Below are 53,056 nucleotides of genomic sequence, written 5' to 3' on the forward strand. Positions count from 1 at the left end.
CTCATCTGCTGGAATATTCATATTGCTTTCCATATTCATATTGCTCAGGCTGGCAGCTATCAAAGAACTCTTTGAAAATGAATCAGGTACAGAGTCAATTTCTTTAGCAAAAATTACTCTGTTTTCTGACATCCCCATAACAATGTTTTTACTTCTTGCATGCCAAATTTTGAAGCCAAGAGTTCAAAATCCTGCCTGGCTAACAAGTGTCAGTGCTGGGGATGTACCATTGCTGTGCAGCTCCACCAGTGAGAAATCATGTGGCAAAGGTAAGAAAACAAACTTGGAAACCTCCATCTTGTAAAACACATAAAAACAGAGATGAAAGGCAATGATCAAGTGTGCTCTTTCAGTTTAGATAAGAAATGTTTCCTTGTACCTTCCCTAAAGTTAAACACCTGAACTAAGCTCATTTTTTACTGTGCTCTATGTAATCGCAGGTTTCTGTAGCTCACAGGTGTGATACTGCTTTTCACAGGGCTTTTTGTTGAAGAAAAGAAACTTGATCCACATATCTTGAAACAGTAGTACACTCACACAGATACTGGAGAACATACCCCTTCCAGTGATCGACCTAGGTTTGTCACCACAATAGCAGTTAGGATAGAAGCTGGATGTTGAAGACTGTCAAAAGTTGGATGAGACAAATCTGTTCTTTTTTTTAAGCTTAATGTGCTGTTATTGTATTTGTATTTAGATCCTTACATGAATCTCAACAGTGAGAAAGGTCCTATGAGCCCAACTCTGTTTCATATCCCCTCCTTGTGCAATGATTGCTTCCTGGTGCAGGATGTGTTACCATATGAAAGCATGTAAAGCCTCAGAAAATACTTCTGCTTTCTTGAACACAAGAAACACAAGCATGCTCACACTCTCTGTTCTTGTGCTAATCTCTACATCATGGCAGAAACTGTCTTTCTATTTATGCATCATAAGTGAAAAATGATGTTATTGGAGCATCTAGGAAAAGCGCATATTGAAGAAAAGTTCATCCAAACTTATTAGCTTTGTCTCAGTTTTGGGACAAATATCACGATGACAAGAACAGGTGACAGATGGTAAAATATTGTTTTTCATATGCTAGATATTTATTGGAAGTTTTACACTGGATGAATTTTCTGAGATGCTTGCTGTTGTTGCAAGTTTTCTAAATGGGTGGTGCAAAACAGGTTGTATTTCTAAGGGATACTATGACTGTAATGTAATCCTTCCTTAGCAGCTATTTTAACTGGTGATGTGAGTTCACAAGATAGAAGCTGTTTCATCAGCCTCTTTAACAATGCAGTAGATATACACTCCTCTAGAATAAAGATCTTAAGTATTTCCAAGGTGTTTGCCATGAAACTCCTCATCAAAATTAGTTAATGAGAGCTGCCTTCATCTCCAACTGCTTTGGCAGACTTCTGTACATAAACATGTGGTGTAGCTAATTATTTTCATTGGTCAGGAAGAAGAAAATCCAAGGAAAAGAACAGGCATGTGGTTGTATCACCTCTTTGAAAAGGTACTTTATTGTCTACTAGTTCATTCCCTAGAGACCATCTCATTGATCCTACCTCTCTTAAATAAAAGAGAGATGGAAATGGCCATCTCTGTAACAAAACTCTTCCCACAGTAAATGTTCTAAGCCTCCGTGTATCTTCACCTGGCTTAGCATAAAGAAATATGTTAGTACTGTGATTAAAGTTATTTTTAAACCTCTGGCATTCTTATTAATGGCGTAGGTTCGGGTAGGAAAATCCAGCTTTTTGGACTCTTTTGTGATTACATTCTTCCTCTACCTGAGATGCCATGCCAAGGGCCATGACAAATAAAGATCTGCAGCTCTGAGATCTTGGGCATCCATCATCGATTTAGGGGATAATGTGCCTTCCTGTCTGGAAGACTTCTCCATGGTTTACATTGGACTTCTCTAAAATATAAAGCAGAGCACAATGGATATTTACCAAGCAGTCTTTTTATGGAAATAGAATGATTCAAAAGGATTTTTCAGGGGTATTTTCAGAAATAACGAAAAAACTAATCTATGAACTGAGAGCAACCTCCTCATCTCCAGACTGCTGACAATATCATATATGAGCCATGCTGTGGCAGTGAAAGTTATGAAAACAAGCAGTGAGCATTAAAAAACTTCTGAAAACTTATTAGTTACACAAGGATTCAACATACTTCATTTTAATTCTGTCACAGTTCTTTCAAGTTGAAATTTCCCATTTTATTCCAAATTTTGTGTCATATTTGCAATGGTACTTCCCTCTTGCTTCCAACATGATGTCCTGGAACTGTTATTCCTACAGCACTGCAGTTCTTTTAGCCACAGAGAAGGGTACTGGTGCAGTGACCTCTGAGTATAAATTGAGTGTTCTCAGATCAGTGGGGAGGTTGCCAGTTCATGCTGGTTTACTGTTCGCTCTCAATTTACAGCCAATGTGATGCACTGAGAAAGCAGTTCTCATTACACCAGTGCTTTCTTGCAGCTGTGAAGGGTGGTGATACAAGTACTGATTTACGGGCAACAAAACTGCCTCCAAAACCACATATCAAGCAAATCAGCAGCATGTGATCACTTGATCAGATCAGTTTTGGCTGGTACTGAAAATCTCTGACAACATTATGTGTTATTCAGCCTACTTAGCCTCTAGAACTCAATTCTAATAACTTGCGTTCCAAGATTTTAACAAAGAACAAGTACAAAATGATGAGGCATTTTTCAACATAACAAGACGTTGTTATATTAAAATGGCTTGTAAAACAGGAAACCACAGCAGCACTTCAGCTCCTCTTTTCTTTAAGACTGTTCAGCGATCTCAGAATTTTTCGGTTGTTACAGTCTGTATATTGCTCATTTCCGAGCCATTTACAGCAACAAAACACTCAAGAATTCCACTTTAGGGACTTTGCTCCCATCCACATGATATAAGACTTGAATTCTGTGATTTTTTTTTCTAACAAGAGTTGAACATACTTGCCAAATGTATGCCAAAACTGCTGGCTGCTTGCTTCCTACTTGCTTTATGGCTATAATGAAAGTTGCTGGTACCTGCAAAGCAGCTTGAGCCTTACATGTGGATATTTTCAGGAAAAAAAAAGTATTTTTGTAGCCTGATTCTTGGAAGAGAAGTATCAAAATAGTAGGAAGTAACCTGATCTGAAGTTCCTGTAGACTTGTACACATGGTGCCTGCAAAATGCTATTGCAGCTTTCTGGATTATTAGTTTTAGCACTTTTTTGATGTGTGAAATTACTAGCTGACAGTGAACGCACATGCCTATCAGCCAGAACGAAACTGCCTCATCCATCCAAAAGAGGCTAAATGCACATCAGTTTTCCTTAACTACAGTTACCAGTACCAAAAACAAATGATTAAAAGTAGTCCATGAAGATACAGAGCTCAGAGCAGGTGTCCAGAAGAGTGTGATTGGTCCTTCTGTGGGGGGCATGGATGTCCAAAAGCCCAACGAGTCAATGTGCCCTTCAGGTCTGCAACTCTTCTCTCTAGAAAGCAAAACCAATTATGTATGTATTCTGCTTGCTTCCGTTTGAACCAATGGCACCATAGGGCTGCTGGAGCCAATTCTGCCATCTGAATGGTTGTGCTTGTTCTTCACAAAAACACACTGTCTCCTCTGTTGGGGTGCAACTCCCATCACACGTACTGTGAACCTGTAAGCTTCTCTCACCACTTGAGTTCACTGATTGCTAACTTTGCGTAGGCTGAGACAGGAACAGAAGATTCAAAAAGAATTATGGTTATGGGGGATGGTGGAATATATTAGCAACAGCGGCAGACACTGTGCGTGGGATAGTGCATACAAGGAGCTAAGTAAGATTTGAAGGGGTTTGTTTTGTTTCTTCTTAGTTGTTCCATTGCTGCTTTCTTTCTCTTTTTTTTTTTTTTTTTTTCATTTTTCTTTCTCCTGGGGTGGGAATCTTTCATGCCTATTCAGATGCACTAGCTGAAGCATAGTAGATCTCAGATGGTAATGTATGTAGGCCAATGGTACTCCCATTCTGCACTACAAACTTTGCTTCCTCCCCTAGCGATTCAAAATGGAAGCAAGAGAAACTATGCTCACAGTATTGGATGAACACTTTGATAAACAACATCACCTAACTTTCACTCCTAGAGGAAAGCGATAGAAAACTGTCCATTGCCCTCACAAGAGAGAGTCATCAACAAAATATTTGCATGCTCCCAAAAATCTGCGAGGCAGAAGTGCTTACCTCGGGGTTTAGACCAGGAAATAGAAGATCAGAAAATGCAAATGCCTTCTCTTTAATCATGCCTGGCATTAAATGAACCGTCCTGAGAGTTGGATTGTCACAGTGTCAATTTCCAGAAAGAAAGCATTTAAAGGGCAAGCTGATGACCAAGCTCTTTATCTTGCTATTTTACATCTCTTAGATGAAAATGGATCCCTCTCCCAGCCTCTTTAGTAAGCCTAACTACAATAGTTAAGTTAGTGTGAATAAAGTAAAGGAACTTCTGGAGATACCAAATGAACCCCAATCCATGGTGAGCAGTAGCAGCTAAGAACAGATCAGAATTGTGGTCTTGTTTTCAAAGGTACATTATCTTTTCTTTCTTTTGGTTTCTTTAGATTGCATTACAAAGTGTTTCTGTGCTGCAACTAAAAGTCTTTTTGACGAGGATGAATAAATGTCTAATCTGAAGGATGTCCCTGTGAAAAATTATGACTTGTTAGCATCTAGTCAAACAAATTTTTAACTGTACTTTTTTCCCTCTTGATTACTTCACCATATATGACATTCATCTGAAATGTCTTCACTTATCTTGCATATGCAAAATGCCAGCCATTTCTGGAACCTATGGTTAGATGTAGGGGAAACACAATGACGAAGATACTAAAGGGAAAGGAGGGGAAGAATACCAGAGGTCTAAAAACTTTGGGCACGTTATGTTGTCTTCTCTAGCTTTGTTGAGTGGCAGATGGGCAGTGTGATAGTGTTAACCTTTGCATGTAATATAGACTGTGAAAACAGCATGTGTCATGCAGTATACAGACTGAGCTGATCTAAAACTGCACACATAATCTTGTTTTGGGAATTTCCTCATCTGAGAGTTCTTGACATTAGCACTTCAGATTGTGGAGCAAGTCTAGCCTATTTCACAAGCAAGATGAGGCAGGAGTGATTCTATCACATAGCACTGTGGCAGTACAGGCAGGTGTCAGGGAGTCATGCTGCTGCTGCTGGCACACCACCACTGTTATTCATTCATTCATTCATTCATTTTTTCATTCATTCATTTCAGCAAATTGGGTGCTGGAATAGCAGCACTGGTGCCTCTGTCCTCTCTGTGCCGCTTTGGTGCTTGGGGTGTTTTATCTTGGTAGGAGAATGACACATAAGAGCCTGTGTATAGATGCTTACCTGTGAGCTGTGACTCACCCAGGTAAGTGAAGGTGGCTGCAGCATCCCCACACTTCTTTGCCTCTGCTTTCCTCCCCTTTCAGCCAACACCTTCTCTCCCCACTCCCAATTTTATTTCTCCCCACTCAGCTTCTACAGGACAAACTCACTCTTGTGTCACACATTGCCATACAGCAAAAGTCAGCTGTGACAAATACGGATGAATCCTATGTGGAACAGGTGAAGCAAAGCTACATCTGGAGATGGAGACAGGGCAAAACCACACCTCCATCTGCTCGTGTATCCAGCCCAGGAAGGAGGTAGTTCGGCTGTAGACACCAGGCTTGTTCGCTTCTGCACAGCCCACTCCAAAGCTGGTGGTTCCCACCAACTTCCAGATACTCATATCTTCACATGCTAAAGGGCCCCCACTGTCTCCCTGGAGGACAAAGAATTAAGACAAATGTCAGTGCCTCAGACACTTAAATGAAAACTTGTGCCCTTCATGCCTTGGTTTCATCTTGTCCCTTGTGTGATTGTATCTGGGTAACTCTGGTAACTTTGCCCCTCATTCATGACTAGCTAGGTGATCCTGCATTACTGTGTGTGGGGCTAAGTTACTGGCAATCCACTGATACTCAAATCCTTTTTTCCATCCCCCTACCTCTACATTTTCCAAAGTTCCACACTTCTTATCTTCTCATGTATGCTTTGGCTGCTTTTCACTATGGGGTTTCTGCACCTTGCAGTCTCCAGAGCTGCTCACAGTGCAATTCAGTGCAGTGCAGAGGCCATAGTCAGGGCAAGGAAAGGATGGTACCACACTGTAGCACATACAAGAAATTTAAAAATGACCTAAGTAAATTTGGCTTCAGAAGTAGCAGATATGGCCCACAGAAGAAAGGTAAAGAGGGAATTGTAGTGCATGAATGTGTGCACATTCAGTGGCTTGTATTCATGGTGAACAGAGTAAATGGTACAAGAACAAATATTTGTCCAAGAAAAGCCTGGGAGTGCCTTCTGATAGCTTATCACTCATGTTTTTCCATCGCTGCTGTTAATGAGCACACTTGCAGTTTGGAAACTTCCATACCTGGCAGGTGTCCACCCCTCCCTTTAGGAAACCGGCACAAAGCATTGAAGAGGTTATGATCCCACCATAGACATCCCTGTGATTGCAAATTCTATTAGAAATCAAGGGAACACCTGCGTAATTCATGGTTTCGGATGTATCACCTGTTCAAAAACAGAACAAAACCAAAAACTAACAAATCTTGAAAGTAATCTCTACCCTTGAAAGTAATCTCTACTAAAAAATAGATGCTTTACAATATGAACTGGCAAGCAAGAGTGAGAGAAATATAGTTATAATGACAACGTAATGTAAGTCTCATCACGTACATAATCTAGTAACTAGTGACTGCATAGAGCTGGGCATTATCATAGTGTGTAATAAAAAATGGTGAGCTATATGTTTCTACTTCAATTGGGAACTTAAAAGCTATTTGGACACTGTCTTCTAATTCTAGTGTACAGATTTGTTTTGAATTTAGTCCCTGTTCTGTTCATCAACAAATCACCTGCAAACATCTGTTTTATTTTACAAGTATTCATCAGTCTCAGTGAATCATATCCACAAATAGGAGCACTTGCACATTATCCTTCCAATTTAGATCTCATATTTTTATGTGGTAACTGTTGCTTTTTCTTTTTTCCCACCTTTTGCTATTATCTATTATTTTGTTCTCTGAACAACGGGAACATTTTAAATGAGACAAATCAAGAATGAATAAAGAACAATGACCTGAACATTCAAGCATTCTGAAGTGAAAGTGAGTCAGTACATATTATTGACTAATATAAACCACGAGTCATGCTAAAAAAAAATGTTCCCTTTTGTTTGTAACATAATTCACAAATCTAATTTCTTTATCATCCAACTCGCCTGAAAATATACATGCTCTCTCTTGAAAAAATGAATGCTTGATTCTTGCATTTCTTCTCTGCTTCGTGTGCTTGAAGTTATAAAAAACACGAGAGGTTGGATGGTGCTCTGCCTAGATGGTACTGCACCTACATGTGGTTTTCATCCTTTTCACAAAGTGTACCCATTCATTCCTCATATTAAGAGTTAGTACAGCACTTTTGTCTCATATTCCCTCTTGCAAAAGACTGAATTCCCTTTCCAGGGTGACCATAAAATGTAGGGATATGTTATCTTCTTCCCCTTAGATATCCCAGACAATTTAATGTTGAGCAATTGCTCCAGCCAAATCCTATACTCTGTGTGAGGTACTTTCATGTACTGTAACTGACAGTGGGCATTTAAAATACCTCCTTCAACAGTTGCTCCCCATCCTGATACCCAACACATTTTTCCTTCTGGGAACTGTTCACCAAAATTAGGCAGACAAATTGGCTCTATGTGACCTAGTTAAAGAAAAAAAAAAAAAAATAAGTAAAGAGAGAGAGAACAAGAGAGAGAAGGGAGAATCATTTTCAAAATTTGACACAAAGTGTATGCTTGAGTAAATCTTTCAGGATATGTCTTGCGATGAAGTTTCTAAGAAAACTATCCACTCACCACATAAAGAAACTTAGTAGTTCATAGAATCGTAGAATCACAGAATCTTAGAACCATTAAAGTTGGAAAAGACTTCTGAGACCACCTAGTCCAACCACCAGCCCATCCCCACCATGCCCACTAACCATGGCCCTCAGTGCCACATTCACATGGTTCTTGAGCACTTCTAGGGACAGTGACTCTGTCATCTCCCTGGGCAGCCCACTGCCTCACCGCTCTTTCAGAGAATAATTTTTTCCTAATATCCTACCTTCTATAAGTCTTTTGTCTTATGGCCAAATACCTACAGCGGGCTTAATTTTCATCAAGAAAGAAGTAATAAAAGAGGTGTTGGAATGTCAATAAAGTGAAGAATGAGTAAGTAAGAAATACACCTCATACTCAGCTGATGGGTACAATTGAGACCCCATGGCATGCTGCTCTGCCAGAAGAAGGGCCATGGTTAGCTGTAACATGACTGATATAGTACCCTGTGATATGTTTTGTGCAGTGGCATGTGAAAAGAGCTGTAAGCATGCATTACTGCAGCCTTCTGAAAGGGTAGCACGATGTCTGTCCGGGATACTCTTTTCTTCCCATCTATGTATTCATAGACCTAGAGTACCTCTGTGCTCTGGGGTACTGAATGCTGTGCAATACAGTCAGTGTTTGATGTTCATGGGGATGAACTACAAGCTATCGAGGTGGCCTAGCACTACACAAAGGGAAGGAACATATGATGTTATAATGGGTAATTCCTAGCACTACCCTTCTCCACTGTGCAACAATTCCAGCTAAAACATCAAGCCTCCAAGGCTCCCCAGGCTGCCCCTTGTCCCCAGTTTAGATGCAGAGCTTTTCCTGTTCTTGGCAGGCTCACAAACTTGATCCTGAGCAAAAGAAAACAGCAGTGGCAGAAATTTCAAACAGAACAAATTCAAGCTGAATTTTTATCTAAACTGGAAGTTGGAAAGATTTAATAGAATGGAATCATAGAATCACTGTATGGCTTGAGTTGGAAGGGATCTTAAAGGTCATCTAGTTACACTCTTCCTGCTGTGAGCAATTTCAAGAGTATTGATTTAGGAACGGACAATCTAGATGCACCGGGGAGCCAGTCCACCTTAGCTGAAAGAGCTCACAATGAATAGGAAATACTGGTAGGTGATGATTTATATTCATACAGTATTATTACACATTATTTCAACTCACTGATTAGTGTCAGCCGTAGACAGCATCATACTAAGAAAATAAGACTGGTTTTAATTCAAAAGCACTGTTATGTTTGTATTATGTTGGCTTCTCTTTGAAATTTAAACCTGATTTTCAGCTTTGGACACTGCTGGACGTCCCTATACTCACAGAAATAAGGACAGCAAGAACATTGTAAAAATCTCTGTGATGTCCAATAAAGATTAGGTGGGATATATATTTTAGAAAGGAAAAATTATTTAGAAAGAATAAAGGCAATGTTTGCCTATTATTAAATGCCTTCAGCAAGCCAACATCAGAATGAATTGGAAACCTGCAGTGCCTGTGATCGCATTGTACCTCTGTACCTGAATACAGAATACAAGTGTTTCTGGTGTTGGGGCTGGTAAGGCTTTCTGCTGCCATGTGGAGACAGTACTTGGAACAGTAGCTAAGGCTCATGCTATGGCTGCTGGTGAGCAAGGGGAATAAGCCAGTGTCATTTGGGTAGGGACCCCTTGCCATCACAGCAGCAGGCTCACTACATTTATGCTGCTCTTCTCTCATTGTTTTTAGAGGCAGTGAGAATGCACCCAGATGGCCTGTGTCAGATCAAAAGAACTTCCCAGCCCGTGCTCTTAGCTAGTGAAGTGAGAAAATCAAGTGACAGCTCACACAACTCACACAATGAATTACCATTGAAAGCAAGTGGTGCTGCCAGTTTCATCAGTGCTATATCATTTCCCATCGTCTTGGGTTTATAATTTCGATGGTATATAATCTTTTCCACTGAATATGTGTGAACCTGGGTATCTTGCTGAGTCACAAAGCCAACTTGCACACTCCAGGAGCTTGGTAAGTACAAGCTGAAATGAAGAGGTAGGGGAAAGTGAGAAACCTTTAAGAAAACTCTTAGGTTGTCATTTGACTCCCAAGCTTACAAACTGATTGATCCTATTAAATTGAGAAGGGTCTTGTCATTTACCTAGGAGCTTCTGAGTACTTTAGTACTCAGCAGCCAAGTAAAAAATTCCTCCCGAGACATTAAATCACATGCAATGTAGAGAAATCAGTGATCTGAATTCTAAATAAATGATTTTACATTTATCAGTTATTTAAGTTGATTTCCCAGGCAGCTGAGAGTTTCCAGTATTTCTGAAAATTGGGCAGTGTGATTTGAACACTTTTGTGGAAAATCCTTTTCCATAAGGATTTGCACCGGTACAGAAAGAAGGAGAGACGGTTTAAATGCTATAGATAAAGTCTGTGAAATCAGGATAAGGCAGTCTTTTCTGCAGGTTTTTCAAAGACAAAGCACAATGCTTGAGCCTTCTTCTGCAGTGTCTCCCAGGATGTGCTGCAAGTAGAGTCAATGGGACACCTGAGTAAGACAAGTTAGGGACTTACTCGTAGACACAGTGTGCAGCTGTGATGATCCAGCGTGGGGTGATGACAGACCCTCCACAGAGGTGGTGCCCATGGAACTGCAGGCTGACCTGCCAAGGCCATTGCTGGGGCAAGGATGCATTGCCTCCCACAATCCGCGGCCTGTAGCTGGCTCGCATCCCGCATGCTGTCAGAAAGCAAAGTTTACAGTCCATGGGGGAAACATGGGAACAGTTTCTGTGACCTTAAGAAATTCTACTCCTAATCCTGCCAAGGCCAGGTGGTCTCTGCAGCAGGACCATCTGCAGGCCCATTTCCAACGCCCAATGACTTTTCATATCCCAACTGGAAAACAAGCTGGCATAGACAGGTATGCATCAAAGTTCAGGAATTAAGACAGAATTTCCGTTTCCATGCTAAGGTGGCAAAGACTTTGAATTGTAGCATCAGATCATTGATCCAGTGCACAATCCTTACATGTCTATTTCCTACTATGATTTTCACTGAATCATTCTTGCTATGTGATACTCCAAATCTGCCCTCCAAGTCCACTCTGGATGCCTGAAGTTCTCTGAAATTTTATATAAGAAGTACAATTTTTCATTGCGTGTGAAAAACTGACAGTATTCCCCTGAGTATCCAATTCCTCCCCACTCTTGCTCTGAAGTGGGTGAAGAAGGACAGGTTTTCATCTTATTCTCACTTTTGCTGATGCTTACCCAAACACTTTAAGACGATTACACTGCCAGAATTGCATTCTTCCCTAAGATGAAGAGACAGTAAAGTATTAGATACAATTTAGGAATATCATTTTTTTTCCCTAGTACGTATGTTTACTAGAATTAATATATTAAGAGAGACATGAAGTCAAGCACTCATCCAATCTACTTAAGGCATTTAACTGAAGTACGTAAGGTAGGAGCTTAGACACCATCAGGAATCTGCAGACCACTTGCTGTCCTGCTGAAGAGTGGTTCACTCTTCTGTGAGGGGAGGTTACTTTTAGCACATGACCTGTAGTCTCCTTGGATCCATAGCTTGCTTCTCAGTGCAAAGCAACTAAGAAAAGCAAGCTGTTGTCAAGATAAAGAAACACATAATGAGGGGTTATATTCCCACTGGGAAACAGCTAGGCATCTGTAAACTCAACGGAACTGCTCTATGTTAGAGAAAGATAAGTGCCTGGTGTCTATCCATTTTCTGTAAAGGGATCAAGGGACAGACAACTTTGTCAAATAGCCCATTAAATTCTCTCTTTCTGTCAATATGAACAACCTGGTTTTCTGTCATTCAACCAACAAGTTAAGGCGTACCTCAAGTTTGTTGCATTGTGCAGGGATGTCACTTGATCCATGGGTAACCAATGGCTGAGGGATACAAAATGTCTTTGAAACTGTTTTTCAACAGCAGCCACAGGCAGGTAACCTGAACTCACATAACTGCAAATAAAGCATAAACACAGCTTCATCAGACAGATTTCCAGTAATACGCCTGAATAATTTAGTGCCTCTATTAGTGGGAAGCCAGGGCAGCAGCCACAATGATCAGATTATGGCACTTGGTGAACTCATCTCACTTCCTCCAAGAAGTGCTTCTTATAATGCATGCATATTTCTTCCAGTACCATATCAGAAGTCACACATACCAAGGGGTATTTAACTGGCAGAGAAAGTCAGTTTTAATTCTAATGTTGTGCTAGAACTTCATTGTGACTGGATGCAAGTATCTTCAGCAAGTATCAATGGATGTCAGTGGGTGCCACATTTTCTACATGGAGGAATTCAGTGACACACCTTTGCTTCATACACACTTCCATATCAGACGCTATTTTGTCAGACTGCCCCTCTGCTGCCATCTCTCACATGGCAACAGCATGTAATGGGATATTGGTGGGAAGGTTCAACCTCTACCGCCATAGCTCCAACATCCGTCTCTGATATTGTGGGCCAACATCATAAAATAGGAGAGGCATTACTTTCTGAGCAGACCTCACATATAATTTTTCTGCTGATGAAGAAAATAAATGGAAAATGCTCACATGTTGCACAGTACTTCTCAAACAGGTTGCAGTTACTAGGGGACAGGTAGGATTCAGATACCTGCAACCCATAGGGAAGACTTAACCAAACCATTGCTGTTAGCCATCATCCAGGATTTACAGGAGCAATAGCTGGCATTTTTAGTGTGCAAATATTCATGACAATTTCCCACATTATCCTCAGTTATATTATTCACAAGTAAGGATTAAGTCCTTTTTTATTTTAAAGCACGGCCTCATGCAGGGTTTCATTAAGAAAATTGCAAATATCAGAATTAGTTAAGAATGTCAAATAAATTCCTTCTGTTTTACATTCATACCTTGAGAAACCCAGGTGTTTACAGGTAGTATTTCCATACTCTGCCTTCCAGTCATCAGAACAGACTGTTCGCCAAGATCCAGAGGTGAACACCTGCAGCACAGCTCTCTTGCCACTCAGCCTGACTTTGAGATTCAGAGGAAGAAAAGCCTGAGTGAGATGCAAAGAACCATTGGGACAACATGCTGTGTAATGCACCACTGTGGCATCCACATTTCCTGGCTCTTGAAGTTTTTACTACTTGTCTTTTTGATCACTTGGATCCTTTGGCAGAACTTTTCTGTGCATTTTTGTGTCTTAACTTTAAGGAGGGAATTAGTAGAGGAGGTTTTCCCTACGAGTGTCCCTCTTTGTAATGTATTGAAGCACACTTACGATAGCACAGTCAAGACAAAAAAGTCTGTGCTAATCACAGAATCATAAAATACCCCATGTTAGAAGGGACTCACAAGGATTACTGAGTCCAGCTCTAGACTGCATATAGGACCACCCAAAAATCAGACTGTATGTCTAAGAGCACTGTCCAGACACTCCTTGAACTCCAGCACTGGAGGCCGTGCCCACAGCCCTGTGCAGCCCGTTCCATGCCCACCGCCCTGTGGTGCAGCCCCTTTCCCTGACCCCCAGCTGCCCCTCCCCTGACACAGCTCCATGCCGTTCCCTCGGGCCCTGTCGCTGTCACACAGAGCAGAGATCAGTCTCTATATTCCTCTGTCTCACTGAAATTCTTTACAACACATCTCTCTTAACAGCATGCCAGACACTGCAGGAGGAGGTAGCAGGGATTTATAATCACATCTGAATTACCACATCCATACTCATCTTCCCCTTCTTTACAGTTGAAGACACCATTGCACCTGGCTGATTTCTGGATACACTTGAAGGATGATCGGCAGCGAAACTTCCCAATGCAGTTGTATTGGACTGGCAAGAATGGAAGAAAACAAGGTGATGAAATACACATTCTTGCTTTCATTATCTGGCCATACTTCCACCTTGCTGAGGCAAAGGCAACTCTGTACTCTAGGAACTTCTGAAATACAACCCAGACGTTGCTACGTGGTGCTGTTAAACTCATCCATTAGTAATGAATTGTAGGATGAAACAGCTTTGCTGCCTGTGCTGTCTCTTTCACAACTACCTTAACCCAGTTCATGTTCCACACCAGGATAAGTTTCCAGTTGCTGTGAACCCTTACCAGCAAAGCAAGGAGATCCTTACTCATTCCAGTTGTGGATGTGAACTACTTTACCCAACATATTTGTTGCCTACCACTGGGTAGGGCACATCTTCCAGTCACAAATGAACTTATCCTATGATTTCTTTTCCTTCATAGAGCTTTGTTATAGTGGAAAGTTCATTTGTTTTCTGAAACCAAACTGAAAGTACTGATTTACAAGACAAAACTATGCATGTTACCTTAAGCTCTCCTTGGCTCAATTCTTAGAGCACGACTCAAGAGGAATCACTGAAATGTGACTGGAGAGTTTTCTTAGTTCACTTGTGTCCTAAGTATTACATCAGTCTTGTCATGAGTGCCAGATTTATTTTATTTGTACATGCAAATAAAATGTAAAGCCATATCAGCAAGACTTTATACTTCAGTTAGCAAGTAGCAGTAGCAGGTTAATTCCATTCTAAGTAAAAAGCTCATGAAAAATTAAGAATTAGAATGGTTAATTGAGAATGAATAACTAATGAATAACTTAATGAATAACTAATTGTACTCACCACCCAGGCCAGTGGCAGCTGCTAGGATTACTACAAAGAATAAAGCACAGACATATGGAAGGTATTTGGGGGAGGTTAATACTTGGCACATCGAAGGTGGTTCAATATCCCCTAGAAACCAAACAGAGATAACAGCTTCTATGAAGTTAAAACAGCTGGAGTTTGCAATGAAAAGATTTCTCTAACATTAAGCTAGATGAAGCAGCAACTGCTGCATGCAATTCACAATCATTCCTGTCCATGACATCTCCTGACCCTTGCCTGTACCATATCTGTGGTCCCAGGGCTCCCTCCAGCAGCAACCCCAGCTGCATAGTGCTCTGAGCACAGTGTACAGCCCCATGCACCAGCTCCAGTGCTGAGGTAACACTCCTGTAAGGGAGGAAGAGCTAAAGCTTTGAACGTGAGCAAGAATATTGGAAAGACAGGACCTGTTAATAAATAGCTTTCAAGGCAAGAAGGAAGAAAGTTTTGGACTTTGAAGCAAAGTTAATTGAAAACAGTAGAAAGCAAAAAAAAAACATGGGACCTCCAAATTAGAAGATAGCTGGAAAAAGTGTCAAAAAAGGTGATCTGGATGAAATTTTACTATAAAGGCAAGGAAAGAATCAAGTAATAGCTTTATGCTGAGATTCAGTTTTCAAGGAAAAAGACTCATCTGAAGTTAAAATAGACACCAGCAGGAACTGCTGAATGCATTTCATGAGCAGGAATGATTCCATTCACCTTTGTAGCTGACCTCAACTTGGTAGCATTGTGATTCAGTACAAAAACAATGGATTCCACTGAAAATAATGACTGGTTCACTTGTGATAAACATATTCTGACATACAAAGTGCAAAGTATGGGAAAATAGCCTACACAGCTCTCGCGTGTATATACACAAGAGCTGGTAGAACCTTGTTGTCAATTTTAATTCGTGCAGCTCTTAACCCCCTTCTTCAAGCTTTGAATCTAAGATTAACAGGAACTTAGAACCAGTCAAGGATGCTGAGTGTCTCCCAGTGCTCATAGAATCACAGGTAAATCCCAAACTTCCCAAGCTCTCCCTAAAGCAACTGAGCAACTGATTTTGACAATGGAGTTGGTGTCTGATATCCAAAATTTTACACAGCCACAGTTAGTATATTTGCCATGAAACCCATGGGAAGTAACTAACATGTTTGCTATTCCTCCTACAGACTGTTATATTGTGCATTCAGGTTTTTTTTAATGGGCTGAATTTCCAACTTGGGAAAATTTCAAATAAGCCAATGAAAACTGTCAGAAAAGCGTGGGGAAATATCCGCTATGTGGCAGAAGTGTGTGGATAATTTGTCTATAAAAAATGCTTGTGCGTGCAAGCACAAGACAGAAGATGTCATCACCTGCTGATATGGTGGCAAATCTCACGGCTGGGGGAGTGAGGTTGTGTTTCTTGTTCCTCCGAGTAATTGCTTTCTCTGAATGTGTGGGCAAGCTAATTAGCTGTTCAGATTACAAAGGTCAAAACACTATGTAGCATCCCTACCAGATCCATCTGCACTGGGATCAACTCTCACTTGTATGCTGAAAAATCTTTTGAAGGAGAACTGAATTTCTGGTACTGGTGGTCCATCTTCTGTAATAGAGATGATTTCAAGACTTCCAGTAGTGGGATTTCCCCCTTGAGCCTAGCTCAACAGAAGAAATAAAGAGAAATATTTAAGCAAATTACTTCTATTACCTCAAAAAATCTGACACTCTTCTTCTGATATGAAAGGATATTTTCTTCCTACTCCCATTGATAATTCTTTTTCTATGCAATGCAGATAAAAAATGAATCCGCAGAGACACCTGCAAGAATGCTGTGTTTGCCCAAAATAAGCCATTTCTTCATGAGAAAAGAAACCATACTTCATGAGAGAAGCTCTTGCAACTAATTAACCAGCAACTACAGAAGTTAAATTATTTTCAAGTTTGTCTAAGCACTTTCAATAACTCTTGACTTCTTTTTTTTCCCTTAAATTTCAACCTGACCCTTGTAAGGTGCTCTCTTTAATTGCAATCAGAAACAAGAGAGACAGAAAAGCACATCACACCTGTACAGTACCTGGCAGCAACCTCATGCTTGGGCAGAATGAATTTTAGCCCAGAAAACCCTTAATCTCTTTCCATACAGTGGAGAATTATTAAAACGGGCCACACCAGAACTCAAGGTAAGCAGCTTCAAAATTCTGATTTCTAGCTTCAGTTCCAAGCACTATCAGTGACAAAAGGTATCAGGTTTTTGACCTCATGATGGTGTGAAATAGGTCCAGGATTGCTAAAGAGAGTGGAGTTGGTAAGGTGTAAAAGCAGCACAAGTGCTTGTCAAATCAGTCCCAGAAGATATTTATAGTGACACATTTTAGGCAAAGTATATGTGTTTTGTTGGTGGCACTAATCTCTAATCACCTGGAATATCTCTTCACCTTTCAGCAAAGAGTTGCAATGAGGTTTGTACTCTTTCTTTTGATAAAGTTCGATTTTCATTTCAATGACCATAAATTAAATTTCATATGTAGCCCACTAATTTTAAGGCAGATTAAAGGACGGTGTGCTGTACATAATTTTTAAATATTTTTAATACTCTTCTACGCTTAAAAACCTCCTAACCGGTGCATAAGTTGAGCATTGAGAAGTATCAACCACATGAGAGAGAAGCACAGACACATCACTTCTTTAGAGGACATCACGCCCTCCCAAAGCTTCACTCACCTCTTCCTGAGAAGTCATAGTTAAAAGCAAAACTGTTTTCTCTCTTCATCATCAAAAGAAGCCAAAAGGAAGTCCTGAGGTTGCTAAGCCAGCCCACTCTGAGAGGTTTCCCGAGCCACGCCGGGCCGCTCGTTCAGCCGCTGGTCACAGGCAGTCTTGTGGAGACAGCTGTGAAATCCAACCTGGGGATGGATATCATGTAGCTTCGGATGGCATGGCTACGGAAAGGGGGAGATAAAAATTCAGCACACGTTTTAATCATCCTAAGAGCGTAAAGTAATATTGCAGTATTTGCAAACCTTTCTGTAACCTTCCAGGAGAAGAAATACCACTGAAGTTAAACCATGCAGGCTCGTGCTTGCTCATCTTTTATCAAAAACTGTGTAGTGGAAGAGTCTGCCTGCAGCCCTGAGTGGCAGCAGACAGAGGCCCAATTCTTCATACAGAATCCTTGGATGATGCTGCTCCTTCTTCACTTCCTTACCCTTTGCTGTGTGCTCATAACAAACAGCACATTTAAACAGGGGTTCTGGAGAAAAAAAAACACACACATATGTTAATTGTGGATAACTTCCACAATCAGACATTGCACAATCTTTTGGAAATATTTTGCAAGCGGTAACTCATTCCTGAAAACAGGGTGCCTGTACTGAGAGTGTTATATCAACTTATTTGCAGTCTGGGTTTAGAAAATGAAAATGTATGTTCAGCTTTGTAAAATACTCAAAAGTAGTCCTAATTTGGCTTGCGGTTTTTCAGTAAATGGAGAGATGTTGCCGAAGGGAGGGTGGAGGGAAGAAGGAGGAAGAGAACTAAAGTAAAAGGTAGTGGTAGTGTAAGTGAAACAAGACTCCTTAGAGACCATGGAAGAAATGAAGGTTTTCCATGAAAACACTTCTCTGGAAGTGAGGGAAACCGGTCATTCCCTTCACTATGCAGGATGGAAGCTGGCACTTACAAAGGACAGAGCACAACATCACCTTCTCATTCACTGCTCGCATCCAGGTTGTGCCTTTTGGGCTGCTTGAATGCTCTCCTCACCAGGCTTCAGAGGTAAAGACTGGGAGAGGCAGCCCAGACTACTGAGGTGCCCCAAGGGGAATTTCAGCCAAGAAGGAGATAGCGATGGCTTTTTTCTTGAGACCAGCAGCTCTAAAGACCCTTTCATTCCCATACTTCCTGGGTAACAGTGGTACCCTTAGCAGGGAAGTCCAGGCTGGGGAAAGCTGCCTCTGCCATTTTGCCTGCTCTGACCACCCTGGATGTCCTGGGGATGGGCCAGATCCAATTTTTGAAGTCTCTATTAGTAGGACAGCACTGTCTGGAAGCACAGGCCTCACTGAGCTGCCTCTCTGAACTGCTCCAAGCACAGACCCAGGGCATTGTGTCTAGATGGGGCGCCTGGTTTGTCTTTGAACAGTTGGTCAGCTGGTGGACTATGGCTGTGGCTATAAGGGGGTCCAAGTACAGCTGAAGCTGGAGAATATGAACGTTGTGCCCAAGAGGAATGAGTTCAGCCTACAAAATAACTTCTTATATGATGCAGGAGGTCCCCTTCCTTTCCAGTAGAAGCACAGATGGATTTCTTGGCTTCCAGAAGAGAATTTAAAATGAAGATCCAGTCTCAGACTGTTCAGCAAGTCCACCCTAACTCTTACATTTTCCCTTGGACAATGCGTCTTGTTCTACTAGGGCAGATGGGAACAGCCTGCAGATACTTTTGCTTTTTAACTACTTTAAAACAAAAACTCAAAGACATGCAGGTTATGAAAACAGGATGTCAGCTTTTGTCAGAGAAGATCACAAGAAGTTTGAGGGTTTTTTTTATTCTAGGTGCCTCTTTCTTTTTCTTTCTCTCTCATTTTCTTGCTCCCTCCCTCCTCCCCCTCCTAATTTCTGTCAGTACCGAGCACAGCTAGAGGGAGAGAAGAGGAGATGGCGGTGGCTGAGACGCAGCTGTATGCAAAAGTGTCTAACAAACACAGAAGCAAAAGCCCCTCTGCACTCCTTGAATCTCTCCTGGCCAAAGGATTCCCAGCTCACATTGCGTGAGTAATGTTTTCAGCTACTTTTGTACAGTGAGAGGTGTTTCTTGTATCTACTTAAATGCAGACAGCTTGCATTTTCCATCAAGAGAACGAGACGCTTCTTGGGGGTGATGTCTCCATAGGAGGAGTAGGTCTGTCTCACTTCGAATACCTTGTAGAGCACTGTTGATCTTATTGCTAAACAAAACTTGTTCTGTATCCATTCCTAAAACTTTTCTGTGTATCTGAAGACACACGCTCTTCTGCACCTGGAGTTTGAGAGACTTCACAATGAGTTAAGAAGTTGATATCTATAGTTCACTCTTGGGATGAATCCTTTCATTTTTTTCTACTTACCACTGTTATTACAAGAGAACTAAATGTGGGTGTAGCGTCTATACAAAGATTTTTTCAGGCCTGGCAAAAAAAAAGTTCTTGCTGGGTTTTGTCACAGGAGAGTGTTTTAAAAGGGTAAGCTTTCCTTAACAAGATGCCACATGAGTCTGTCCCTTTTTCTTTCTGTCCTAAATATGAATCTTGTTTCAAAAGCACATCCTACGTGGAAAATGTCAGGCCCTGTCCTTGGCAGCTCCATCTGAGGGAGGATGAACTGGTGGCAGCACTTTGAATTGAGTTAATAAAAACTCAATTACTTGAGTAAATAAAAACTTGTTAATAAAAACTCAGTTACTTGGTGGTAACTTCTTCCCCAGATATGGCTCTGGTCAGAAAGAGAGGTTTGGAGGTTTTACAGAGCATCAACAAACTTCTGAAGGGAAAGTCTGGATTCTGTGGTGGCAGACAGTTGTGCAATGGACTTATGACTGAAGAAAATAAGTCCTTTCATTAGAATGTCAGAGGAGTACTCACATAAGTGTTTGAAAAAGGACATCAGTATCTCTGTAACCTCCATTTTGATATTAGATTGAAAATTAAACAAGTTGATCAGGCTCCATTTTTTAGGAACACCTGGTGCTTGGTGAAGCACCTTTAGATGTGATGCGCACAGTTTACAGGGGAGCTGTGGGTTCATTATTCCTGGTTATGCCCAGTGGAATTTTAGCTGTGGAGCTTAAAATCCGTCTTTTCATTTCTCTAGTAGATAATATTAGTGCGGTCACTCCAAACTAAGGTCTAATTTTTATTCTGTATTTTATGTTCTCCAAATTGCTTTCAAAACATTTTCTCCAATGATTGATGTGGCTTTGTGCTTTCTAGGTCAAAATCAACAGACGGTGAACAAAGTGCAAGGCAGTCAACATAAAATGGCAAAAAAGTCCAAAAACACTTTATTTATTTATTTGTTTGTCCTTACAGATTTTAAAACAATGAAAATTTGGACTGTAGTTTATAAAACTTCTTAGTTGTTTCTCTAAGTCCTGGCTTCAAACATAGATGAAAGTTCTGAAAAATTGCTCATCTGTGACATCCTGGCCTGTGAAAAATAAGGCTTATTGGAGATATTATAAAATCTTTCATAATATAGGACCAGCATGCAAAAGCAACATTTTTAGAAAGAACAAAACACAAATACTTGAGGATAGAGCCTACTAGCAAGTGAGCATAATGAATATCTCATGCTTTGATAGAACAGAAATGTGATAGCCGTTTTCTGCTTTACAGCTTATTCTCCCCATAAATACACTACTTTTAGTGCAAAGTTTAAATGATTTATTCCTACTGTTTATCTGAAAGAATTAGGCATGTATAGAATTTATCGTATGCATTATCTTTCAACCTCCACTGCTCATCTTGGAAGCACAGGATGTCTAATTACAGCCTAATATTTTGCTAACACTGGGGGCTGAGAAGCCTTGCTGGAAAGTATTCTACTACCAACCTATATGATGGGATGAAAGATGGAAACAGACACAGAGAGGAGCATGGGGGAGCAAGGAGATGATGCTGAGCATCATGACAGGCCATGGCCTCAGGTCTCCAATGGTCTTATTACTTTTATGATTGCACAGAGTCAATGTAAAGGAAAGCTGCTGTCAAACTCTGCTTGTCTTTGGGGCTGTTTACAAAGAGCTTGTCACCAAATGGGACAAGCAGCATGGCATAAAGTGATAAAACACTCACATTGAAGTGTAGCAGTAGATGACAAAGGCTGGCAGTTCTGGCCAAGCAGCAGTAAGCATTTACATTCCAGCAGGGTGTGACAGGAAAAGCTGCGTGGGGAGAACATCGAAAACACACATTGTTCATGTTTGACGTGACAGAGAAGGGAAAATCAGCAGAGAGGCAGAAAAAAAAAGGATGCCGGTCACAGAGGAAACAGGGTCTCTTTTGATCAACTAGTTCATGGTTTGGGGATTGATTTAGCCGTAGTTGTCAATTCTAGTTTTACAGAGGAGAAAGGTAGAAGGTAGAGCTTGAGTGGAAAGATGGAGTGAGTCAGTCTTCAGCTGTGCTGATACTCCACTGAGAGGCCAAGTATGGTTGCACTTGCACATATGCACATTTCATTGTTTTTAACAAGCCCATATGTAGTTTTGCATTAGAAAGAGAAGTCTGGGAAGAAGCAAGCACAGCAAGATTAAGACTTGCTCCTTAATACACTTATGGCACTCTAGTACATGCACAGATGCCATATGAATGGAGGGAGAATAAAAATGTGAGGATTAGGTTAAACAAATGGATGCCCTCAGCACACAGCGGTCAGAAAAGATAACTTAAAGAAAGAAGGAAGAATAAGCAGATGTGGAGTAACTTGGCAGTTTTTCTTCCATTTCTACTGTCTCTCATTCCTCTTCATGTCACTTCTGAGAAGCTTACAGGTGGTTTGCAGGGCTGGAAATGAGGTTCATGGGTGCAGGTGCTACTTAAACAGTGGGAATCCTTCACCCTCCAAAAACTCAGCATTTACTCACAAAGTCTGTCACATAGAGAATGTTAATTGCATTTTGAAAGCTCTAGCTATTCTCCTCTCTTTGGTGACCAGCAATAAAACCTGTACGAACTGAAACAGGGGAAGGCCAGGTTGGAGGTTAGGAAAAGGTTATTCACCAGAAGTTGCTGGGCATGGAATGGGCTGCCCCGAACAGTGGTCACAGCCCCAAGAAGCCGGAGCTCAAGAAATATCTGCACAATGCTCTCAGATATAGGGTTTGATTTTTGGGTGGTCCTTCGTGGAGCCAGGAGTTGGACTCCATGATTGTTGTGTGTCCCTTCCAACTCAGGAGATTCTATGACTCTATGAAAAGGAAATATGAACCAAATTTGATCCCGAAGAATGTCAGCTGAATAAAAGGGGGAGGAAATTTTGATATTGTATGTTATCTTGGAATTAACTTGTGACTTGAGTCTGGCTCTCTTCTGGGCTATGGAAAATCCTCAGTCCAGAGTTTCAAACTCCAAATAAGTATGTTTTGCTTAGGATAAGTATGTTTTGCTTAGGATGTGTGGACTTGAATCTGGCACTTGAATCTGGGCTTCTCATTAATTATCAACAGAACAAACCCCGTTCTTACAGTGTGTGAAGGGACAACTAAATCAACCGTAAGGAAACCCATTTAATCAGTAGGGGTGCTAAGCAAACTTCTCCAAAACACATTCTGTGGATGTTCTGTGGAAAGGGCTGATTACCAGTCTACAAAGAATTAAAGACATGCAGCAGATCCGACTGTTTGGAGGACTTCAAGAACATTAATATGTGCCAGGAATAACCTTGTCAGTATAGGTTAGGTTATTATAGGGTGCTGAAAAATAGAATTGGTTGTCACAGCATGTCCATTCTTTATTTTATTAAAATCATAGAAAACAATTTTAATGTTTTCTGTTATTCTGATGAATCCACTTTGTTTTTGTTTGGTTTGTGTGTTTTTTTTCTAGGCAAAAAGCCTTGGTTGCTACAGGTCAAAAGTCAATAGAAGATGCTGCAAAATGGTAAGCACCTGTGATTTCTAAGGAGTGGTTTCACATTAAAATTGACTAGAAACACTTGTTCACATACTGATTCTGTTACCCAGTTTGAAGTTAGCTGCTTTTAAAGACCTTGCATGTGAGTTTTGTTTGTTTGTTTTTCATTTTAATTCATCACAGAAAGAAATAATTGTATTTACACTGATTCTGGGAAGCAAGGTTATTTGCAGAAGATCTGGGGTAAATCAAGAGCTGGGGAATAGAGACACTCCTGGGCAGAAGAAACTACTTTTACCACAGTGATGTCTCACAGGATTGGAGGATTGGCTGCTCTGGGCGGACATCTATCCTCAATTTTAAGTCTCCTTCTTAACTGTGGGCTACTTACTGCAGTGGGGCTATCGTATCTGAGCTGCAATTGTGTGCATGCATGGGGCGTAGCCAGACAGATATTCAGAGCTACATCACAGTAAATGTACACCCTGCCTCAGCACAGTGTTCATGTCTCGTGGGACCTCATGGTGTGCACCCAAGGAAGCCAAGAAAAGAAGAGTAGGTGGCTCACATGCTTTCTCTGTGTGACATGTTTTGATTTCAGGTTGCACTCTCACTGCAACGATCCCTCTTTGGATGACCCTATCCCCCAGGAATATGCTCTTTATTTGTGCCCCACTGGCCACTTGTTTAACTGCCTGCAAGAGTTTCGGAAGGAGAGCAAGCGCCAGTGTGGGAAGAACAGAGCCCATGAGATTTTCCCTCACATCACACTCTGTGACTTCTTTACGGTAAGGCACAAAAAGTAACTACTGGTGGAACTGGACAACCTGGCAAGTCCAGGCCAACAGGCTATTGCTATGGTACCATTGCTATAGAGCAGCTGCACAAAATAATTGTGTAAATCATACTATGATGTGAAATGCTGAGCCTAATGAAAATACAAGCATTTTGTTGCAAAATATAGAATAGTGTGGTGCCCTGCAGCCATTCCTCGCAATTACGCAAACCAAAAAACATTAATAACGAATGCTGTGCTCTTGAGAAGTGTTGAGTTCAAAGGCCTGACCCTGGAAGAGATGCCTAAATGTGCCTCACGTCACACACCTCAGCTCTGTTTCAGATAGTATTTTCTAGGGATGAATGCACACCAGTGCTATTCTATGTTCCTCAGCTGTCAGTGACAAATGACCTGGGTGCATCCCATATAGGATGTGAGACTCACTGCCTTGCTCCTACCTCCCAGCCCAACCTCTTCTGTTTCCTGACATGGTGCATTTCCTGCGCCTGAAAGGAGCAAATAGCTCTACTAAGGAAAAAAACAAACACAACACAGCATGGAACTGGAGCATGTTTAATGTCTGTGACTTTGGCTGGATGGCACAAATTTTATCTTTTTCTATTTACTTCTTAAATTGTTTAATTGACACTTTTTGTGGAAGCATGGCTTTGTAAAATCCTTTAATTTGCTGTAACTAGGGGACAAAAGATTACAAAGATTCTGTATTAACTTTCCTATGTATGTTGCTCAGCTCTTAAATTTTTTTTACCAGAGCAAAGAACTGTAGAATAACAGTAATAAAAATTCTTACTTAGAATTGAAGAGAGAGAGAGAAGTCATGATCTCTGCCTCATTTCAGATTAGTTCAGATGGTAAAATACCTTGCTTTTTCTTCCTTCACTTAATGGTAAAAGACCCCATCTCCTAATACAGTATCAAGACACTGCTGATCAAGCTGGCAAATATTGATAAATTTAATACCAGGAATTTCAGGCATGTTTGTAGATGCGTTATCTTTCTAAGGAAGTAATGCCCATCCTGTTTTCTGGTGTAACTTTACAAGACAGACTGCCACAGTGACATTGATCTTAGAGGGTAAAGGATGTCCTTCCTCTGTTTTCTTTCAGTGTGAAGACCAGAAAGTGGAGTTACTGTATGACATCTTAAAGAGAATCTGCAACAGCTTTGCACAGAAATTTCCACCAACTATTTCCCTATCACTACACTCATCCACCAGCTACCTTGGTTTCTTTGTTGGTGACAGCCACGCAAATATCCTCAAAGAATTTGCTGCGGCCTTCTCTTCAGAGGCTTCAGCCCTAGCAGGTGAGATCAACATGAGAGGGAAAATGAGTGGGCTGTTGTGCAAATGCTTAGACATGATAACGAAACTATCTCCCGTGTCTCCACAGCAGTGTAGCAGATGTTTTACTGCTGGCAAGCACATTTTCCTCCTACAGATTCAAAAACAACGTGGCTAGAGGAGCTTGATTTAGACTCTGAAGATATGCTGCTTTTGTCTAGGAGGTTTTTGTTGAACTCTATGAACAAGAAAAAAGAAAAGTCATAGAAGTCTTCATAAATTTATTCTATTTAAGAAATCCAGGCAAAGGTTTAGCCTGGCAAGATCTTTCAAACAGCAATCCCTTAAAACAATATGAGATCTTTGTTTTCTGGGCACTTACACTGTGCTGCTCATAATGGGTTTTGACTAGAGGTTATTTCATTTTGAGCTGTTACAGAGTAATTTCTGTGGGATTAACTTCTTTGGGTTTGTTGTTTTCTGGGTTTTTTTTTGCTTTACTTTTCTTATATTGGCCCACAAGCTGAAATGTTTGTCAGTATAACTTGAGAACCCATCAGGACCAGGATATATAAGATAGAAAGAGATCTACTCCTAAATACCCCTAGACCTCTGTACCCAACCTCTACTTTGTCTTTTCTTCATCAGGGACCAGTGCCATGATTGTGTGAGGACAGAAACAAAAGAGAAAATACATGTTTGAAGGAAATAAACCAAATCTTAACTATACCCAGTTCTCTGTCTCACATGCAGCCTTGGGAAGACACCTTTCCACCTTGGGGATATTCAACTTTCCGTGGCCAGGCTGAGGAGGAAGGCGGAAATGAAAAAGCAAAGAAATGCAGCCCATCGGGCCTGGGTTTTCCCTCATGCTCACATACATCTGTCTCCTCCTGAATCTGAGTCACCCATCTCCTTTCAGTGGTTGTGTGCCAGCTGGGGATCTCCCACACCCCCAGCATTGTTCATCATAGAAAGGGCAAGCATTTTTTACACTCATACCACCAATGGGTGAAGTGCTTTTTACATTCACAGTTGTCAGGGTAATAAATACAATAAGGAAATGAAGAAGTATATTTTAAACCAAGCTTACGGAACTAAGGAAGGGAGACCTCTATAACCTCCTAGGAGCAGACACATACTTCCAGACACTGGTGCAACAAACACCATATAAACATTTCCCATGACACTGGGAAACCTCAGCCATCAGTGGAGACCAAAACACTGCAGCCCTTGGATAGCTTAGTCTGGGAAAGACCAATTCTATACGTCAGACTGGGAAAGGAATTCCAACAGTTTGTTTTTCCTCTCAGCTTAAGCCAAGGCTCCAATTCAGTCCAGATTTCTGAATTATTTTAGCATAAATAAAGCCATGACATCTGGTAAAACAATTATTTAATAAAACTATGGTCTACTCTTCTACTAATTACAAAGATATTTCCTAAATCATACAAAGCATGCAGGATAAAGCACAAAGAACTTTAAACAGCCTTCCCTTGTAAGTCATGATATAAATTGGTTGCTTTATTCCTAGACTGTCACGTGAAGCCCTGCCTAAAGCAGCTCCACCTTACCTTGGCTCACAAGTTCTGTCCTCACCACCAGAAGACTTTGGAGCAACTTGCCAAATGCATTAACCCAGAGGAGACCTGCCTCTGGGTAGCTGCTCTCTACTCAAGGGACATGCGTTTTGTGCATTACCAGGTACTGTCATTTGGTTTATTAAATTTCTGGGTCTGTGGTTGGAATATTTCCTGCAGTCATCCTGTTTGTTTTATTTTGTTTTCTATGGGGAAAATCAGTACATGCACAGTACAGTGTTCAGAATGTATGGCTGCTTCAAGTATCTCTTTGGGCTGAAAAAACTGTATCCTTGAGTCTATAGGAGATATGTTTATGGTTACCTGCTTGACCTGCATGTCAGCAAGATCCAATCCCAAACTGCAGCAGAAGAACTCATCTTACAATGAGCTTTGAGAAAATAAAAGAGACAGGAAATGATGACCCTTGAACATTTCTTTGTCAAATCACTGCTCTGCAGTAAAATTCCATTCAGCAGAGTAAGTTTTTTTTTATTGCTCAACAATGATGAAAAAGGCACAAGTTAAACTTCAGTGAGCAGGGCACAGTTCTCCCTGGTCAAATTCAGTTTACCATATTCTTAATTTAAAACAATCAATATTTTTCCCATTTTCATTTCCAAATTTAAACTACTGAATGATGAACAACTGTTATTTTTTTAATCCAGACCAGTATATTGTTTGTTTTGAATCTCATATTTTGACTTGAGACAGCTACAAGTAATCACCAAAATAACTGATAATCTTTTTGCTGTGTCTGCTTTCAAATATGTCACACTAGTTACAGGAAAAAAAAAGTAATATTATGAATACCAAGTGCCTATTTTTACACTCAGTGCATATTCACGGTTATCTGTCTGCTGAAGTAGCAAGTCAGAGCAAGCTGCAGTGTGGGAAATGCTGCTGATGGCAGTGGCTGCCACAGGTTTAGCACGTCCCCTCCATGCTGCTGCCCCTGCAGCCAGCTCCTAACCTGACCCAGCTCTGTCCTTCCACCAGACACTGCGGGCTGTCTTCCAGTACAAGCCCCAGAATATTGACGAGCTCATGATCAATGCTGGGGATTTCATCTACGTCAACCCAACGCAGCAGTCCGAAGTCAGCGAAGGCTGGGTCATCGGGACCTCACACCAGAGTGGGTGCCAGGGTTTTATTCCTGAAAACTACACAGAGAGAGCCAACGAGTCAGACACGTGGGTTAAGCACAGGTTGGTTGTGATCCACTCCACAGGTGCTAGGGTTTCTGGGGTTTCATGGTGCAGGGGTTTTATGCAGCTGCTGTTCCTCCTTGCTGCTGGGAGAAAGCTGGAGGTGAGGTGAGCGGAGGGCACTTTGGTATCTGGGTGGGAAAATGAAATTTCTTAACAAGAAGTGATAGGACACATGCACATGGAAACCTGGAGTCCAGCTGCTCAAAGGATAGCCTTCCTGTGCTCTTGAATAATGTGAAGCACAGAATCACAGAATGGTTTGGGTTGGAAAGGACCCTAAAGCCACCCAGCCCCAACTCTCTTCCATGGGCAGGGCTGCCATCCATCAGATCAGGCTGCCCAGGGCCCATCCAACCTGGCCCTTAGCACCTCCAGTGTTTCTTCTTTTTCTCATTTCAGGAGGTAGCAAAACCAACTTGAAATTAAATGAATTAAACCATGGAAAGGTTACTCCAACACCTTGTGCTCACCCTTGCCTTGTCAATTCAGCCTTTATCAGCAGGCATCTCACTGGTTTCCAGTGTGGCAAATGATTCTTCTAGACTAGATCTAATTTTTCTAAGCAAGAGGTATAGATTTCATCCATACTGAGCCCTTAGAGGCAGGGTGGTGACAATCAGGTATTATTTCCTGCTTGGAGCTCAAAATTCAGAATAGTTACATCCAATGCATGTCGTCAGTTCATATAATTTACTCTTATTTTTACTGACAGATTACAACTTGAACAAAGTTATAAAATGGATTGCATGTCTGTGAAATATACTGAATGGAATATGGAATCTTGTCCATATGCCTATAGACAAAATCTGGACTTAAAAATCCCTTCTGTTTTTGTGTGCTCATAAGTTGTGTGTGCACTGCTTTTGCTTTTTCTACAGAGAATATGCTTTTGTGCCAGCTTCAAAATTTTTCACCCAATCCACAAATGAACCTAATGTTAAGCTGAATGGAGAAGTCCGTAATCCTGTTATGTCAAGGAGTGTAACCGATGTTCTTTCACTTCAGGTAGTTGGGATTTTATTTCTTATCTTCGCCATGTAGTTGTGCACAATATGCTGTTAAGTAAAAGCATATATTAAATTTAATACTATCTTTCTGGTTCTCCTTAACACTTTTATGTTATGTTGTAATGAATATATGTAGCGTATGCATACGCTGCATGTACATTTACAGTACCATATCCCATAAATATTTTGTAGTGTATGTAATGTGGTATTACCCTTGCCATCTTTTACAAAACTCACTTTTTGCAGATGTGCACATCTTCAGTCTAAGCATTTCCACAGCCTATGAGCTCCTCCCAGGCAGAATATCTAGACCACAAAACCTTAAACTCTGATCTCATAGCAGTTGATTGGTGCCTTACAGCAGAAATGCAGCAGTATTTAGCAAAATACATATATATATATATATAAAAATATACATAAATATATATCTCACACCATTTCTTAAGAATTCCCTTCTCTGTTATTAAAGATACGCATCACTAACCTTGATGTTGCAACAATAATGCTGTGATGAATTGCTTTTTAAAAAGTTTTAAAGCTTTTGAGGTATTCTTCTTTATCTTTTCCTCTCTGTCTGTACTCATTGTAAACTAACTCCTACATACTTAGAACGTATTTGTATACTCATGCAAACTAAGGGAAAACAAGGTCTCAGATGAGACCTGGGCTCACTAATTACTTAGCCATACACTGTTGGAAAAATGTAAAATCTCTGTTTTCATTTGGAAAAAAAAGATGAGATTGATGTTAGAAAAGAATATTATGACTTAAATCAGCTAGCTGCTTTCCTTTTTTGTTTGTACCGACTATGCAATACATACTAATGTAACTCCTTCCCACAGTGGAATTAAAAGATTTATCAGTACTATCTTTCCTAGAATAAACACTGAATTTAAATCTAACCTGTAGCCCATGAAGATCAGAGATATTCTTCATTTGCTTTCAACAGAGAGCTAGTCAGGCCTATTTTTGTCCTTAATATTCTAATCCATTTTATTAATTTAATTCTTTCCCTCTCTGTGGTTGTTATCTATCTCTTGGGACAGCCCTGCTGGTCCTTGCTCTATTAGACAGCATTCAGAAATTTGGATTTTTCATGCATATTGTAATGGAAAGTAATTTTTATATAGCTTTCTCAGAACACCAATCTGCGAAGAGGTATGTTGGTGATGCGCCATGGGGAAAGAGTTGATCAGGTCTTTGGGAAATCTTGGCTTCAACAGTGCTTAACTGCAGATGGTGAGTAAGATAATGGAAGGTTGTGAACAAACCTGAGCCAGAACTTCTTTACCCCAGTAATGGAGTACAAGGGATACAGGCTTCTACCTGTAGATGTAAATGCTGACACAGAAGAGTGAATAATGATGCACAGTCAGACACAACACTTCTTTGACCTGCACCTAACCATCATCATGTCATAGAATCATAGAATCCTTAGAATTGAAAAAGACCTTTAAAGCCCATCTAGTCCAACTCCCCTGCAATGAACAGGGACATCTACAACTAGAACATGTTGCTCGGAGCCTGGTCCAGCCTGGACCTTATGTCTCGCTGTCTTTTATGTTTGTTTTGGATAAACACCACAGAACAAACATTGCTCTGGTACAATTCATACATGTTGCTGACAGAAGCACAAAACATAAAATCTCTACCTTTAGTTATTCAAGTGACCCAAATGGAGTTTATCAGACCCCTCCAACTTTCTGAGTTCTTTCTCCTCCACTCCCTTCTTTTGCTCTTTTGGAGCTTGCAGAAGAGGTGTTATTTTGTTAGGACAGGTGATTTCCCAAGTCAGTATTGTGATCTCTTTGAGGTAATTAGTATTCACTGGGATTTTTTAACAGGGCTCCAACCTGTTTTTATTTGCCAGCAAAAATATAATTCTGGTCTGACAATCCAAAATGAATGGAGCCATTACAACAAAAGGCAGCCAGTGTATTTTGTTGCTGCCTTCCTCACATCACAGCAAAATGTTCCACCTTGTTTTAGGAAAATACGACAGAGCAGACCTCAACTTTCCTTCCACCCTACCAAAACGGAAAGATGGCATAAAGCATTTTGAGCATGATCCTCCTTTATCTTCCTGCGGTGTTTTCCAGTCAAGACTTATAGGTAAGATGGATAATATCCTACCGCAACTGTATGGGTTTGGGAAGCAATCTTTCAACATCTGGAAAAGCTCACACTGGCCTAATAGTAGAGAAACTTGCTAGCAGCATTGTTTGTGGAAACCATTCTGGATGGACAACTGCTGCAAGGCCTTGTTAAACATTAAAATAGAGAGGCTGGTTGTTCATCTTAGAGATCCAGTCTGCCAGTTCCTGGCCAAGATAGTTATAAGAAGGAAACTGCAACACTACCTGTGCCCCACAGCACATCTACAAGGGAGTAATGTCTCCTTCAATTGTCACCGAGGGGGCTGGCTGGAGGACACAGCTTCGTGGTCAGCAGACCGTGGTCAGCTTATCACAGATAAAACTGCTGGCTGGGTGATATGGGTTAGTCTGACTCAGTTCGCTCACCAAACAAAGTTATTTCTGCACCCTGAGCATGCACGTCTGATGTTGACAACAGAAGTCTGATGCAAATGCTTATCTGCTGTTGGCAGATTTTGAGACATTCTTCTGTAACTACCTTTCCAACGCTTGGTCTCAGCTCTTTTTACTGAAACACTTATGCAGTAATTTCTCACTTACGGTGATGAGTGAAACAGCACCTTACATTGCTGTTCCCACTAGGGGAAGCCCTGCTGGACCAGGAGGTGATAGTCAGCTACATGTACTCGTCACCCGCCCTACGCTGCATACAGACAGCCCAACATGTACTACAAGGTAAGGCATAAAAAATGAAAATGTCTTTGTCAAACTGCCATCAAGTTTCTGGCGGTAGCCAGCAGGAGCAGGGAGGTGATCATCCCTCTGTATTTAGCACTGGTGTGGCCACATCTCAAATTCTGTGTTCAGATTTGGGCTCCTCACTACAAGAAAGACATCAAGGCCATGGGGGATGTCCAGAGAAAGCAGTGGAGCTGTGAAGGATCTGAAGCACAGGTCTGATGGGGAGCAGCTGAGGGAACTGGGGTTGTTCAGTCTGGAGAAGAGGAGGCGCAGGGCAGACCTTGTTGCTCTCTACAGCCACCTGAAAGGAGGTTGTGGAGAGATGGGAGCTGGCCTCTTCTCCCGGGTAACAGTGAGAGAAGTTATGGTGATAGTGACTTCAAGTGAGCCAGGGGAGGTACAGGTTGGATATTAGGTACCATTTCTTCTCAGAAAAAGCGGTCAGGTGCTAGAATAGGCTGCCCAGGGACTGGATGATCTTCGTGGTCTTTCAGACTTTAATGATTCTGTGTACAATTCTGTGGTTATTTAGTGCAAGCCAAAGGATTTTAGTTCCTTCGTGCTTGAAACTTCTTTCCTTCCTCCTCTTCCATTCTCTCTTCTCCTCACTGTTCCTCACCTCTCTCCTCTAGTAGGTCTGTGAAGGGTTCACAGTTCATCATCATCCTTACATCTTCAGTAGAACGTGTGCATTTCTTATGGGAAATGGTGCAACCCCGTAACCTCTCTTGAGAATAATAAACAAAATAATGTATCTTTTTACAACAGAATTAAATTAAAATTCTGCTGTAGAATGATTTATTGCCCCACAGAGGGTCACTGTACAAAATGTTATATAAAAATGGGTTAAAAAAGACATTTCCTTTATAAAGTTTATTCATATTGAAACATTGCTGAGGTCTTTTGCTCACTTCTATCTTTGAAGGTATCACAGGAGAACTCCAGAAATAACAACAATAATAATAGCAATATAGCTATAACATAATATAATAAAATTGTGTAATTTTTTGCGTGACCTAACATTAGTCAGACAAGAATATGTTGGCTTCATTTAAACATGATCCTTTTTTTTTTCATCAATAAGCAGTTTATTTGGTTAATGAAAATATTACAGCAAACAGAACAGAATGTACTGCTCAAATGTAACTGTTTGAGTATAGCTTCTTCTTTTTAAGAAATACAGCTTGTCTTTGCAGGGCTTAAATTAGACCAAAAAGTCAAAATCAGAGTGGAACCAGGACTGTTTGAATGGACCAAGTGGGAAGCAAGCAGAGTAATTCCAAACTTTATGACTCTCACAGAACTGACAGAGGCTTCTTACAACATAGATACAAGTTACAGGTAATGTCTTACTGTCTAGCTGTTAAAACCAGTTCTTCTTCCCCTGAGGTACCTCCTCCCTCTTTATATGTTATAAACAGGTTAGGGACATTGCAAACAATGGATGATGCTAATCAAATTCAAGACTGCATGGTCTATTCCCAAAGATATGCAGTCTTCTGTCTAATGGCAAGAGTCAGCTTTGTTGCTCTAACATGGAGACAATACAGGCCTTTTTAGAAATGGGTACACACCTGAAGCTTGCACACAGCATTAGCAAGCTCTGCTGCTGCTTTCATATCCATTGGGTTGAGAGAGGTGTACGCAGCCAGCTTTCCTTGTGATCTGGGGGGTAGAGGAGGGGAAGCAGGACAGTTCATGCCAAACTCAGTCGAGGAGGGCGTTGTTATGTTTTGAGTTGCAGAAAGGATTTTTTTGGGGGCCCCAGAGCTGAGAGAGGGGACTGATGCTATTTCTGAACACTTGCAAACCACAGAGGAGCAGGAAATGAATGAGCTCCAATTTACCTAGCTGCTTACTGTGCTCTCTGGGACTGTTCCGTGTGTGCAGTGCACAGGCAGCTCCAGGAAATTGCTCAGCTAATAAAAGTGAGCGTGTCTGAGGTGTCCCACTTGTGTAAGAAAGAGGGAAAGGAAATTCTCAGCTCGTAATGTATTTCTTACAGGCAAGTAAGCATCTTCATTTTAAACTTTGTGAAAGAATAAAATCTTCCCTATTCGTGGGTCATAGGTCATTTTAAAGTTTTTCAACAGTTTTTTCAGTATGAGATCATTTTCCTCAAATTTCCACACAGGACAGAGTGCAGGCGTAGAGCAGTGGGAACTGGAGAGGAAAGCTTTGCAGCAGTGCCAACTGTAGCCTTACAGCTCACTCAGGTCCAGGCAAAAGCAGAGAGGATAAGCTGTAACCCTGCACATTTGATGCCACTTTCTTGCTGTCATGGACAGGGTTCAAAATCCTCCGGTTGCAGAGGTAGTTTTACCATATTCACTCACTTCAAGGGGCGGCCTTCACCTGGGTCAAGTCCCGGACTGTTCCATCAGCAGACTTAACCTAGCCAGAATTAGTATTAGCATTAGTACTAACAATTTAGCATGGGCCCGCCACATGGTTTTTCCACTTATTTTCTACTTATGTAGTTTGTGCTGCTGCAATTTACCTGAAATGTACCAAGGACTCACTGGTAAAAGTACACTTTGATATCAAACCTTACTACAGTATATTAATCTAATCTCTCTTCTGTCTATTCACTGAAAAAGGAGGCTATCAAAACAGCAGGGCAGTTTTTTGTAGAAAGAAATAAACATTCTGGATTGTGTCACAGCATGTGGCTAATCATATAATCATACTTGCCAGCCATGGCTGTGAATTTCTCTAGTTCTCAGATTCAGAGGATGATATGAAAAATAGGAAGTGAGTTTGAGGAGGCTGAATTCTGTTGCCAAGAATCCCTAATTTAAGCATCAGCCAAGAAAAGCAAGGAGATTGTTGAGAGGCAGCAAATCACTGTTGTCCTGCTGACTATTTTGCTAGTCCTACAGCACAGGGAAGGCTGGTAGGGCTCTCATCACTAGAAATATGGCCTTCTCAGCTGCCTATCCTTGGCACCACCAGCCACTATGAATCAAGACATTTCTCCTGAGAAACTTTGGGATGGGTCTTGGTTTAAACAACCTCCACTGTAAACTAGGGGTTTTATTAAAGCATGGTTTTCCCTGCTTCTGGTGTTTTATGAACTACAAGATGTGGGCTTAAGTTTTAATGTGAATTGCTGAGGTATCGGTATGTCACTCAAGTCAGTAGATAAACCCACATCCTTTTAACCAAGTGCCTCCTCTCATGTGTGCTCATTCATTCATCTAGATTAACATGTATTTCTGATTGTATTGTCAGGGAAAACATCCCACTCTCTTCTCTGGTCCCATCAGAAAGTTATGAGGAATATGTGAGCAGAAGCTCTGCAGTTATAAAAGAGATCGTCACTGCCTGCCCCAGCAAAGGTAAAGGTTTCAGATCTTTGTATATTCTGCAAGACACTTCCAGTGTCAGGAATAGGCATGGGTTTGTCAACAGAAGCACATTTACAATTGATTATTTATATTGCACAGAGTTCAAGATAGGCTTGTAGTTCTTGGCCTGTGCTAAGTCAAAATAAATACAATTTATAGAACAGAAAAGAAAAATCAAACTTAAACAGAAGGCAATAAAAAATTACAAGAGTATATTCTTTGGTCATTCTACTTGTGCCTTGCAATGCAGATCAGCATAAGAAGATTACATTTCTGGAAAGCTGTTCACTGAGCAAGTACTTTTTCTCACTAGCTGGCATGTCTGCAACACATCAGACTTTTTCTGACCAGCGCAGTACACTCTGCCACATTAACAAAGATGTCTGCAAAGTCAGACAACCCCCTAACTGCCTTTCTTTTCTTACTATGGTTTTTCAGGTGTCATCCTTATTGTGGGGCATGGCTCTTCCTTGGCATCTTTCACCCGACCTCTGATAGGACTCCCTGCCAGAGACAGCAGTGACTTTGCCAATGTGGTCCGAAAGGTAAGAAGACTTTTTATTCAGCAGGCAGCTTTCTGTATGTGTTTCTGTACTTTCAGTATCGAGCTTTCCCAGGCAGTGAGACTTGTAACGACATGTCAATACCATTGACATTAGCTCTCTTGGTACAAAAGGATCTATTTTGTGTAGTTTTAGCATAGAACTAGTGGTCAAGAGAAGAATTTTGTCCTGTTAAATAACATATTAGGAGATTTTCATTCAACACCCATGCAAAGTCAGTATCAGATAGCAGCTACATGTGAGATGTATGTGGAAACCTCTCCCTCTGGCATGAGCCTCCTAACTATAGAAGCAGGACTAAGAGCCTTCCCTCTCCTCATAGTGTTATGAGCATAAACTGCAGCTATATTCAGAAAGTGACTCTTTAAATTGTACATTTTCAGGTCATTGCAAGTTCACAGCTTAAGTGCTCAGCTACAGTGTGAAACAGAGAAGGTTTTTCTTGCCAGCTTCACAAGTGAGGCTTGCCCTTGAGACTTTGTTGTAGAGTTTTTTGCCTGTTTTACTTGTGTATTATCACCAGTGGCAGATTTTTTCACTCCAGTTTTCCTTATCATCTGCCTTGCTATTACTAAGAAGAGAATTCAGTCTTTAGACGTGATTTTACTTCCTACAGTTGATCCATAAGGAGTGAATACATCTAGATTTTCAAATCCAAGTGTGAGCTCAAGGTGATGGCACAAGCTTAGCTGTTGCACCACAGGCATCCAGCCTGTTTTCAGTTTGTTTCAAAAGTGGCAAAATGTTCCAGGCTCTATCTTCAGAATGGTCTCAGAATCTGCTCTTCTGTTCTGCTGTAAAACCAAATCAATGACCCTGCTAGGAACTGCTGCTTGTATCCTTCCTTCCTAGATCCCTTCTCTGGGCATGTGTTTCTGTGAAGAGCTCAAAGAGGAGAAGAAATGGCTGATGGTTAACCCTCCAGTGAAGACATTAACTCACGGAGCAAATGCAGCATTTAACTGGAGAAATAGTATCATGGAAGGTTAGAAGGCCAGCTTTGTCCTTGCAGCTCACAAAAGCAAGGTGAAGATAGCTTATGGTACAGCACAGTCCAGTGATAAATCTAGAAAAGTTAGAGTGAATGAGAGTTATCCTCTCTGAGCACTCAAAGCACAGAAAGCAGTTTGGTGCCTGAACTTTGCTTTTTTCTCAGTAACTGAGGAAAAAGAACATGGGATCTGGCATACAAGAGAGCAAATTCTACTGCTAATGCACTCTAGTAGACATTATTACATCTTCCAAGACCAAAATACAACCAGTTCAGATGCAGTAAAAATTACTTGTTTCATGCACTTCTATATTTTCAGTCAGGCAGAGAAATAGAGACTGAAAAAAGCAGTCTCCTGCCCAGAGATATCAGCTCTACCTAAAGCCAGTTGATTTCCTGTTGACTCCTCTGGTTCTGCAAGAGCACAGGAGGAGGGGAAATACCATACAGACAACATGTTTACCTCTGCTACAAAATAGGTTCATTTTCCACCACAGCAATTCTCCCGCTAAGTGTTTCCACAGTGATCACTGTTTTAAAAAAAAAGGCTTTCCTTCAGAGAAAATTGAACCAATTGCTTTACTGTTACTGGGGAAACAAAGATGCCTGTGTTACTATACCGGTGACAAAACCTTGATTTGAGCAACTCTAACTGCAGAACACTTCCTGAGATGGCACTGGCAGGACAACAGCCATGCTGTGTGCTGCTCTGTGCCAAATCATATAAATGGTGACACACTGCCAGATGGGTTGTTTGACTGGTCTCTGTAGCTCTTTGCTTGATTATTTGTTTGATTAAAGTGTAGTCCTAACATTTTATGCACAAACAGGAATGTGCCCTTAAAGGGCAATGTTGAGCTTCTTTTCCAAATGATCCTCTCAGATAACTGCCTCTAGGAAAGCACAAGCTTTTCTTTCAAGGAAAGCAGAAAATTTGAGGTTTCACTTTCCCTCTTTACATCACAAAAAAAAAAAGAAAAAAAAAAAAAGAAAAAAGGCCTCATTATCACTCTTCTTCTCCCTGTTCTTTCTTGATAGGTCTTTCTTGACATCTCTTTGCACTTGTGCCTATAGCCTGAGGCCATGCAAGGGGAGCCCATCCAGTACAACACACAGGATGTGGGGCACTCACCACCCCCCCTTAACAATGGCATGGAGATCTCCTGTCTCACTCTTGCACCTGAAATCATTCATTTTGGTTTCCCAGATCCAGCAAGGATGCTTGGGCTCCTGTTCTTTTAAATAGCTTTGGACACTGAGGGGTCAGGAGTGGCATGGGATGAGGACCTGGTCCTGGGCATGTTATTCCCTGGTGCTTCCAGCTTCATTTCAGCTGAAGTACCTGCTCCCACTTCATTGCCCTCCCATGGGATCTTCCTATCTGTGAATGCTGTTGCTACTGGTGAGATTTATTCTGATTTCACCAACTGATTGCAAGCTGTATCACAGGTGCCAGTGGAGAATATGTGAGGCCAGAGCTGCCACTGCAGACTGAAGCCCAAATATAAGAGGGTGGTGCCCAGGGCTATGACTGGGTGTGCGTGATGGCATTGGTGTGGGCTTCTGAATTGAGCTTTTTTCTAGGAATACAGCCTCCAGATGGAGAAATGGCTCTGTTTTAATGCATGGGAGCAGCTGTACTTTGCTGCTATTTCACACTGCTATTGTCCCTCACCTCTGACAAATTCCCTTTTGAGCTCAAAGACAGCTTTGCAGCCTGTGTCTCAGGCCTCAGCCCATCTGCAATCCCTCCTCCCTGTGTGAGAAGAAATGCAGGCAAATGGCAAGCTGGGCCTCCCTCCTCCAGCATGACACATGCTTGTGCATGGCATAAGGGGAGAGCTCTTGAGTTTGGTGACGCTTCCACCTGCACTGTTTGGAGCTAAATAAAAGCCCAGGTGAGGATAAGGATGGGCAGGAGCAATGGCGGTGCTCTCAGTTAGTGTGACAAAGGAAAAAGCTCACTGCTGAAATGGCACCTGTATCTTCCTTTAAAACAATAAAACACAAAATACCTCCTCTCTCTTCATCCAGCAGCATCAGATCCATTTTCTGTGTGGCTTCACTAGAGTGGTGATCTGCAGGTACAGTGTCTTCCTTTTTCTTTGAACAGTTCTCTTGTGCTTTTACCACTACACACAACATAGTAATGAAATAATTTGCTTTTCATGCCGCTCCACCTGCAGAATGCTTCTAACAGCCAGTTTATTGCTCTGTACCCCTGTTCATGTTACTAAGTTGGCAAGCCCTGCTTGGCAGGGCTTTCCTTACAGGTGGGGGCATAGGGAAAGAATTCGACCAATTTACTCAATTCTATCATGCAGAGAGCCCACAGAGCCCAAGAATCTCATCTGTAAACCAAGTGTGCTTGGTAGGAAGGTCATTAAGACATTTGCACCACAGAAAAAGACAGTGTATTGTTTGTCACTACACATGCATTCCAACAATTTCAAATTTGGTGAATGCAGTGAATTAAACCTCGGAGCATGTAGGAAAGAGGGTTTAGGGACTTAAATATTTTTCTTGTGGTGTTTTCTAAACCTCATACTGCACCGCTGAGCTCAAGAGGAGAAAAGTTTTGTTGCAAAGTTTTGTTTTAGCTTATACAGACTTTATTTCAACCATCCAAATTAACTGAACAGGCAGCAGAAGTGGCAATTGTATCCGAGGCTCAATGAAAGGGCAAGGACAAGCTCTTTTACTCATAAGGTCCCCTTTTTGGGCTTTCGTAGAACCCCATACGAGCATAGACTCAGCTCCAAAAAACATTTTGTAGGATCAGAGCTGCAATTATATCTTTCTTCTACAACCTACAATCTAAGAATCTACAAGGATTTTTAGTTGTAAAAACTGATGCTTAGAAGAGAGACAGAATTCCTGATGGGATGTGTTCATCGTATGAAATAAATTGCTGAACACAGGTAAAGCTTTGATTTGATTTGATTTGATTTGATTTGATTTGTAGTAAGCAAAAGAAATGGAAAATCCCACAGATTCTTGATTTTTTCATGCAGCTTCAAAATTAGATATTATCCTATTGTAATTTTCTTTAGCTGGATCTGTTTCATTACAAAGTTGTGTACTTTAACAGATAATTCTAGTAGCACACAGAAGATCTGAATGTTTTGTTTATATCTAAAAAACTGAATATGTAAATTCTTTTGTTAAAGACGTACAGTGAAGTTAATCTCTGGTGACACCTTGTGGGAAAAGAAAACCTCAGCCTTACATGCCTACATAGGAGCTTCAGGTGGAATTGAAGGATGGGGGAGGAGGGAAGCGACACTTACTGTTTGTTTTTTTTTTAACAAGAATGAGGAACACTAGATTAGTCACTCCACCCATACTTTTTGAAAAGACAGTAACAAAGAAATTCATCATTTAATCACGATTTTAAGCACACAACTTGAAGAGACACTTGAGTCCAGTTCTTCTGAAAAACAGAAGAGCAGATCTGTGCTGTCTGTCCTGATTTTTCTGAAGCCCTTTGCCAGCACTGATATTTGCTCAAAGCAAATGTGAAAATCTGTTGACTCAGAACAGTAGGTATTTCTGTTCCCTTTGCAACATTTTAAGTCATCAAGCATTGATTAAAGCTGTGAGGTAGATTTTTGATTGTCTTGGAGTATTTATTACTGAAATATTCTGAAGTGTAAGGGTAATTTTTGCGAAGATGGTATGCAGCAGTTTTTGGTGGATCTGCCCTTGATCTTTTAGTGGGTTTTTTTTGTTTTTTTTTTAAATGGATGATTAAAAATTAAAATGTTCGTGCCTCTTTGGATTTGAGAACAGCATAAAAGTTTTGAACAAACAGCATACTGTTCTCTGGTGCATATGAAGGAGTTAGTGAATCATCAAATTTTACAGTCCAGCTTTTTGTGGAGATCTGATACCTCTCACAGAGGGTCTGTAGAAGCCAATTGACTCTAACATCCGGTTTAGGACTGTGTTTAGTGTCTATATCAATATTCTGGCTTTTAGTCATAACATCAAAGCAATTATTGTGTGAAGCTTGAGCAGCTGATAACTAGTCTTGGATTCGCAGTTCTTATTGTTTCCTCCATGTCTTTTGGAGGAAACTCCCGGTGGGTCTTGCAGCCTCACTCTTTCCCCGAGCACAGGACTTTGCTTGGGAAGCAAATTCCCAGTAATCTGCTGTGTTCAAAAGTAGCTTCAGCATCTTCTGGCAGCAGCAATTGTCCATTCACCTGTTCTCTTCCATTTCTGCAATTCACAGAATCATAGAATCACAGAATGGTTTGGCTTAGTAGGGGCCTTTAAGATTGGAACAGCATACGCTAGTAAACCCACTAACCCATCTGCAAGGCCATGATTGCTGAAATTGATGTTTTCAGATCTCTTTCAGATCCTGCCAATCTGCTTTTGATATTCCCACTCTTCTTACTTAAGCTTCTGTACTTCCCAAAAGGGAATCAACCATCAATATTGTCATTTGCATTCATTTGATAGGTTTGCTATTTAACACAAACCTTCAAATCTGTGACCCCAGTTAAGCAACAGGCCAGTTCAGATGACAAATTGAGAAAGCATTTAAAAGCTGTGGTAAAGACCAGGTTGCCCTAGTCTCTAGAGGGCAACATAGGAGCACACTCTGGGAGCCTGGGAGCAAAGATAACTGGTAGGTTCATGGGTGCTTATCTTAGAGGTCGGGCCCTATGGATGACTTATGGGTCCATCCTACACCATTTTGTACTACCATGAGAAGCTCTCAGATTAAATAAATAACTTAGTGGCTATTTCTCCATGCTCTTTTCAGTTGGAGGGGAAAGATATTGTGGACTTCTAAAAGAAGGAGCACATGAGAATTTTACTGTCCTGAGGCTGATGGGTTTGGAAAACAAGACTGGTACTTCTGTGGCAACATTTCCCCAAATCTGGTGTAGTTCTTAGGAATGTCTTACAGCACAAAGTCAGTGCTGAATACCTGTGTAGACACGGCCTTTGCATACTCCCATGGAGAAAACCTGTGCAAAACCTCCAGCTGGTATCTTCCTGAGTTTCCTTTACTCTTGGTAAGGAAACTCAGGATGCAGCATCTCCTACCTCTCACAAAAAATAAAAATAGGAGCATGATTATAAAAAACATTCAACCCAACTAACCCGAAGGTGCCTCCTTAATGGAACTACTTGTGTAATTAACCGTTTGGAGAACAAGAACTTAAATCTGAAGCACATTGGTGCTCATATTTCGCTGGAGGGGAAAAGTAAATAGAGATGCTGCTAGCATACAAATATTTTCTAATCCACAGCAGGGATTTACGTTGCAAATTTGTTTATGCAAATGCAATTTTGACAGAATAAATTTAAAATATAATGACTTTATTTCTGTCTTTCGGAGCTCATTTTACCCTAACTTTTTAGTTACTAAAACATTGTTTCTCAGGTGTCTGCTAGGTTTCTCTTGTTACCTGTGGGCTTGAACACTGAATAAATAATACAATGCAATATAAAACACGAAGTATAACCTATTAGCAGTACCAACTCATTAAAAGTACCAACCTACTCAAAAGAAGCTTTCTGGAGCATCAGTCTTTTTGAAAAAAATAGCAAGCTAGATGTATTTAAGAAATGAGGTTTTATGATCACACAGAACAAAACACCATCTTCTTTGCTGTAGTTTCACTCTTCACCTGCCCACATGACTTAGTAGTGATTTGCACAGAGATATTTGTGTCCATGCCACACATGGATAAACACTCTCAGAACAATGCTGACATTTTTTCCCTCTAGTTAATAATAGCATCAGTTAGCATCTTCTCAGAAGCCCTTCCTAACCCATAGAGGCTTCCGGATGTTCTTAGCAGTATTCTAGACAGTTTGCACTTTTCGCAGCTTTGCCACTGGAGGTCACTAATGTACTAATAAAGAGTACAGCACTGGGTGCTGAAGGGGAAAAGGTAATTTCCTAAATCCTTCAAGAATTAATTCTTCTTGAACTGAAGATTACCTTTAAATTGAATTGAACTGGGAAATACATTATGTTGATGTTTCTCAAATTTACAGTAAAATATAGTAAGTAAACAGCTGGTAAACTAATGACTTGTAAGTTTTTATTAAAAATAAAAAATTACTAAGCCAAGTATGCTTTGATCAAGCTATTGTAATACCACAGCACTTCTCTTCACCAAAGAAAGCCAAAAGAGGAAAAGACAATCACCTCTAAAAATGCTTACTGAAGTCACAATTATGTGAGAAGAAACTGCCAAAAAAAAAAAATAAAAAAGACATTGGGGAAAAGTTTGCATGGGAAATTTCTCACTATGACATTTCTGATAGGAGAAACATTTCAGGAAGAAGTAATAAACTCTATTTATTTCGTGTGACTCACCTCACTGCCCCCATTTTCTCTTAATCCATATTTATCACTAGCTTAAACTTCTTGGCATATCTTTGCTGGAGTTGTTGAGTTGTAGAGAAAAAGAACTTGTTAAAAGTTTTCCCTTATTCTCCCCCAAACTAAAATTTATGAATAAAAAAAATTCAAGTCCTGTTTCAGCAATGCCAGCTCAACATCTCTTACTCTAATCAGGCCTAAACCAGTTACCTTACTTCGAAAGCAAACTGCTGCAGGGCAGCAACATTCATAACAATATTCTCAGAAGTATAAGAAAGTCAATTAAACAGATGCATCTCTTAATGATTAAGGTTTTGTTTATATATTATCAGGAAAACAATGTTTCAGAGCAGCTTTTTTTTTTTTTTTTTTCCGCACCTGAAGAAGTGGAAAATATATACCTGTAGCAAATACTGATTTCACAATATTTTGTGCAGCTCTACCTTGCTCTTTACTTTTAACTTACTATTTATAGAATGCATTTGATTCAATTCTGGTAGCTTCTGGAGGCCTTTTTCAGCTGAAATCTCCTGGTAGCTCTCTTCTGATTGACAGGTTCCAGCTCATTAGGGATTGATGGTTGGAGTTTTTTGTTGTTTTGTTTTCGTTTTTTTGTGTGTTTGTGTGTGTGTGTGGTGGTGGATTTTTTGTTTGTTTTTTGTTTGTTTGTTTGTTGGTTGTTTTTTTTTGTTTTTTTTTTAGTTGTTTGATTTGTTTTTTGGGGGCTGAGGAGGAGGTACTGTTTGGGTGCTGAGTGAAGACAGAAACTTTCCTCCAGTCAGTGTGGGACTGTGCTTATGAGCTGCTGGGCCTGACTTCTGCCACCAAAAGAGAAAGTACATATCCTTGGCATATCAGTAGTGTCAGTCTAGACCTGGATTGGGCAGGGGGATGTTGTATCCACAGTCTGAGTTGATGTCTCTTGGTGAGGCTCTGTGTAGTGATTTAGATGTTGCATGGTTGCATAAAAGACCTGTAGGAGGTATGGAGACTGTACATCAGTAAGGAGGGCAAATGAGGTATCAGCAGGGTCTCTGTAGAAGCAAAAGCCTGACTTGTGAGATTGAGGGGATAGCTAGGGGCTTCACTGGATGGAGTGTTGGAAGGATTCTCCCCTGAGGGAGTTTGTTAAAGTTCATAACTTCTGGCAGCAGGAGAAATGTTCCACCATTCTTGCTCACACCTGGATGTAGAGAGTTGGTATTGAGGCCCAGTAGCCATGGGAGGGGAAGAGAGGATGTAAAGGGAGGCTTCCAAGCTAACTAGCCCCATATGAAGCATGAACACTAAAAAGAAGCAGCAAGCGTTAGCAGCTGTAGGTTCTCTCCTGTAGGGGATAGGAACACCTGTCTGTGTACCAGATATGCTGTCGTGGGAGGTTTGCTGCTGGACAAGTAACCAGACTGTGGGTATTGTAGAAGCATGGCTGAAACTCATCCTGTCCAATGACCATTACCTCCTTGTTTGCTCACTGGTGTGAATATAAATTACACTACTGAGGGAGACATGGAGCAAAATAAGAGTAACTACAGGATTCTGGCAAAGGACACAGGAACCCACAGGATATTTCCTTCATCCTCAATTGGAAGAGGCCAAGTAGGAAAGGATGCGATCCTGCAGATTAACAGCTGATAATATGGCCGTTGCTAAAGGTAGTGCTTCAACTTTCATCACCGTGGGTCAGTTTTGGAGGAAAAAGGAAATACAGAAGCCTTTAACAAAGTGGAATAACAGCATCTCTGCCAACAGGTTTGCAAATCAGGTAAGGAGAGATTTAAGCTTGGTATCTTGGAGAACAGTGATAACAGCTTACAGTAAGTAAGTAATGTGGCCCTATACTTGGTTGTCCAGTGATAGTAGATACAGACAAACCTGGAGTTCTTGAGTTAACTTCCAACGTAAGAGATTCTTACCATATTCGAGCATGTTAACTAACTCCCAAGGTGAATATGACATTCTGAAGTTTTGGGCAATACTGATGTATTCATCAGGTTTAAAAATCATCTATCTTCCTGTGAAGAAATTAACATAGATCACCAAGAGAAACCTAATTACTACAGGCACAAGTGGTCCAGTCAGTTATTGGATGCATATATGTTCTGCCTTAGAACTATCATGCCAAGTGTTTCAAAACTTTGATTCCATGAATGTGTGAGGACTCAACTTTATAGATCCAAAATTATCCAATACTGAATTCAACAACTGCCTGCCGCTATGGAATTAAGTGGTCTTGAGATGGCACACTCTGGGATTGTAAAAGTTCTGGAGAGGTATATTCCAGACAGAACAGTGACAAAAATGTTTATTCAAAAAATAACGAAGATACGAATAAAAATATTGTAGGTTTACCTTAACTAATGATTTACTCTGCAATTTCCTTTTCTGCCTATATTTGTCTTTAGTTGTATCCAGTTACTCTGCTTCCTCTGATTCCTCCTCATCTTCTAAGCTAGCAGTTCCTGTGGAGGCAAAGTTTAAAAAAAATAAACAGAAAACTGAAATGAATTTTATAACAAAATACTGGAAACCAATTCTAGTAACTTAAAGCATAATTCCAGAATCATGCTGTCTTCCGCAGCCCTCCTTTCTACTGCCCTTTGCTGCCAATTTTTGAACTTAACTGACATAAATTGTTTCTTAGCTGTCAGACAGACTCTGTACACACACACACACTGACCGCCAGTCCATATGTAACTCAGGAATAGCTAAAGAACATCTCCTATTTAGAGGAGTTTCATAGAAAGCTGCCCTTAAAAAAATAATACTAACACTAATTAAAAAAAACAATGAGGATACCAGGTCTACTTTACTGTAGTAGGCCAGAAAATCTGTTAGAATCAAGTTCAATGAAAAATTTTTTGAGTCCAGCAGACTTTGAGACAAATCAAGCTCAATGAACTCTTGCCAAGTCCAAAGCAGAGCTATGCAGGAAGCCTGCTTTGATTTCTGCTGGATCAGCTGAGGGATCCTGTAGGATGTCAGTCGTATACACCTGATCATCTCGTTGGCTAGTCTGTGCTGAAGCAAGAGATTACATTCAGAGGTGATGAGTGAAAAATGAGATCAAATAAATTAACAGAATTCCAAGACCTGCCCTTAATGTTTATGTTATACCTCTATGCAATTCTCAAGGTTCTTTTACAGTCTTTCTGATCACTTTAGATAGTGCTTTGCTTTGATATATTATAAAATGCGTAGACCACAGATGGAGAAAATTATTCAATGTTTTCCTACATCAGAAGTTTGTAAATGTTAACATTTAACAAATGAAAAAAACACAGTTGAATGGAGGCTTATAAGTTATGTATGGGTAAACACAGATGCTTCCTTTTATGTTGCCTTTTTGTAATTTTTTTATAAAAACGGGATTCCGAACTGCCTGGAAGAAAACCTGAGCATCCAAATTTCAAAGCTCTTTGCCTTTTAAGAACAATCAATGAGATACTAGCCTTTGTGTCTCCAAATCATAATGTGTAACAATACCTAAGACTTATTTAACTTGGGAGGATAAGAACATACAGTTCTATTCATGATAAAAAAATTGTGTGCTCAAAAATACCTGAATTCCCCAGTCTACTCTCATGTTTTTTACAAAAGGAAGTTTGCAAATGTGATCACTTTTAAATTCAGCTCTTCAAGTACTGTCAGCTCTGTATTGCACAGGTAATGCTGCACTGCAGTATTACTGATTTGTACTGTTAAATATATGAATTTGACTACTCAAAACCAGTTTACAGCTTTAGAGGAGCTCTATCCTGTGACAAAAGGTAGAGTTCCTATGTTTTCTTTAGCCCGATAATGGGCCTCCCAGTAGCAGCCAGTTGACATGCATCATTTCCAAACCTGATTGAACATGGAAGAACAAGCACATCTCCATCATTCCTCACCTTGGTACTCTTCTCCTTCTTCATTTTCTTCTTCCCTTGTTTCCTCATCTTCTACTTCTGCATCCTTTGCTGGGCTGAAAACTTCACTGGATACTTTATGAAGAGAAGGCATATCATCCCTGTGTTCAGCAGATTCGTCAATGACTGAAATATGAGAAATTAGAAATTTTGAGGAAAATTTATTTTTACAAATTTGCACTCAGTCATTGTTTTCATGCCACAACTAATAACTGACTGAACTCTTCAGACTTTACTCACATGAGAAAACCCATACATATTTTTGCAACAATTTATAATCAAGTTTATATAAGAGGTGATGACATAGACTAAAATGATTCACAGGCTTCCCAAGGTAGTTGTACCTTATGCTATGTGAGATAGAACAGATGTGTATATATACTGTCACATTTACAAATAGGCCTAGAAATCCCCAATATTAAGTGCAAGGTAAAAAATGTAAGAAAAAAAATCCCTCTCACAGTAATTAAATATGAAAAACATGGTTTCACAGGATAGTCAAAACAAAGGGTTTCTAGATGTCCAACAGAACAAACCTGCATTTGTTTGCATTTTGTCTTTTTCATCTGCTGCTGTTTCTTCCACTGCTTCATCTGCTGCTGCTGTCTCTGCTGCTGCTGCTGCTGCTGGGGGGCCTTCACTGGGAGAAGGTTCCTTTTCCACATTGGGCATCCAGTGTATTAATTTAGTGATTTCTGTCGCTTTCCACTTTGGTGCAGCAAGTAAAGAGGGGTCCTCCTCTTCTTCTTCTTTCCTCCCTTTATCCTAAAAGACAACTCTCAACATCCAGGATCTCTTCTTATAAGTATAGTATATATATATATATATATAGTATCTTATAGCTAAAATGATTTTGTGCATTAAAAGCTCTTTACCTGGGCTCAAATGGCAACATGACAGCCTTTTAAAGAACTGACAAGAAGAGGAAATTCAACAGCAAATCTTGCAAGAAAACTATGCTTTGAACCTTGTTGAAGATGGCTGACCAATATTGCTGATCTATGCTTGCCAGTTTTCTTTCTTAAAGATAAAATTTTGTCTCTCCCTTGAACAGAGTAGCTGAGAGGGACCTATTCAAGCATCGTTTCTCTCAAAGGAATATTGTTCTGTTTTTTAAGATAATAGCCAAATACCATTGATAAAAAATTACAGATCCATTGTAGAGAGACAGAAAAATAAAAAAGTAAATTTTGGAAAAGGTAAAATGCATACAATAGAAGAAAGTTGAAACTTAGTGAAATTATATCATGAAACAAATATTGTATTAGAGAATTTTTAAAGAGCATGTAATGGGAATTAATGTGTTGGACATCAGAGGTATAAAACTCAGGTACAATGTGGAATATTTTCTTGGAATCAAAGTATTAAGATACATTTCTTTCTGTGATAGCTATTTTGTATCATATTAATCAGAAAGACTTAGAAAAGTTCATGAGTGAAGGAGAATTAAGAAGGAGCCCTCATCCCAGCTGCTTCTACAATTAGTAGCTAGGAAAATTAAGCTTCTTACAGGACCAGGAAAATGATGGGACATGTTTCCAAAACAAGAACCTTTTACAGGTTACCTTTTGCAGATGTAGCATCAAGCAATTCAGAAATACAATTATAAATATTTTCTTTGTTTTCTGGTGCTCAGAACAAAGTGGAACACGAGTTAAATTTACAGACAAATATCTATGTTCTTGTGTAGTTTAAAACCACATAAACCTAAAATATTTTGGGCAAGTCCTGATTCTTCTGAAGTTTAAGAAGAAAGCATTCCTGTCTGCAAGCAGGGCAAAAATCACACCATATAGTTGTCTAATCCTAAGCTTACACAGTGGAGAAGACAAATTTAAAAAGCAGAATGAAACCTTATTTAGTATTGAAGAAACCACAAGTTTGCACCCTTTTTTGACTGGTTAGATCTAGGATACCCCATATGTACTGATGTTAAAGTATTTTATGTGATAATCAACAGTAGTTAACTGAATTATTTGATACGCCGTACACCACTCAACATTTCTTTTACCTCCTCTGACTGTATGTATTCACCATGCTGTTCACATCCAATGTCAAAGATATATTTCCCACGACCTACAGGCTGCACAAGGAGATGCAAAGAAGTCAGTAGAACTATAAAGTTAGGAAATTCTACACATGTAAATGTAAAATGTGCTTTACTACAAAATTCATACATTAGTCAATAACAATACTGTACTAGAGAGACATGGACATGCAGGTGTAAGTCTAACAGAGGGCCACAAAGTGGCTGAGAGGTGGGACTGTTCAGCCTGAGGAAGAGGAAGCTCAGGGGGAATCCCATCAGTGTCTATAATTTTCTGAAGGGAGGATGCAAAGAGGATGGAGTGATGCTCTCTTCAGTGGTGCATAGTGCCAGAACAAGAGTCAGTGTGTACAAAATTGAGCAACAGAGGTTCCATTGGAACACCAAGAAGGACTTCTGTGCTGTGAAGATAATGGAGCATTGGCAGAGGTTTCCAGAAAGGCTGTAAAATCTCCCTCCTTGGAGATCTTCAAAATGTGTCTGGACACAGTACTGGGCAACCTACTCTGGGTGTCCCAGCTTGATCAGAGATTTGGAGTAAATGATCTCTATGGGCCTCTTCCAACCTTAACCATTCTGTGATTCTGTAATACTGTTTGAAAGCAAAGTTACAGACACTTGGCTTTCTGCCTTGCGGATCAATTCAGTTTCATCTGCTACATTTATGGTACAAGAAATTCTACACAAGAACAGGATCTAGCTTGTCATTTTAAGTGCAAATAGATCGTATTTAAGAAAGTTTTATGCTAGCTGCTCAAATTAATTGAGCATTTTCTAACACACTTACAATTCCATTCAAAAACTTGCCCCTATATCTGTGATTTAGGTGGATAAGCTCTGCTTCTCCTTCTTGTATTCCATTTACCCATCCACCAACATACATGGATCCAGTCTCTTTATAGATGTATGTACCTTGTCCATGCCTAGGGAGAAGAAAAAATGTTTTATTTTATGGAATATGAAGAACATAGGATGCTGTTATACTTAAGGTATTAAAACTGTATTTTTTAAGTGGCTGAAATGGCTGAAGTTGGGCTAAATTGCAAATGCCATCCAGTAACACTTAATTTGCTGCAGTCAGCCACACTTTGAAATAGCCATCATACTGTGATGCTACAGAGAATGACTTCAAACATCATCATAAGAATGAAACAAACCTATTGTCGTTAAACCATTCTCCAGCATAGGTGTCTCCATTTGCGTATGTATATTCTCCATAGCCATGTTTCTGATCATCTACCCAGCTTCCTTTAATGAGAACATATCAATAACTTAGTGAGATGTGGTATATTTAGTTGTGTGGTGCAGTGGTCAGTTTGTAAAATCATCATTCATTAATTTAGCTGAGTGGGGAATACACCGAATACACCTCATTAGAGAAGGAAAAGAAAACTACAACACCATTATGACTGACTTCTAAAACAAACAAATCCTGCTCTCTCCCACTGAACACAAAAAATCTCAAGTGAATGGGAAACATTTGTCAATTAAACTCTAAGCACATCTGATTTGCCTATCGGTGTTTAAGTATGTCACTGTTAATATCAAAACAGATTATATCAAAGAAGTACTGATACTCTGGCAAAGAAAAGGATGATTTATTATACATCTGACAAATAGATGAGAACTCTGACAGCCATCATTAGATGCAACAGGGTAGATAGTAGCTCCATATGCAGGACTATCCAATAACTTTCCATCTTCTGATCTGAGTATAAGTGTATGAACGAATTCTACATCAGAGGCAAAGAAAGTTCTAATGTTCTCACTTGAGATGGTTTTCTTCCTCTATTCAGATACTATCTTCTTTGCTCTTTTTTACCAAGGTAAGGCTTCACCATACACAGAATTTCCAAGTTCTGTTATCTGTCTTTGCAGGTTCCCTGCTCATTCACCTCCACTGCCTTCATTTTTTTTTATTTTTTTATTTTTTGCCTCAGTTGTTACTTCTTAAGCAACAGTTATAAGGGACAAAGACTGTTCCTTGAAGCCTAACTGATATTCAGAAAGTTTTAGGTATTCTTCTAGAAGAAGGGAAATAGAGCGAGAGAGAGACTCTTTAGTAGGGTCTGTTATGACAGGATGAGGGTAAATTGTTTCAAACTACAAAATGAGAGATTTAGACTGTATATAAGGAAGACATTTTTTACAATGAGAGTGATGAGGCACTGGAACAGTCTGCTTAGAGAGGTGCTGGATGCCCCATCTCTGGACACATTCAGTGTTAGGCTGGACAGGACTCTGAGCAACCTGATGTAGCTGTAGGTTTCCCTTTTCATTGCAGGGGACTACATGACCTTTAAGGGACCCTTCCATCTCAAATAATTATATGATTCTGTACTGAACACAGCAATCCTAATCATCATAAAGATGATTAGATATAAGAGATTATACTCTCTTCTATCAAGATTGTACCGGATTAGACGCGATGCTTGGCATTTCTCAGCACTTGTAATACCTCACTTGAAATAAGGACACATCTAGAACAAATTGCTACTAAATTCCACACTTCTCACAGTATTCCAAGTAAATCCCCTAAATAAATAAATAAATAAAACTGTTCTCAGAACTCCTAGTAAAAAAGGAATAACAGGAAAATGTTTTATAGCAAATTTATCTTTTTAAAATAATCTTCACTTTGCTATCTTCTTGCATTCTAGGAGTTGGAGAAACATGTCTTTTCAATTACAGAAATCTTTGCAACTGTGTTCAGTATTTACCTTCATATTTTGATCCATCTGGATAATAAAAAGTACCATGGCCATGCTTTTTATTTTGAAGATATTCTCCAATGTAGCAGGCACCAGTTTTAAATCTGTAGGTCCCCTAAAACATATTTGGTGTAGATAAAAGACTTGTCAGTTCTCAGTATTTCAGTACAGTGCTGAGACTCACAGAATTGCAGAAACTCAAGCACACAGTCTGGTCACTGTCTCACCTGCCCGTTTCTAAGACTGTGCTCATATTCACCCTCGTACATATCACCATTGGGCAGCTCTGCTTTCCCATGTCCATGCCGTTCACCTTCAGAATTGCGCTCACCATCATACTCCTAATCGAATGCAATTAGAAAAATTGTTTAAGAGTGATAGACCTGCTTGAATCCAACCTAATTAAAGGAAGCCACATTTGCTCAGAGGTGCTCCAGCTTTGCTCCAAGCAGAGCATGCAGGAGGGCCTGGCCAGCATGAGCTGCTTCTGCAGAGGCTCTCCCCTCAGATCCCAGCACACTGAGCCCTTCCTCCCTTCTTGACTCATTGGTGGGAAGAGTGGATTACTTGTGAAGAAAATAGGTCCCAGCCAAAATAGCTCAGCCCCCCCTCTGCATCTATCACACCCACTGATGTAGTACTCTGTGATCTCCCCACGGGGCCTACAGTATCAAAGCCCCCATAAGCAGTAACGTCACTCTTCCCTTCCCCGCCCTCCCCAGAGGCCCCGCTCCCCGCCGAACCCCCAAATAAGCCTCGGCCTCCTCCTCAGCCTCCTCATCGCTCAGGTCCGACATGCTGCTGCCACCGCGTCGCAGCCGTCACGATGGCAACCGGGCACGCGCCTTGCGTTACCGTTATGGCCGGCGGAGGCGCGCCTGCTGTCCCGGGTACTGAGGGCACGGCCCCGCCCCGCAGTAATACTAGCTGTATGGAAGAGACTTACTCAGCATTTTACACGTCCCATTTTCATAAAATCATAAAATCAGAGAATCAGAAGATCAGAGAATAACAGAATGAAAAGATGGTTTGAGTTGGAAGGGACCTCACAGCCCACCCACCCCAACCCCTGCCGTGGGCAGGGCTGCACCTCCCTACCCCCTCAACTCAGGCTGCCCAGGGCCCCATCCAACCTGGCCTTGAATGCCTCCAGGGATGGGGCACCACAGCTTCTCTGGGCAGCTGTGCCAGCGCCTCACCACCCTCTCAGT

General features: G+C 40.6%; 3 protein-coding genes across 7 annotated transcripts; 1 reads left to right on the forward strand and 2 right to left on the reverse strand.

Moving 5' to 3' along the window:
• Window positions 1-3,474: 3,474 nt before the first annotated feature.
• TMPRSS3 (transmembrane serine protease 3) lies at window positions 3,475-17,337 on the reverse strand. Its single transcript, XM_085216853.1, has 13 exons — window positions 17,320-17,337; window positions 16,112-16,253; window positions 14,602-14,712; window positions 13,678-13,794; window positions 12,872-12,995; window positions 11,827-11,952; window positions 11,233-11,276; window positions 10,535-10,700; window positions 9,824-9,993; window positions 7,708-7,803; window positions 6,467-6,609; window positions 5,660-5,812; window positions 3,475-3,495 (listed from the first exon to the last, which is right to left on the reverse strand). The coding sequence occupies exons 1-13, from the start codon at window positions 17,335-17,337 to the stop codon at window positions 3,475-3,477; spliced, it is 1,431 nt and encodes a 476-aa protein (XP_085072979.1).
• Window positions 17,338-19,217: 1,880 nt separating this feature from the next.
• UBASH3A (ubiquitin associated and SH3 domain containing A) lies at window positions 19,218-38,856 on the forward strand. Its single transcript, XM_010724412.4, has 14 exons — window positions 19,218-19,367; window positions 23,181-23,234; window positions 23,809-23,995; window positions 25,113-25,311; window positions 26,823-26,992; window positions 27,868-28,076; window positions 28,958-29,084; window positions 30,217-30,325; window positions 31,076-31,198; window positions 31,825-31,917; window positions 33,120-33,264; window positions 35,158-35,264; window positions 35,712-35,818; window positions 36,689-38,856. The coding sequence occupies exons 1-14, from the start codon at window positions 19,255-19,257 to the stop codon at window positions 36,824-36,826; spliced, it is 1,881 nt and encodes a 626-aa protein (XP_010722714.1). The 5' UTR covers window positions 19,218-19,254; the 3' UTR covers window positions 36,827-38,856.
• A 560-nt stretch (window positions 38,857-39,416) lies between these two features.
• On the reverse strand, window positions 39,417-52,734 carry RSPH1 (radial spoke head component 1). Of its 5 annotated transcripts, XR_014879662.1 has the most exons (11): window positions 52,589-52,734; window positions 52,073-52,186; window positions 51,855-51,960; window positions 50,292-50,382; window positions 49,922-50,057; window positions 49,099-49,170; window positions 47,624-47,852; window positions 47,070-47,213; window positions 45,532-45,641; window positions 45,096-45,194; window positions 43,802-44,155 (listed from the first exon to the last, which is right to left on the reverse strand). XR_014879662.1 is itself a non-coding variant. In XM_010724427.4 (9 exons), the coding sequence occupies exons 1-9, from the start codon at window positions 52,640-52,642 to the stop codon at window positions 45,595-45,597; spliced, it is 993 nt and encodes a 330-aa protein (XP_010722729.2). In that variant the 5' UTR covers window positions 52,643-52,734; the 3' UTR covers window positions 45,458-45,594. The 5 variants fall into 5 exon arrangements, 1 of the variants encoding a protein (XP_010722729.2); XR_002120545.3 differs by lacking the exons at window positions 43,802-44,155; window positions 45,096-45,194 and adding an exon at window positions 39,417-41,051; XR_014879661.1 differs by lacking the exon at window positions 45,096-45,194.
• Between the last annotated feature and the right edge of the window lie 322 nt (window positions 52,735-53,056).

The sequence above is a fragment of the Meleagris gallopavo genome, chromosome 1 (genome assembly GCF_905368555.1).
Source record: "Meleagris gallopavo chromosome 1, MGAL_WU_HG_1.1, whole genome shotgun sequence".
Lineage (NCBI taxonomy): Eukaryota > Metazoa > Chordata > Aves > Galliformes > Phasianidae > Meleagris > Meleagris gallopavo.

Excerpts from the sequence above, each read along its gene's own strand:
- TMPRSS3 (XM_085216853.1), bottom strand. Across the intron at positions 12,996-13,677 it reads GGAAGATGAGTATGGATGTG|TCAGGCTGAGTGGCAAGAGA; the intron begins GTAATTCAGATG and ends TGAATCTCAAAG. Across the intron at positions 11,953-12,871 it reads AAACACCTGGGTTTCTCAAG|TTATGTGAGTTCAGGTTACC; the intron begins GTATGAATGTAA and ends CTTTATTTGCAG.
- UBASH3A (XM_010724412.4), top strand. The coding sequence starts at position 19,255 with ATGGCGGTGGCTGAGACGCAGCTGTATGCAAAAGTGTCTAACAAACAC. Across the intron at positions 19,368-23,180 it reads GGATTCCCAGCTCACATTGC|GCAAAAAGCCTTGGTTGCTA; the intron begins GTGAGTAATGTT and ends TTTTTTTTCTAG. Across the intron at positions 30,326-31,075 it reads ACAGTGCTTAACTGCAGATG|GAAAATACGACAGAGCAGAC; the intron begins GTGAGTAAGATA and ends ACCTTGTTTTAG.
- RSPH1 (XM_010724427.4), bottom strand. The coding sequence starts at position 52,642 with ATGTCGGACCTGAGCGATGAGGAGGCTGAGGAGGAGGCCGAGGCTTAT. Across the intron at positions 52,187-52,588 it reads AGGCCGAGGCTTATTTGGGG|GAGTATGATGGTGAGCGCAA; the intron begins GTTCGGCGGGGA and ends GCATTCGATTAG. Across the intron at positions 45,642-47,069 it reads AGAAGGAGAAGAGTACCAAG|GAACTGCTAGCTTAGAAGAT; the intron begins GTGAGGAATGAT and ends TTGCCTCCACAG.